The 66029-nt window shown below is 45.2% G+C and overlaps 2 protein-coding genes, 1 non-coding gene and 1 pseudogene across 4 annotated transcripts; 2 read left to right on the top strand and 2 right to left on the bottom strand.

Annotated features, from left to right (window-relative positions):
• Positions 1-18852: 18852 nt before the first annotated feature.
• On the bottom strand, positions 18853-22415 carry LOC112896249 (iron-sulfur assembly protein IscA-like 2, mitochondrial). Of its 2 annotated transcripts, none has more exons than XM_025964171.1 (4): positions 22035-22415; positions 21345-21493; positions 21052-21160; positions 18853-19194 (listed from the first exon to the last, which is right to left on the bottom strand). In XM_025964171.1, exons 1-4 carry the CDS (start codon positions 22206-22208, stop codon positions 19132-19134), a joined length of 495 nt encoding a protein of 164 aa, XP_025819956.1. In that variant the 5' UTR covers positions 22209-22415; the 3' UTR covers positions 18853-19131. The 2 variants fall into 2 exon arrangements, with proteins under 2 accessions (XP_025819956.1, XP_025819957.1); XM_025964172.1 differs by having other exon boundaries at positions 21345-21475; positions 22035-22397.
• A 3928-nt stretch (positions 22416-26343) lies between these two features.
• On the top strand, positions 26344-37844 carry LOC112898211 (annotated as a pseudogene).
• Positions 37845-38872: 1028 nt separating this feature from the next.
• Positions 38873-38958, top strand: TRNAY-GUA. The gene is given in 2 exon segments: positions 38873-38909; positions 38923-38958. It is a non-coding gene; the product is annotated as a tRNA-Tyr (tRNA).
• Positions 38959-40933: 1975 nt separating this feature from the next.
• Positions 40934-48804, bottom strand: LOC112898422 (nucleobase-ascorbate transporter 2-like). Its single transcript, XM_025966744.1, has 15 exons — positions 48697-48804; positions 48360-48613; positions 44675-44785; positions 44491-44588; positions 43829-44005; positions 43649-43749; positions 43158-43233; positions 42656-42900; positions 42471-42567; positions 42282-42368; positions 42115-42173; positions 41869-41960; positions 41713-41790; positions 41434-41594; positions 40934-41327 (listed from the first exon to the last, which is right to left on the bottom strand). Exons 2-15 carry the CDS (start codon positions 48499-48501, stop codon positions 41115-41117), a joined length of 1737 nt encoding a protein of 578 aa, XP_025822529.1. The 5' UTR covers positions 48502-48613; positions 48697-48804; the 3' UTR covers positions 40934-41114.
• Positions 48805-66029: the final 17225 nt, after the last annotated feature.

The following is a 66029-nucleotide window of genomic DNA, read 5'->3' as shown; positions in this document are numbered from 1 at the left end:
ACGATGCTCGTTTTCAGCTCATGGGTTTGCGTCGCAGACGACGCAGGCGATTTCCATCGATTCACCATCGACATCATGAAGCCAAAAACTCTCGCAGCAAGTTTTCATAGTGAGCTCGACGAGTTCGTCGACAATCTCGACGACTTGTTGACCCATGGCTCCGCCAGGAAGATCGAGGAGGAGTCCGTTTTCAACGCGACTCCAACCCGCGCTGCGACAACCACGCTCGGATCAGACTCGCTCCAATCTGAGGACTTGTGTAGCCAATCACGACTTGGTCCACGCAATTCGGCCACTGAACCTCAGGAGGCCAACAATTCCGAGTCCCTCTCCGTATTGGGAAAGGACTTGGACTTTTTACTTCAAATCGGGAAACCCGAAGCCGCCGCATGTTGGGGGGCTGCGGATCACCTTGGTGATGATGGTCTTATGATCACCTCCACCCCAGAAGGTCATTTCGTGCATTGGAAGGGCATGAAACTCTCCAATCTACTCGAAGATGAAGACCGACTCGTGGCGCACCTTGAGCCCTTGCCTTTTTAGGAGGGCAAACCATTAGCCACCACGGCTGAAGAATTGACCGAGCTAGTCGAAGCGAGCTCCGACAAACTCATATCACACCAAGTGTTGATGGCAGAAGAGGGTGAGGACGATGACATCTCACCCAACGAAACACTTGACATGATATCCAAAGACGAGGCCACAGCCAACACCGGCGACGAAAATGACACCGAGCGTGAGGCATGAAGGGCCAGGAATAGAGCCCACACAGCCCGGCGTAGGAGGGTCAACGAGCGCATGCGATCTATGCATCGTGAGCTAGATGCCGAATTCGCCGTTGTGAGCGAGCGGGGCTTCAGAACCCCCGTGGCTAACATCGCCAGGGTAACTGCCATACTTGAACGCAGCAACGATCCAAACCTACACCAAGCACTTCGCTACGCGCAGAGAGCATGGATCTAGCTCGATCGACAAAACCCGGCATCAGCCATCGGAGAAGAGCACATGGACGAAAGCCGCAGCCAGGCTAATAGTCGAACGGCAGGCGGCCGTCCTTGACCTCAACGAAGCAATAACAACAACAATGCTCGTGGAAGTCAGGCCACTGGCGGGAGGCAGCAACCACCTCCAGGAGGCAACCCACGACAACCTAATCATCCCAACCATCGGAATCCTCAAGAAGACCTGTGCCAGAAAATCAATGAAGGACGCGATGCGCGATCCATAATTGATTCCAGACGCAGAGATTGTGAAGTAGCTGATCCAGAAGGTACTGACTGTAGTGATCGTTTTCCAGCGTTCACAGCATGGTTCAACAGTTACAAGTACACTGAGGGCTTCAAGCCGATTGGGATCACCAAGTACGACGGCAAACAAGCTCCTCAGCAATGGCTACGATGTTAGTCTACCGCCATAGAAGTCGCAGGAGGCTCCAACATCACCAAGGTCGTCTATTTCCCGATGGCTTTGGACACTGCACCGCTCACATGGTTGGAGAGCCACAGCAACAACTCAATCGACTCCTAGGAGCAGCTCAAGAAAGTCTTCATCGACAACTTCCAGGGGGCGATCGCACGCGCAGGTACTCATCATGACCTTGCTCAGTGCAAATAGGAACACAAGGAGCTCCTACGGTCATACACACGCCGTTTCTTTGACGTGCGAGCCACCATTACGAACATCTCGGAAGAGGACATCATCGACTGCTTCTACAACGGCCTCACCGACCCAGGCATCTATAGAGACTTTGAGTGGAACAGACCAAAAACTATTGCCAGACTTCATGACATGATGCACGATTGGTCCGAGCAAGAGGAGAAGATGCGTGAGCGGTTCCCAAGGCGCAACGACAACAACCCGAGTCGCACAAATGACAACCGTACCGATAAGAGCCAAACGACCTCATCCTGGCTGTGGATCATCCTCCGCGAGGCAGGAAGACAACAACGCAAGAGCAGTTCGAAAAGCTCTTGCAGAAGAAATGCCCATGGCATCCAAGTGCCAATCGTGCGGCAATCGATTGCTACCACCTCCGAAGGACATTCAGCAATCCCAGCAATGTAAAGAAGAACAAGTCAACGGATCAAGAGCCCGAAGAGGACGACCAAGGGGACAAATCACACAACACGAAGTTCCAAGATGCCTCGAAAACCATCAACGTCATCTTCGGAGGTGACGAAGAGTTCAGTTTCAGGAGGGAACAGAAACTGCTACTCCGAGAAATCATGTCCGTCGAGCCAGCGGTACCACAACTACTCCGGTGGTCGGAGGTCCCCATCTCATTCTCACGAGATGATCAGTGGACCAGCTTCTCGGAGCCCGGCAAATTCCCCCTGGTCCTGGACCCGGTGGTGGCAGAGGTCAAGCTCACCAGAGTACTCATCGACGGCAGAAGCGGTCTCAACCTCATTTTCGCCAGCACGTTGAGAAAGATGGGCTTGGACTTAACGGACATGCTCGTCCCAAGCAAGTCTCCCTTCTACAGCATTGTCCCAGGCAACACAGCGCATCGACTTGGTACGATGGTCCTTCCAGTCACCTTCTGCACGAGGGAGAACTATCGTACCGAGTTCATCAAATTCAAAGTTGCCAACTTCGAATCTTCATATCATGCCATACTGGTCAGGCCAGCACTGGCCAAATTCATGGCAGTGCCGTACTATATTTATCTACTTCTCAAGATGCCAGGACGAAGTTGGTACTCACTCTCCGAGGCGATTTGAAGAAGTCGTATGACTGCAACCAGGAGGCTATCCAGTACGCTTCGACTACGCGTGTGCCAGATGCTTCAGGAGAAGTACTCACGGCCACGCAACAACTCTCCCAAGCCGGGCTGGAAATCCCAGCAAGGAAGGCACGCAAGTCGAGCATCCAGTCAACCGGTGACGTGGCCCTCAAGACGATCTAGCTCCAGGAGGACGACTCATCTAAGACCGCTGTCATCGGTGCAGGCTTAGGTGAGAAATAGAAAATCGCGCTCATCAGTTTCCTTTGGGCAAACCGAGACATATTCGCATGGAAACCAGTGGATATGCCAAGGGTGCCCAAGGAACTGATCGAGCATAGTCTAAATGTACATGCACAAGCTGTGCCCAAAAAGCAACGCTTTCGCAGGTTTGCTCAAGACAAATGAGAGGCAATCAAAAGGGAAATAGCTAAACTCCTCGCGGCTGGCTTCATTAAAGAAGTAATCCATCCAGAGTGGGTAGCTAATCCTGTCCTTGTAAAGAAAAAGAACAATGAATGGAGAATGTGCGTTGACTACACCGATCTCAATAAGCATTGCCCAAAGGACCACTTCGGGCTACCGCGCATCAATCAAGTCGTCGACTCGACGGCGGGTTGTGTACTCCTCTATTTGCTTGACTGCTATTCGGGGTACCACCAGATCGCGCTCAAGGAGGAAGATCAAATAAAGACCGCATTTATCACCCCATTCGGGACATATGCCTACAAAACCATGTCTTTCGGGTTGAAAAACGCAGGCGCAACCTATTAACGCGCAATTCAAATGTGCTTCACTGATCAGTTGCATCGGAATGTTGAGGCCTGCGTGGATGACGTGGTCATCAAGACCAGGAATCCCAAGGACCTGATTGCAGACTTGGAAGACATGTTCAACAGCTTACGAAGGTTCTGATGGAAGCTCAACCCAACAAAGTGTGTATTTGAAGTACCATCAGGGAAATTGCTCGGGTTCATCATCAGCAACCGGGAAATTGAAGCCAATCCTGTGAAGATCACGACCATCACTGACATGGAGGCTTTGGCCACAATCAAGGATGTGCAGAAACTAACAGGATGTATGGCAGCCCTGAACAGGTTCATCTCCCGACTTGGGGAGAGAGGACTACCCTTCTTCAAACTCCTGAAGTGCCAAGACAAGTTCCAATGGACAGAAGAGGCCGAGCGGGCCCTGCAGGATCTGAAACAACACCTAAGTCACCCCTGGTCCTCACAGCACCACTGCCGGGAGAAGATCTACTACTCTATATTGCGGCGACAACTCATGTCATCAGCAGTGCCATCGTCGTCGAGCGCAGCGAGGAGGGCCATGTGTTTGGAGTGCAGAGGCCCGTATACTTCGTCAGCGAGGTACTCTCCGAATCTAAGGTATGAAACCCGGTAGTTTAGAAACTTCTATATGCAATACTGATCAAATCAAGAAAGCTACGCCATTACTTCGACGAGTATAAGATCACTGTAATTATGGATTTTTCATTGGCGGATATTCTACACAATCAGGACGCCACGGGACTGCAACAAGGAGACAATGAACGCCTACACACAAGAAGTGCGCAAGCTGGAAAATAAATTTTTCGGACTGGAGGTTCATCACGTGATACGGGAACACAATGTTAGCGCAGATATACTATCCAAGCTAGGATCCATCTGGGCACAAGTCCTAACGGGAGTTTTCATCCAGGAGCTGAAGCAACAATCCATCAAGTCCTAACCTCAGAAAACCACTGATACCGGCTTTCAGAAGCCCGATCGGGAGGTTATGATGCTCAGAGAGGACTGGAGAGAAACTTACATCGACTTCATCCGGGACCAAAGACTAGCAGCGGGGATGGACGCAAAAAGCGCAGCGGCAGCTCGTGTCATGTGCAGAAGCAAAGGTTTTGTCCTAGTCGACAATAAACTCTACCGGCATGGCGCACGATCAGGTGTACTCATGAAATGCGTCACGGGAGAAGACGGTTATGACATACTGCGGGAGATACATGAGAGCGTATGCGGCAACCACGCAGCTTCAAGAACGCTAGTTGGGAAAGCATACAGAGCTGGTTTTTGGTGGCCCACCGCAGTGTCAGATGCTGAAGACCAGGTGCGGAGATACCAAAACTGCCAATTCTTTGGCAAGCAATCTCACGTCCCAGCCCACAATCTTATCACCATACCGCCATCCTGGTCGTTTGCCTGCTGGAGCCTTGATATGATTGGGCCATTTACAATAGCGCCAGGTGGTTTCACCCACATATTGGTAGCAATCGACAAGTTTACCAAGTGGATCAAGTACAAGCTGATAACCAAGCTCACACCAGACAGAGTCGTTGATTTCATCTCCGACATCCCGCATCGCTTAGGCTTCCCGAATACCATCATCGCGGACCTGGGATCAAATTTCATAGCTAACCAGTTCTGGAAGTTTTGTGAAAATGCATGCATCTAAGTCAAATACGTCTCCGTTGCACACCCAAGGGCTGACGGTCAAGTCTAGAGGGTGAACGGCATGATAATCGAGGGCCTCAAGAAAAGACTCTATGATGAAAACAGCAAGAAAGGCGGAAAGTGGATACACGAGTTGCCACATGTCATCTGGGGGCTCAGGACTCAGCCGTCCAAAGCCACAGGACAAACACCGTTTTTTCTTGTCTACGGCTCCGAAGCAATTTTACCGGCGGACATTATGTGGAAATCCCCAAGGGTTGAAATGTACAATGAAAGCGAGGTGGACGAAGCAAGGCAGCTAGAGCTTGACTCTGTCGAAGAGGCTTGCTGCACTGCTCTTGTTCAGTCAGCATGATACCTACAGGGGATCTGACGATATCATGACCACAATGTCAGAGAACGGTCATTCAGTATAGGCGATTTGGTCCTACGCCGCATCTAAGATGAGTCAGGATTACACAAGCTCAATTCAAGGTGGGAAGGACCGTTCATCGTCAAGCAAATTACAAGACCGGGATCTTATCGACTACAATACCCCGAGGGCCAAGACATCCCAAATTCCTAGAACGTACAGAACCTACGTAAGTTTTACCCATAAGAAGACACGCAGTGATAGCTGTTCTTCAAGCGCCGAGGTGGTTTCTTTCCGATTCAATTTGGAGGCCATGTGCCACAGAATCAGGAATGTAAATTTTCTATTAAAATTCGGAGGCTATAGCCACATTCAAGTTTTATATAAATCGACTTCTTGCCATGAGCATAGCTGTCGTTGCGATGATGATCGCATTTTTCCAAACACGCTAGATCCGCTCGATCGGACTCAATCTAACTTGTTTGACGGGCTCACTTGAGGAGCTATATCAACTACTCCCAGAGTCGCTGCACTTGGGGTAGTATTGACTACTTGCTACGAGCATGATAGTCGTTGCGATGATGATCGCGTTTTTCCAAACAGGCTAGATCCGCTCGATTGGACTCAATCTAACTTGTTTGACGGCCTCACTTGAGGAGCTATATCGACTACTCCCAGAGTCGCTGCACTTGGGGTAGTATTAACTACTTGCTACGAGCATGATAGTCGTTGCGATGGTGATCGTGTTTTTTCCAAACAGATTAGATCCGCTCGATCGGATTCTATCTAACTTGTTTGACGGGCTCACTTGAGGAGCTATATCGACTACTCCCAGGGTCGCTGCACTCGGGTAGTGTCTACTTCTTAGCCTATGAACGTGGATGGCAATCCAGAAATCATAAGGCAATGATAGTACAGACAGCACTGAAGGATATATTACAGGGAGAAGAGTACATGTCTTTACAATAACTCAATCCTGTACTATACTCTCTACTATTTTTTCAGCTACAGCTCTGGCCTTTAGAAGGTACTCGCCTCTTCAGAGCAGTCCGCAGCTACACCCTATGCGAGTACCTCTAGTCAAGCCTTAGGCCAAAATGACTTCACAAGACCTAAGCCATGGCTAACATATGTGGTGGGGGCCTCGGCGATGAAGCTGAGGACTTTCAGGGGAGCTCCGCGGAGTCACTCCAGCAGGGATAGCCCATCTGCTGCGCCGCCTTCCTGCGGATCCACCACTTCAACCAATTGTTGGGCGGCCACCCTTAGGTCCTCCAGCTCTTTTTGGCGTTGTTCCTTCTCTTCGCCCAGCGTCTTGATCTGCTGAAGGCAATCGATAAACTGCTGCTCCGTATCAGCGATCACCTTCTGCAGATTCTTGATGTCATCTATGCAACGATATAGGATATTCTTCATGTCAGTAAGTAACTCTTCTTTATAAGTTAAGAGTTTCTTAACCTCTGCGGTGAAGACAATGTTTCAGAACACAAGACCAACTGCTAGAGAAAGTACTCGAGCAAGGAAAGGACTTGCCTTGATGTGCTTTTTTCTGCTCCTTGAGCTATTCTTGGAGCTCGGAGTTGGACTTCTCAAGATTACGGATGTCGTTCTTGAGCAGCCATGTTTTCCGTGTCTGCTCCTGCTTCAGCTTATCGAGCTCCTTGCGAAGATAGATGTTCTTTCGGAGTTCTTCCTTGATGCGTCGATCCTTCGCTTGGAGCTCCTAGAGGCCACTCTCGACTGCTTTCAGCTTCTCAGATTTTTCTTGAGAGCATTTGGCCACATCCTGTACAAGGGGGAAGACTGAGCAGACAAAACAACTCGACAAAGCATAATGGCAGAAGAGCAGTCGTGCCTTACCAGGGTAAATTTGTACATCTCCTTGGAGATCTTCTGGAAATACCTCATGTTGTCGACCGAGAGGAGAGGGTCATCCAACAGATTGTTGGTGATAATATTCTTGTATCCTCTCCCAGACGTCAACAGAGTTCCAGAGCTACCAGAAGTACCCTCAGCCTCTTCAGTTGATGGCTGCGGGGCACCTGCAAATCGAAAAAGCGTTCAATACACGAAGCCTGTGATCTAAGCAGTTAGCCGTAGGGGGTCAGACACTTACCTGTGCCATCTGCAGGAGCAGCATTGGTGGCCTCGACTTGTTCACCACCAGCAGCGCTGGATTCGATTTGCTGGGGCTCGGGAGGTGGTGGGTCGAGCAGAATCGCATCCTCATTCCCGCAGCAACTGTGCGCTTTCCGCTTTAGGTTGTCCGACTGGCGGCTCGGGGGCTGGAGTAGCTGAGATAGGCTCTAGCTCATCCAACCCCAAAGCAGACAAAGTCCTAACAGAGCAGAATCAGATATATCATCAAACAAGTCGATAGAACAGAAAATACATTATGAACAAGGAGCTGCACTCACAGAGAGGATTTCTTCATGCCGGACTTCTTAAGTCTCAATTTTACACCCACGATACTCATTGCCGGTGGCGGGATCACACCAGCCGAGGGCGAGGGATGCCTCAGCGAGGTACCCGCCACGGCAATGGTCACGACCCCTGCAGAAGTGGTCGACGGGTCCGTTCCAGCAGTTTCTACAAAACCACCTGCTGGAACATCATCCCCAGCAAATGCGGTCCCGACCACCTTTCGGTGCTTGGGGTCGGGAGGAGAAGAAGAAGGACTGCAACACAGACAAAGTAAGCATCCAATTACCACAAGACTTGACAATTCTACAAGACGGCGGCCCCATACCTGGTGGGTTCGACTACGTTCGCTTTGCGCTTGCGTACCACTCGACGACCCCGAGGGACCAATGGCAAGGCTTCTACCAACTCCACGGATGATCCGGAGGAGTTGTTCTTGTTCGCCTTCCCTTCAGCTGCCTTCTCCGCCAGGGGGCTCTCGCTCTCGGTTGTCTCGCCGCTGGGCAGAGCATCAGATGATTGAGCCTTTATCGCTTCAGCTGCGGCGCTGGGAAGAAGGTGGTATGGTCGGGGGATGTCAGATTGTGGTGGATAACTCCGGTACAACGCCGTGTGTCCCTACAGAGGATTCTTAGTCAGCGGAAGTTCCAGAACAACAGAAATTATTTCAAGTAGTCGAAAACTTACCGGCTCTGGAGGATTTTGGGCAGAGAACAGCTCCAGGATGTAGGGCACCGTGTTCACATCTAACAGCACCCATCTGACCCGGATGAGCGCGGCACCGTTGGTCAATTCCTCTGTGCACATCCGAGACGGGTCTTCAGCACCCATGTACTTGAAGCCTAGCGTATGGCGTTGCTGGATGGGTTAGATTCAGCGTTTGATGAATGACATCATTACAGACATGCCGGTCACCCCTATTTCCTTATGGGCTACTATGAGAGCTAGCAACTCATCGACTTGGTCCATGTCCCCCTTGGAGAGCTCGGTGTTCCACTCCGGCTGTAGGACAAGGGGCTTACCCGATCTTTCAGGGAGTTGGGGGGCATGGTTTCTGATGTAGAACTAATGATTTTTCCATCCAGGGATGTTGGAGGGGAATTTGTAGGAAACATATTTGTCACCGGCCTGTTGCCTAAGCTGGATGCCGGCGCCCCCTACAATGGATGGATTTTTGAAGGTAGGTTGCGGTTTTACACGAAAGAGATAGCAGAAAAGATCCCAATGGGGTTCAATTCCAAGGAAAACTTCACAAAAGTGGATGAAAATAGCAATGTGGCAGATCAAGTTTGGGTTGAGATGATGGAGCTCAAGCCCATAGAAATAAAGAAGGCCACGGAAGAAGGAACAAGTGGGGAGAGCCAAACCCCGTTCAGAGAAATGGTAGAATGAGATGATTTCGTCTCCATTCTCCATGGGAAGAGATTGGTGAAAAGAAGGGTGCCAGTTGACGAGATTTTTCCCCTGAAGCAAACCCTCAGAAAAAAGATTCAGGAGGTCGTTATTGGAGCACTTACTGCAAGTCCACTCCCCAGAAGGCGGCTGCGATTCCTTCCCTTTCCCATCCTTCTTGTTGGATCTCTCAGACACCATTTCAGATCTGTTTGTCATGAGCCGCTTCACTCGCATGCGCTCGGGGGCTGTAGAGAAGGGGTGGAGAGATTCGGCTAGCTTGGGGCTTGTCAAAGGAGGTGAAGGCAGAGCACGGATCTGATTGGGGATTCAGAAATTACTCGGCGGATTGAAGATTGGAAGCACGGATTTTACCCTAAGTTACCGCGGGGTTAAAGAACCAGCGGCCGGATACAGCTTTACTGTTCCGAAGTTGAAGAGTCGTCACAGGGAATATTCGGAAGATGAGGGGTTATTTGGTGGATTTTTAGATAAATTATTTGATTAACCATTTTTTCAGGGTTAATTGTCCCAAAAAAGAGGTTTTTCGAATTTCAAATCTAACTTCTATCATCTGTACCATCACACCAATTATTTTCCAAGGGAACATTTTTTCACTGCATGCCACGACCGTTGGATCCTTTTTTCCAAAGCCTGAGAGATTTGGATTCAAGGCTCGGGGGCTGCGGGATACGTAGCATCGACTACTTATTTTTCAAATACATTCGAAGAGTAAGTAAGGAAGATTCAAGACTAATGTGACTCTCAGCCTGATTCTTCGATTCAACCTAAGGCTTGGCGGCTACACCATATGGAGTGCGATTTTCCATCGCACCCCATACCAAAGAAGTAATTCGGAGCATGAGCACCTCATAGCTTCGATGTAGCCAAGGAAGTACTCGAAGAAGAACTTCAAGACGGAGCTTCAAAAGAAGTCAAAGACTATTTCGGAAGTACTCGAGGAGCCTGTAGTACTCAGCTACGAAGAGCTCGGGGGCTTGTCAGACCCGGGACTACGGGACTGGGTACATAACGTAGTTCATACAGGAATAGGGGATAGGACATGTCCTATACCTTATTTACATTGTACTCTACTCGCATGCGAAGTAGAACTAGCCGATACAGAAGGAAGTTACTCGAGTTGTACTCGAGTACGATTTCTAGCCTAGTGTCGGACTAGGATTCATGTAACCCTGTCCTCCCGAATATATAAGGGCGGGCAGGGATCCCCTCAAAACACATCAACATCTAAGGCAATACAAACTACCAAACAGGACGTAGGGTATTACGCATCTCGCGGCCCGAACCTGTCTAAACCTTGTGTTGCTTGCACCTTCAAGTTCCTGATCTCGGCGACACCCTACCTAAAACTCACCACCTCGGGTATACCCCTCGGTAGGGCTGGAAACGAGCCGAGCCGAGCCAGGCTCGGCTCGGCTCGCCTTGGCTCGGTCATCTAGCGAGCCGAGCCTGGCTCGGCTCGGTAATTTCACGAGCTGGTGGAAGAGGCTCGGCTCGGCTCGTTATCGGCTCGGAGCCGGCTCGAGCCAGCTCGCGAGCCACAACTTTTATTGCATCACAGATTCACGGATCAAGACATCAAGTGTTTAACAGTAAGAAAAAAAATGCATAAAGTGTTTAACAACTTTTATTGCATCACAGATTGAGAAATGGGAAGGGAAGTTAGGGTTTAGGCGTTTAGCTAATGCCTAATGGGCTTTGACCTTTTGGGCTGGCTGCTGGGTTGGGCACTTGGAGGTTTGGCCTCAGCTCGCGAGCCGGCTCGCGAGCCGGAGCGAGCCGGCTCGGCTCGGCTCGGCGTTTTTGCGAGCCCAGAAAAGAGGCTCGGCTCGGCTCGTTCCAGGCTCGCGAGCCGCTCCGAGCCGAGCCGAGCCGCTCCGAGCCCGAGCCGAGCTTCGAGCCGCGAGCTTTTTTTCCAGCCCTACCCCTCGGTGGGCAGGCGGTAAAACACCGACATTATGGTTAAAGAGTTTCGAAGAATCGAGTGATAACCTTTACCAAAGATATCAACCGACTAACTTAGTGGGGGTAAGCCAGATATGATAAGATAGGATAAATGGCCAGCGACGACTGTCTAACACAGGAGACTCTAAACCTTAGAGCGGTAAGCAGTTGGGAGGACAACGAGCGAGAAAGACTCCTAAAACACTTCTAAACTATTGAGCTAGCCTCACTAGACTAAACCTTGCTTCTAACTAGCTATCGGGAACCTAGAGCTTACTTCGGTGGCTGGAAGAGGAAGGACTGCAAAAAGGGATGAGAGGGGAGTCCAACGGCAACCTGCGACTACTGCTATGGAAACACCCGAACATGGTGGACTACAAGGGACGGACAGGGCTATCACCACCTGCCGCCTACCACACTGTTCCGTAGGGTGGAACACACTTCCTAGCTAACACTAAGTCAGACACCATGTATGCACTCGGCATTAGGATTTATCTTGAGGCCATCAAGAGAAATCCCCCTCAACCTAGGGAACTGACTTGAGCCCCCTAGTCCGGGCGAGAAAACCTGCAAGGTAAGATCCCGATAAACAAGATAGATAACAAAGCCTAAGCTAGAGGAAAGAACTTCCGCACACAAGTTGGATAACTTGGAAAGATAAATAAATGCGTAGAGTAAAGCTGACTCGAAAAGATATTGAAAATAACTTGTATTGATAAATATCAAAGGGAAAGATACAAGAGCTTATACCAGACTTCCGATGACGACTCCGGAATCCCGAGACAAGCTCGACTTGACTCTAACTCCTAGACTACTAAACCTAACTCTAGAAAGTGAAAATGAGTAGAGAACTCCTTGGTGTGTGTTATACAAGCTGAGGTGCCCATCTATTTATAGTGTAGGAGGTCGGTGGATGAAGTCGGTGAAGCGGTTACGGCGGTTGCGTCAATCCTGAGCAGGCCGGCCTCATCTAGGCTGGCCGGCTTGGAATTGTGGCCACGTGGCGCCGCCTTTCTCCTGGACGGTTCTGATGAGCTCCTGGTGTCGGTGGAAGTGGCATCTCAGGGATTTGCCCGAGTCTGGCATGCAGGTGGGTCCTTCAATCCATGGGTGAAGCCTTTCGGGTCATTGGATCAAACCAACTTGAAGTGCATGGTTCAGGATCAAGGTAAGTATTTTTCCTCGCTCCTGGATCAATGACATGGCAATTGGATTCAGTGTCAGGCCTGCTGTCCTAGGGGAGGCCGGTCAGTCTAGGTTTTTCCCCATTTTGCCTTATTTTTGGTCCACATGTTCCTGCATTCACAACTCATCCAAAACTTGTGGAACTTATTAGAAATAAGCAAATTATGTATGGAACATGATGTAAAGCTCTATTTATTTTCAAGAAGTTGACGGACAAAGAGTGATTCAATGGCCGTCAACACTCATTCATATCTTGCTGAATCTCTGGAGGAATGACTGGAATGGTAGCTGCTGCTCTAACTGCTTCTTCTGCTCTCTCATCTACTGCTTTAAAACCCATATAGCCTCAAATACTCTATCCTCATCCACTATAGCATGAGTTTCACCATCTTGGTTAACCTCATGAATGATTGTCAGAGTACTCCAGTCCACAAGAAAATCTGTCTGCTGAAACTCTTCTTGGGATGTGAATGTGTCACCTGCACCTTCAGCATATGGAGGAAAATCTACCGGCTGCTGCACTTGTCACACCAGAAGTGCCTACTGACCTAGTACTATTTTGCATCTGTTGGTAGCCATCCTTATCAACTACTTCAACCACAAGATTAGCCACTCTCTCATTCAATCTAGGCTGAATCATCATCTCATAGTGCTTATTTTTTTCTAATCTTCCATTCAACAACACTGTTAGTATCTACAGACCACACTGAAAGAGTTTAACTGCCCCCTCCCTCCTACTCCACCCCCAGATTATCTAGCTAGCCATATCATTAACAGAATTTTCAAGATTGTATCCACTGCTTCTATCCACCCACAAATCATGCCAACGCTCATCCATGTCTAAAAACATATTCTAGATTCGCCTTAAATTTTTCGCACTTAACAACTAGTCTAAAGGCATTGCCTGGATCAATCCTGGCACAATCATGAACGTACAAACATTGTGGAGTTACAAAATTCCAACCCCAATGGGAAGGCAACTACACTGAATAGCGGCAGTTAAGAGATGTTGCACAAACTTACCAAGGAGGATAATCACTAGGCTCCACCCTTGCCCGCTACAAGCACCTAACATCCATTCTTGCCCGCTACAAGCACCTAACATCCACCCTTGCCCGCTACAAGCACCTAACATCTCGAGCCTACCATTCAAAGCAAAAACACTTTAGATTCCAAATCTCCCAGTGCCGATCTCCCCAAACTCTAAGAGTCAATTGAATGATGGAAATGTATGATCTTATCTTCAATCCAAATCTCTATCGGATGAGGACAGCTAGGGTTCCATGAAGCTCGGGTGAGGGAGGAGTGGAAGTGGGGGAGGGAGTGCAATTGGGGAGGGGTCATGTGATATCCAGGTAGTTAGACAATTAGATACTAAGTTTGGGTATATAATATGTAAGCATGTTATAGTGTATACAAGTTGTACAAAGCAATAAGGGTATATTTGTAAATTATGAGTTTTATAACTTCTCATGTGCAAGTATGTGAAAATGTTCTTAAGTGTCAAATTTCAGATGGCTATAGAAAAGAAAAGATCAAAAGTTAAATAAACACAAAGGGGAATAGACTTTATATGAAATTAAGGACCTTTATGTAATTAATACAAAGATATAAGGACTTACATGTGAAATGGTAAAAAGATAAAAATAAAACTTAGTTTTACCTAAGGACTAAAGTGTAAAAAGAGCTAGTCATGATTACTGCAGAAAAACTTACCAAGAGACCCCAAACATTAGAGCATTTTGTTTAAATTAACACATAAAGTTTATAATTTAAGTTGTGTTCAAAAGTTCAAAATAAAATAGTACCCTTTGAGATTTTGAACTCGAGCTCTAAAGCATTATTGTAGGATTTGAAATTCTCTACAACTTTGCTTTAGACATTTTTCTCATTAGGATTTTGTATCATTGGGAATTTTTAGTTTACAGAGGAGTCCCTAGACTTTTTGGGATTTACAAACGAGTCCTTCTGACTCCTGTCTGCTTTCTTCCTCCTCTGACCACCGCCGCTTCCCTTCTGTTCCGCCCTGCCACCGCCGCTCACCGCCGGCGCAGACCTCCAGAGCTCCACCTCCAGCTGCTACACCCTCCACACGTCGTTTCCCTTCGATCCCGACCCCTTTCCTCTTCCCTGGTGGCTTCTCCCACGCACGCCACGACGTCCCCGAACTGTTCGCCGGCCGCCACATCCTGGTCACCGTGGACAGGCCACCCCGGTGCCTTAACTTTCTCCTTCTCGCACGCAGCAGCACCACATCAACACTTACGTTCTGTTCTGCTACTCCCAGTGTCCAATTTCCAGTACCCGAGCTGCATTCCGCCGCCGTCATCCCCTTCCACTCCGGCCGCGCACGGTACGCCCGTGGGCAGCCCACACCGGACCTCCTCCGCCTCAACCAACACCTGCACAAGCTTTCCCGTCATCCACTGGTGCTCCTCGCCCATTCGTGGCACTCCAATTTCCACTGAAACCTCGTCGCCGACGATCACCATCCGCCGCCGCCCTCGGCCTCACCGTGGGCAGCACCACTCATGCAGTCCCGAGCCCCCACAACCCCATAAACAGCACCACATCATCACCCTGAAGCTGTACGACCCATCCATTGACCCTCTGGTGCATCACAGTGCCTTCCCGACGCTCGCCGGCGTTCTTCCTCGCCGCCGCCGCATCGGTCTCCGTCGAATTCCCTCGATCCATCATGATTTCATCCAATTGATGGCACGTACACGTTCCCCACGACTCACTGGTGCTCGTGCGCAGGTTACTTGCCGACATTCGCCACCGGAGCTCCGCAGTCGACGGTGACCCCTCCGCCGTCACTTCGGGCTCAAGTCGAACACCACTGTTCCGGCCATCCCCGTCCACGACACGTAGCGCATCGAGACCACAGTAAGCTCCGGACCCGATTCCTGCACTTGGACCTCGCCGCCGGTGACCGCCGTCGCCGGAACATGGCCACCTCACCTTGCTCTGTCTCGGTTCCCAGACCAAGGGCTTCGGGTTAGAAGAAATAGAACTTCAAGGGGTTTTGTGCAAAGGAATAGACTCAGAGGAATAGTAACCAAGGACCTCTTTGTGTAAATTAGGCTGTCAAATTAGAAATTCTGTATCTATTCGAGGAAAAATCATAAAAATGCAAACTAAATTTTGTTGGAATCCTTAAGTCAAATTCGACTACTTTTGTTTAGGAAGTTTGAGCAGTAGGTGTATATTTTCTGATGTAGATTAAATATTAGAAAATAAGTGTTTTAATTGTATTTCATGTTGTAGGCATGTGTTAAAGCTGAAATTTGGATCACAGATTGTAGGTGCTATGTATAGCACTGTGTAAAAAGTTCGAGTACTTTACTGTTCATTTCCTTAGGTTTCGAGTACTTTTTGTTATATGTTGATAAAAGTTACTTAATTTAATTCCAAATGTGTCCCTTCATATTTAGGGCTGAAAAATTTATCTTAGCTTTGTTACAACAGGAGTAATTGAAGATAAAAATTTGAGAAACAGAAACCTAATATAACTTGAGTTATAAATTTCAAACTTAAATTCAAAGGTAATTCATAAATAAAATTGTTATACATGAAAAATTATGAAACTTTTCTGGACTATTAATCTTGAGTAATTCATGATGTTCTTAAATTCTGAACTCTAGTTTTAGTGTAAAACTCCAATTATAATTATATCTTGAAAATTCCAATTATAATCTTGCTTAATTTTGTGGCTTAGTTCCTTTAGAGTAAAATTTCAATAAAACCCAACTATGATAATTTTCATAAGTACTAATTATTTTTCTTAATTCAAGATTTGGTTAATTAATTCAAGGTTAACCATAATTAAATAATAACCAAAAATTAATTACAATGTTTAGCTAATAAATGGAGATTACTAAGTGTATGTAGTGTTACTTGAGATAATCAGATATGCTAACTAATGTAGTTAGTTGGATGTTTAGGGTAACCCACCTGGTTGCCTAACGGGACTAGTTAGTTTAGTTAGTACTCGATAAATGACTGCCCAGTGCAGGGTAGTTAAGTTGATTGTCAATATGTAATGCCCTTTATTTAGATTGCAACTTTATCGTGAACTGAACTACAAATATATGCATCCATTAAACTTCATTTTGCATATCATGTAGAATCGACCACTCTCGCCGACGGGGATTATCAGCTGATCCCGGAACAAGAAGAAGGTTATCCTGAAGACCCCGGGACTCTCGTCGCGGATTTCTCTGAAGCCCCGAACCAAGGTTCGGAAGAAAATAGTTTGACTAACCCCAACTCTACCAACGAAGGCAAGCCCCGGACATAACCCCTACTTTATTACACTGCAACCTATATTATTTATATATATCTTTATGCATTAGGTTCTTAGGAGTTGTTTGGAAACCTTAGTTGCATTATTCCAGGAACCAATGTATTGCACACTAGAACATGAGTCCGACTAGCTGCTCTGCTTATAGGACCGGTAGAAGTCGAGTGATTTCCTGTCACTCGCGCGATATAGGAATTGAAATGTTTACATTCCTGTTATCACTATAAGGATACCGGACGGGAGTTTGTGAGGTATCATGGTCAAGATGATACCCCGTCTGTGTTGTGGAACTTGATAAGGTCGCGGTGTGTGGTAGCGGTGGTTAAGCGTTTGAAAGTACTAGCCACATACCGTGAAATATGGTAAGCGGTAAGCCTAGTAACCGATCGGCCCGAGGAGTGGACATACCCCCCACCACATGTATTTGCTTCTTTTGGTTACTTTGTTCGACGTGTAGGCATATGTGTTGCTGGGCAACCAGGAGTACGGGTTTTGTAGTCGCGCTACAGACGTACTTCCTGCACTTTGGAAGTGCGTATGACCTGCAGTCGCTTGTGGTGGCCCTGATCCACGAGTTGGAATGAAAGGCAAACGGTTGCTTGGAACAACTCTGTGGTGTTCCAAGCGTGTGTGTTAGGTTTACCTTGCAAGGGTTGAATCTCGATTCAGAATCGTCCGCCTCTCACGATGTATGAGACTGCTTATTCCCTTTACCACATAGAGTAATAAGAGTAATTATGTGATTATCTAAGATGATGTTTGAATAAAGATTCTACCATGTTTGACTAGTTATAGGTGCTTACCTAGAATGGTTAATCAACTAGAATCTGAAAGTTAAAAGCTGAAATTAAGGATCTATTCTTTGTTGCTTTTCAGCTGAAAACCCTACCCAAAGCTAAAAGCCATCATGAGTCTAGTTATGGGCTAAGGTATACCCAATTCCGGGTAAGTCTTGCTGAGTATTAGTATACTCAGCCTTGCTTTTGTTGATTTAATCCAGGTAATCTCCCTGATGAGCCAGCTTTCATTACTCCGTGGCCCTACCCTTTGCCTGATGGTTGGTCCGTGGAATGGGATCCGTCCCCGGCCAACACTGATTCCGCCGAGTGATATTATGCCAGGGCTAGCATAATATCTGTAAAGACGACGTGTATAATGGCTACGCTGTTCAAAATTCCGCTGCTTTGACTAAAAACAAAAACCTGTCTTGTAATAATCTCTCTTCTGTGGGAGCTAATGATGTTTTGTACACTGTTGTAATGTAACTGCCTGTGGTGTAAGATATTTTAGCATTGTATCTCTGGACTCACCTTCGTGTGAGGTACCTTGTTGGATCCTGAGTTCGGTGGTTTATCGGGACGTTACCCGACAGACCAATGGTTTTATACCGTTTGAAGTACGAGGTAGCCCTTGCGTGAGGACTCGCGTACTTGAGTCGGTATAATTCAGGTTGATTCTGCCACAGGTCAGGAGTCCGAGGGCGGTAAAAGATTAAGGTAGGAGCACGAAGATCTTTTCACGTGCCCTATTCACGTTGAAGGGTTGACTTAGCATGCCACATCCGCAAAATTGGCAAATAATTATACGCGCGTGAATAGGAGCGGCAAATCTGTAGAAACTGTTATAAAATAGCTTTTAAATGATATAAAGATGATAAATAGTTAAATATCCCGTTATTATCCTAATCAACATGACCGTTAGCACTATGAAATACGATGGCGCAATATAATCACAACTTTGCATACTGTTACAGATGAATCAATAGCACAAATTACTTCAAAATGAAACAATTAACTACATGGCACATCTTGGCATCTCAGTATTTCAATTCTCACACAAGGAAAAGACTGAAAAGTGCCTGAAAATGATCATGACTCCTTGTTTCCGTAGGAACACAGACTAGGACACGGAGATACTATGGGGAAATTAGTGGTATTGTACCACCGTTGTTAAAATTCTGAAAGCATGTGGTCATGTGGAAATATAGGGAGAATTGTTGAAGATCGATAATCAAAAGTTCTCAAATATATTCAGTTCTCAAATATATTCAATCATATCAGTACAAAAACAAGTGACTGTTCATCTTATTTAGCATTTTGTAATAAAGCAATACAAAAATAACCGTAAAAAGTCAGATGATTACATGTACATAAATTTGTCATCAAGGTAGAGCCATACAAATAGGATCAGGCTGTTTGTGATGATATCTCTAACACTAACAAAACCCATAATGAAACATCTTCAGAACTACCAAAAATCGAAGTGCCCCCAGTATCTAAAAGGTATATTTCGTTACAAAATGCTATTTCCGGTCTTCAAGCTAAATAAAGTGCAGCTATTTGACCATGAAAGAACTCTTGCAGCTGCAGCCCCCAACAGCACTAGGATTTGTAGAGACCTGCGTATTTAAAGGCACGTATAAGTCATAACAGAACTTACAGAATAAAAGATGTTCTCAAGTTGAAGTTTACAACAGTCATACAGATTTCTTTAATCGTTTTTTTAGCATACGTTCAGAATGTGTAGCATGAAAGTATCAAAAGTAGGAAGTGGAACCACACAAAACATATGTGCTGAGTAAGGTGACAGGGCCAAACATGAAATCCCTAAAAGATGAAACAATTCCTTCATCTCTGAAGTTCTCTGAGACTTCAAGGCTTGAAAATAAGGCTCAGCCATTATGTATTGAAAAAGTCTAGTTCAAGAATCTTCTGTCCACACATTAGCAAATAAACTATTTTGCCATCGTTTACAAGCAGAAGCAGCAGCACGAAAACAGCATTTCACAATGAAAAGAAAGAACCATAAACTACAGCAGCTAGCCAGTGATGAAACAGAGCTCCTGATGAAAATGCATGCTCTCTATATTTCAAGCAGGTGTAGAGGGGAACAACATTCCACAAAGCCGAGGAACATCCAACCCACACCAACCCCTCACCACTGCCAGTGTTTTGGTGTGGTGGGGTGGGGTGGGGTGGGGTGGGGGATTCACCTGCTAGTCACCATCCAGTTCAAGGGACATGGATGGCTGGTGTCCAAAATTGTTAGTTACAGGGGAAATGTTATCTGGACACTAGTTTGTAACATGGAATGTGACCTCAGCTAAGCTGCATTGATGAGATAGGATATGCTGCAGATCAGCTAGGTTGCTCTCCCTATTCTCTTTGTCTGCCCTTGCGCCCCAGGACGTGTGTTCAATCCAGTGCTGGTGACTACAGGTCCTCTTTGCCACAGCCTGCCTCGCGCATCTTACCCAACCAGCATCAGGATATCAACCCTGTTCACTTTTGACCCCCAAATTGGGGCAATGTTCTGGGGTCGTGGAACGTGGCTTTGACCCTGAATCTATTTGTGCAGCACCTAGGCAATGCAGGCGAATTGCTGGTCATGGTGGCTAGATGCACATGGGCACCAGCAACCAGGCTACCAAATATTGAACAGCGAGGTAGTTTGCTTGGCCTCTGCCATGAATTGGTTAGTTTCTTACTTGATGGCCACACATAGAATGGGTGATTTTAATGCCTGACAAGTGTTGGCTTGAGTGGCTCTCTCAGTCATGTGAAGTCAGGTAAGCAATACCTTCAATTCACACCTCCTGAATCATTTTGTTCTGATGCTTCCCCTTACTTCCAGAAGGGTCTCAAACGAGTAGCAGCAAGATAACCAGAATACAATACAAGGAGATGTGCAATGATGCAGCTAAGCAAGTAAAGTTGCTTGTTCGCAGATGTCAACTGTGAACAGTGGCATGTGGAAAAGCTAAAGCAAGACATGACCTGGCAAGATTCATATTTAAAATTTAATAAAGACTATCCGTTAAGACACCATAATTTTCTACTCTTTGTTTCCTGCCTTAGGGAATGAGCTGGGGAAGGGGGGGGGGGGTAGTAAGGAAAAGGCACCAAAATTATTCTATGAGGTACAGAGGATCATAGAGGAATAAGAAACAAACATAGAATTTTGTATATCTGTATTTCAGTTTACTTTAACAAAAAAGAAAGACCAAGTCAATAGTATTTCCAAAATCCATCTTCAGGTGGCTGGTATTCAGTTGAACATTCTTCCAGCATTATAATTCTCTATTGTATCACCTACCAAAGGTATATGCGCATGAACTGAATGGAGTTCTTGAGTGAAATATATTTTTAAAAAGAAGAGGTAGAAGGACATTTAAGATTCCAGTATATTTAGAACTAACTAGTCTAGTTTGCAGAAAATATCTGGAAAAAATAAAGAACCAAAGTTTCGAGCTAACCACAAATGCTGAACGTATAAGCTCCTCCTCGTAATCTACAGTGGCACCTTTCACAAAGTCATATGAAATGCCATCCACAACCAATTTAACGCCATCAGTCTCAAAGATCCTACAAGTAAATGAAACAATTATTAAGGAAAAAGTGAAAGAAAACTGTGGTGAGAGTTGTAGTGCACAATAAATTCACAGGCTCCACAATGAATTTTAAAGGAGTAAGTGAGTGAACGAAAATCTAGAAACTTCTTTTATCAAACACAGAAATCTAGAAACTCAATCAAAATAAAATGACTTGCCTGTCATCTGAGTTTTTCTTGTCATCGAGAGAGAAAGAATACTGGAACCCAGAACATCCACCAGCCTCAACGCTTAACCGCAGCATCTTACCTTCAGCGGATGGCTCTTTAGCTTGTAATTCTTTTATTCTCTGCGAAGGGTTAAATTTCTGAAGAGAGTGAAACAAGAAACTACTACGAAAAATAAAAGGGACAGCATGAGAGGAATGCTTCCTCGGACACATAAAAGGCGCATTTTAAGTCAACTTGGCACAAGAAAGAACATAAAATGAGATGCTGGTAACTTGTCAGAAATAATATGGTGGGAAGCACCTCACACAAATTCAAAGGTCCAGAATGTAGCAATCCAGAATTCAATTTGTCGCAAAATGTCATCACCAATTGTTTCATGTTTCCAGACATGTATCTTGCTTCTAGGATGCAAATTTAGTATTGGCACATCAAGATGGCCCAAAATAATTTTCTTCTGTTGGATCAACCATCTATCCCTTGAGAGCAACAAAACAAGATACTAAGGCATGTCCAGCTTATCCATCGGAACCAATTTAAGCTAGAGCAGAAATCCATATATCCTCCGTATATAAGTGGCTAAATTATACTAGGAAGAGCAAACCCTCTCTAAATTGCCCACGGAGTTGAAAAACCGCGGCGGAACAGCCTATTGGTAGCTACTAGGGAAAAGAGACGTACCCGGACGCAACCCTCCGTCATGCGCACGGCCTCTGGCTCCGCTGGCGACTGCGCCGCCCGCTCGGCGGAGACAGCCGAGGGGGAGGAGGAGAGCAGGCGGTGGTTGGCGCGGACGCGTCCGCCGGCCAGCGCCGCTAGGCGGCGGAGCAGCGGGCGCGACGACGACGACGCCATCGCCGCTGCCAACGAGGCGGCGGCGGCGGCGGCGGCGGGGTAAACGATGCCGGTGGGAGGCGGAAGGGGATTCGGGGTTGGTTCGAGTCGGGTCGGGGCGAGAGGATGAGCAGTGGGGCCCACGCGAGGCACGGCCGTTCTTGCTTACTTTTTTTTTCCAGTGGTAGAGATTAGTCGGGTTCCTTGCTTGTTTTGTTTTGCTTTGCTCCTGTTTTGTTGATCTGGAGAAGGAAGACAAGTCACAAGTGGATTCATCTGAAGAACCCAGCAGCAATTGCTACTAATTGGAAAGTTATGACCATACAAATCTTACCGTTTGTGCCGAATTTTTTATACTGTCGAGTTGGATTTAAACCAAGTGCTTTGATAAATTCCTTCCTCTCAACCAATTCCACTTTCTCTCTCTCCAACACCTCCAAGCACCTCTGAACTTCTGAAGTGTCATCCCGTCATGGTCGTGCCTAGCGTTGTTACGAAATATACATCCGAACTTCTACATATTCTCCTCGGGACCCTAATGCTTCCTTAACAATCCAAACTCAAAATTTATAAAATAAAAATCTCTGGCTTGATCTTTAAATTCTCTAGGCTAAATATACTTTACCATCCCTACGAGTCCTGACCTTCATATCTCCCTCTCCAACTTCATCAAGATCTCCTTCTTGACTTCTTGGCTTCCTCATTAGTCGTCACTGATGACTGTCAACCCGCATATGCTCGTCGCTGTCCATCTTGATTTTTATGGTGATCCCCTTTTGATCTTTTAGCCTTCGGTTGACCCCTACCCCAATTCAACTTCTCCAACTCTAAAGTCCTTTCATTATATGGAACATAGAGTATGCAATGTCGTCATTTTAGATCAGCACTTCTCTTATTTTCTATTAAGTGTACCAATGGATTAGTGTCATCCGAGTTTATTAAAATAAAACCATAGAGACATTATTCAAGAGAAAATCACATGGACCTTATCTTGTAGGTCCCTCAACACGTGGATTATTCACTTTTTTTTTGCGAAAGGGGGGAGGTTTTATTCATTGATTTGTTCATGCATTATTTTCTTACATGGACTTAGCCCGTGAAACTTGCAAAGTGCATGTCAGTCCCCTTAAATTATAGAAATCCATCTATAAGATCGCATGCTACTCCTAAAACAACAATCGATCCTATCGATCCTGACTTTTCTTCTTCTTGCTTTCACACGCACGCAGTGGCGGACCCAGCGAATAAACTGAGCCCGGACAAAGCTCGTCACAGTTCTCCCTACCATTTTTATTAGAATAGCTTACAACCAGATGTGGCTCAAGTTCTTTTTTTAGGCTATGTTTGAATCCAAGGGCAAATGGCAAAAAGCTAAATGGTAAAATTTTTGTTCTTTGGACGCTAATTAGAAGTATTAAATATAGTTTAATTAAAAAACTAATTACATAGATGAGGACTAAATGACGAGACGAATCTATTAAGCCTAATTAATCCATAATTAGCAAAATTACGGTAGCATTTGCCCTTTTGCACTTTGGGGTGTTTGGATCTAAAAGTGCAAAAAAAAAGTGCAAAAGAGCAAAAGTTTTGCTCTTTCTTTTTCTCTTTCCGTTGGATCCAAACAGACCCTTAATCTTCTCAGATGAATCCTGGATGGAAACTCAAGCTGTGATTGGGCCACGTCGCCTTCAAAATCTCGACCGTCGGATCTCCCTGCCGGATTAAATCGACCGTCTGTCTAGGACCTCCGCTCGTGCACTCTCCCGACGTTTCCCGAGCACGCACGGCCGCACAGTTCGTCTCGTTGTCCTCCGCCAGCTCGCCGTGACGCCGTCCCTCCTCTCTCCAGTGGGACGACCGTCCTCCCACCTCATTTCCGCACAGCAGCGGCTGCAAGGAGGAAGAGGAGATGCGGCAGGAGGTGGCAGGAGAAGCGGCGGTACGCACCATGCCTCAGCCTCCACCACGCGACGGTGCTGGAGATCAGCTGACTCTTGCCGTGTCTATGTATGTTGCGATGGCGCCGGTGAAGTCAGGCGCGGAGCAGCCACGGCAGCAGTGCAGCGCCGTAAGATCCTCTTCTCTGCTCGCCCTCTATCAGTTGTTGCACACCAAGTTCTCGATCAAATATCTGCGAGACGGATCTTTCATCTTGAGCTGCTGGCTTGGTGCCGCTCTTCTTCATAGCCACTGCCTCTGCTCTGGGAAACATGGCCTAAGCAACTGGCCAAGCCTCTTTTTGCTGCGAGATGCGCTTGTGTCAAGAAGATGAAACAAGCTAGCTAGTTGTTGATGCATGTTAACACTTCTGCATACAACTAACTTTCCAAATCCATAGAAAAATAATGATAGATCATAAAGTTCTGAATCTTGTCATGAAGCTTTACTATGTGCAACTCTCCAATCCGAAATTAGCAACCAGAACATATTTAAGCTTAATTATTTCTAATGCTGGAACAAATTATAGAGGAAAATAAAATGCTGAAGGCACATATATTGGCCACTGTTCTACCCATTTCTTCCAAGATATGTGGAATAGCTATGTGTGTCCCTTGTGCATGATTCAGAGAAGCTTACCTATTGTTCAAGTTAGAGCTCTGATTGACTCAAGTTCTAGAGATGAAAGAGTGTCAGGTGAACCTAACTGGAGGTTCTGCACATGCTCCTAAATACTCCTGAATTCTGGCACTACAGTTCTCAGTTGGTAAGAATTGCATCTAAATCCTATATTTAGCTCAACCGTTATGTGGAGTAAAATGCTTCTTCTCCTTATATTATGTTAAAATGGTCAAAATCTACATACTCAATCGATTTCAATTTTTATTTTTGTTATGAGTAATTCATACATATTAGTTGTTCGATGAAATAGCTAAAAGCATCCATCTCACATTTTCTTTAACACACTTTTCTGGAAATTATATTTGCTACAGTAGATGTTCTGTAGTTAACACAATGTCAATTTTTTTCTGAACCCAAAAACCAAAAAATAAGTTATCTTGGTGATTAAAATAAATTGCACTTTGAAAGTTTCTAATATCAAAGATCATTTGAGAAGATGACATCGAAGAGGATGGCACTCTGAAAGACAAAGATGCCAGGGAACAGGATGGCAAGGAATGAAGTAGATACCCAAGAGCGATCAAGTGTTAGATTAATTAGTTTGAGTTATGACTGACTATGGACTTTCAGAAAGCCTGCAAATTTCATCTCCCTTAGTCTTTCCCCAGTATCTCAGATTTTTAATATATTTATGCCTAATCTACATGTCCAACTGATCTACAAGCTGGATAACATCAAGAATCCAAGATTGTTTTTTATGTGACTGCATTCCTATATTGGCTCTTTGGGCATAGATGTATGACTGAACGGTAAGTTATTTTTGAGATATAAATATGCAACTAATATACTGTTTCTTGATTAAGTGTTTCTTGAGCTCAAACATGGCGTGGCAACCCCGGGCTCCAAGTTTTCTAGTTCCGTCGAAGCCTGGGCAGTCACTCAGGGTCACCAGCCCCAGGTCCGCCCGTGCGCGCATGGATACGGGGGAAAGCGAGGCATGGCGCTAAGTTGTGTCGTTCCCTCCCTCATGCATAATTTTTTTATTCATTTTTTAACATATCGTGTGAACAATTATCTTCTTTTTCCAAAAGATAATTTCAATTAACCTTTTTACAAAGCAGCTGTTTGGCCCCAAACAGTGACAAAACTCTTTTACTATTAGCTCGGCCCCGCATGTCGGTGACTAAAAGGTGTGGCAAAATTCTTCTAGTCAAGTCAAGTGTAGCAAATAATTTGATAACTAATCTTAATCAAATTTGATAAGAAATTACGGCAAACGGTGAATCGAAAAAACAAAACGAAGAAGGGAGTATCAAGCAAAGAGGCCCTAATATGCCTCCCGGTTAACGCATTTCCATTTCGCGCCGCAAGCACGCCCTTGGCCTGCGCCTGACAAGCAGGGACCAACACGCCTGACCCCACCTCTGACAACACACCAGCCTGCGCTTGGCCCAGCCCACCGTCCGATCTACTGCTCCGCTTCGAATCTAACCGTCCACGGTAATCGCGATTTGAAAAAGAAAAGTATATGTCCCACCCATCAGGAGATATAAATACGCCCGCTCCCGTCTTTCTCCCCCGAAACCGGGAGCCGAATGCAAACCGTCATCTAGAGCAAACCCCAGTCGCTCTCCTCCATTCCCCACGACCTCCACATCGTCGCCTCCGCCGCCGTCCAGCGAGTCCAGATCGAGCGATCGGTCGGCCCGACCCGCGCGCTCCGCAGATGAGGCTATACCCTGCGACTGCCGACTGCGAGCTTTTACTTGCGCGGTTTTTTTTTTGATCTGGTGGGTAGCGTTTGCGGGAGGTTTAATTCACGGGCGCGCGCTTGGTTTGGGCCTTGGGCGACCCTTTGTAGAGACTTCGGGATCGGAGGGGTGGAAGATGCTTCGTGTTCCTGGCTCTTAGGATCACGTTTCCCTTTTTCCTTTTGGTTGTGTTTTTTTTTTGGGTGAGGTTCTGGGAGCATTTCCGTACGGCGGTTTGGCTGTCCATGGGGAATTTGTGGGGGGAACTCTAGTGGAATGCTGGCGTTTTTGGGACTATAGGATACTAGGGTTGCGAGAATTGATGTACATTGGCGGTTGGATCAAATGTTTTGGTGGGATTGAGGTGATCCTCTGGCCTCTGGTTAGCTTGTGGTTTGGGGGATTTTTTTTGTTAGGTTTGCTGAGGCCCCAGTGGCGATTCGTATTTTCTGTGGTTACGGTATTTTTATGTCGAAATTTCGTTGGATTTGTACATTGTGGGTTCATGGATTGCCATGATCAGGGAGTCATGTTGTGTTTTCGGTTGAAATCATTTGATTTCTGGGTTGGGTTTCTAGCTTAAATGTTTTTTTTGGTGTAATTTGTTGGACCTCGTTATACTGATTGACCTCAGAGTCCATCATAGAAGCTTGCACAGCTCAAATGAGCAAGTAACATAGAAATTGTCTTTGTTTTTAGTTAAATTGAATATCATTTTGTCATGCTGTAGGATATCCTGGAGATGATAGTCCAAATCTAGGAAAATTGGATCAAGATTTAGGGGAATGGACAAGCCACCACAGCTGTCTCTGGGCTCTGTCCATCTTGACATTGCCTCTGCTTTCTATGCTGGCAAGCCAGAGATTGCTACCACAGCAGCAGCACTCTCCCGGGCGCTTGGGACAGCAGAAACACTTCCCCTTGTTAGACTGTATTCGTGTTCCCCTAGTATGAATGCACCGGCCTAGTGCCCTGTGCAGTACTATTGATAGTTATTAGGCTTGAACCCCTTCAGTTTTGTGTTCACACTGTGGACCCTTGGCTCCTCAGCCTATTTCTATGTAATCTCCTCTGTACTCCACGAATGAATATATATACAGAAGATTTCATGGTATCCGAGCCTAGGTTCTCACCCAGGCCGTTTTCTTCCGCAACAAGCGCCGCTCCAAGCGCGCCGCCTAGGCGCTGCTCCAGCGCGTCATCCAGACGCCGCTCATGGCCAGCGACGATGTCGACGATTCGGCGGCGGCCGCCGCCGCCGCCTTTCATCCTGATGGCCGGCCGGTGACGCCCGCCGATTCCACGAAGGATGCTCGTGCCCGCCAGGCCGCCCGCGACGCTGCACTCGCCCGTGGCGCAGGCAGACCGTGATGCGGCCGATGCTCGTCTCCGTGCCGCTCTTGGCCGTGCCGCGCGGGAACGTGCTGCGGCCGACCTCCCACCTCCCCCCGACGACGATGACAACGACGCCTCCTTCACCACCGTCGACAACGAACCCCTCTACGACGCTGTTGCTCAGCACGAGGCCACTGCGCTTCTCAACCTTCACGCATAGGCGGTCTCGGTGCAGAACATCCGCGCCCTCATCCCGCTTCAACTCGACGGTGCGTCCACCTTCTACGCCCGGTGGCGCGAGTCCTTTCTCCTCACCCTTGGGCGGTACTCCCTGGAGCGCCATGTCCTATCGGACATCACCGTTCCCACCTCCGCCGACTGGGTCCGGATGGACTGCGTCGTGCAGACTTGGCTTCTCGGCACCATCTCTGATGACCTCGCCGACACCGTCTCCGAGCGCCGCGCCACCGGGCATTTGGCTCGCCATTGAGTCCCAATTTCTCGGGAATCAGGCGATGCGCGCCCTGTACGCCGACGCCGACTTTCGCAACTTCTGTCAAGGCGACCTCTCCGTCGCTGACTACTGTCGGCTCTACAAGCGCAAGGCGGAGGATCTCCGCGACCTCGGTGAACCCGTCTCCGACCGCACCCTCGTCCTCAACATCATCCGCGGCCTCAACGAACGGTTCGAAGCCATCGGCCTTCACCTTCGCCGCACCAACCCCCTGCCCAGCTTTCTGCAGGTCCGAGCTGATCTTCAGATTGAGGAGCTGACCATGGCCAAGACTACCCCCGCGACCGCTCTCTTCTCCAGCTCCAGTGGCGGCAAGGGCTCCTCCAACGGGGCTCGCCTGCCCGGCGCCCCCCTGCAGCACTAGCAAGGAACCCCCGGACTCTCTTCTGGTGGCTCCTCTAAGCACGGCAAGCGCGGCGGCAAGAAACACGGGGGCGGCGGCGCAGGCGGCAACAACTCTGGGGGCGGCTACGGCGCCGGGAACGCCGGCGGCGGAGGCAACTCCGCCTCCCCTGCTTCGACTGTGTCTGGCGGCCAAGGCCCAGGAGCTGGCGGCTTTTGGCCCAGCTATCACAAACCGTGGACAGGCTCCATTCATATGTGGCCTGGGCCTCGCGGTCCGCCCCGCCCGTCACCTGCTGGGCCGGCCCAGCCCCCTCACGCCTTCATCGCTGGGCCACCTAGTCAGTGGGCCGGTCAGTGGGGTGTCCCAGCCCCAAATCCACCGATGGGCCCTCCTGCTGCCAGCCTCTACACCACTGGCTGGGATCAGCAGGCTTTGGCGGCCCAATTTCAGACGGTCCATCTTCAACAGCCTCCTCAGCACGACTGGTATTTTGATACTGGAGCCACAAACCATGTTGCCTCCGATGCTGGTACTCTCTCTTCCACTATCCCTACCTCTATTTACTCTCCCACTAACATTGTCGTCGGTGACGGTAGCCTTGTACCTGTCACATCCACTGGCACTGCTCATCTCCCTCATAATCTCCATCTTAATAATGTTCTTATTGCTCCAAACCTTATTAAGAATCTCATTTCCATTCGTCAGTTTACCATTGACAATAATTGTAGTGTGGAATTTGATCCTTTTGGCTGTTCTGTGAAGGATCTTCCCACTCGGAGCGAGATCGCCAGGTGTAACAGTTCCGGGCCTCTCTACCCTCTACTACCTTCGGCCTCTGCTCTTCTTGCATCTTCCTCCCCGGCGCTTTGGCATCAACGGCTCGGACACCCCGGTCATGAGGCACTCTCCAAGCTCGCTCACTCGGCTGCCATCAAGTGCACATCAAGCAACACCTATGGTCTCTGCCATGCTTGCCAGCTTGCTCGACATGTTCGCCTTCCATTTCATGCTTCCTCCTCTTGTGCTAGTCACATATTTCAATAATTACACTGTGATCTTTGGACCTCGCCTATCACTAGTGTCTCTGGTCACAAATACTATCTTGTCATTCTTGATGATTATTCGCATTATCTATGGACGTTCCCTTTACGTCTCAAGTCTGACACTTTTTCTACCTTGTCGAATTTTTTCGCTTATGTACACACCCAGTTTGGTGTTCCTGTTCAAGGACTCCAAAGCGATAATGGTCGCGAATTCGACAATCTTAGTGCTCGCTCATTCTTTGCGTCCCACGGAGTTCTTTTTCGCATGTCGTGCCCATACACCTCCGCTCAGAATGGCAAAGCCGAACGCATTATCCGCACCACCAACAATGTTGTTCGCTCCCTGCTATTTCACGCAAGTGTACCACCTTCCTATTGGGCCGCCGCCCTCGGCATGGCGACACACCTCCTCAACATTCTCCCCACCAAAACCCTCTCTTTCTCCACTCCCCACTTTGCACTGTTTGGTGTACAACCATCCTATGAGCACCTAAGGGTTTTCGGGTGTAAGTGTTACCCCAACCTCTCCGCTACACCCGCTCATAAACTCGCTCCCCGCTCCACCCTATGTGTGTTTCTTGGCTACTCCCCTCACCACAAGGGCTATGCTTGTCTTGATCGCCACACAAATCGCACCATCATCTCTCGCCACGTTGTCTTTGATGAAACCTCATTTCCCTTCGCCGAAGATCCCTCACCACCACCTTACGAGGCTTTTGAATTTTTGGAGGATTTTTCTAACCCTGTGACAGTCCCCTTTCCACCATCACTGTGTTCTCCTTCTGCAGGTCCCCCCATCACACCGGCTCATGGGCCCTCGACTTCAGGCCCACTTCCGGCCCCTGACCCACCGCTGCCCCGTGCGGCCTCGTGGGCTCCTAGCGGGCCGTCTTCCCCTGATGGGCCGCTGCCTATGTCGCAGCGGATAAACCCCCCCCCCCCCCCCGACGGCTCACACCGGCCACCTGCAGCGGCGCCCTTCCCCGCGGCGGCACCTTCCCCCACGACGGCACCGGCTTCCTCCGCGACGACGCCATCTCTGCCGCTGCGCCAACGGTTTGGCATCGTCTACACCCGTCGCGACAAGGCCGCCCCTGCTGGCGGCTCAACCGCAGCGGCCCCCGACGAAGCGGCCCTCGGCGCCCCCACTGCATCACCACCTGATGTGGCGGCCCGTGGCGCCCCGACCGCGTCGAGCTCGGCTGCCACGCCATCTCCGGGTGCTTCAGTCCCGCCGACGTCCGGGGCTGCCCCGGCACCAGGCTCGAATCCGACATCGCCATCTTCTCCGAGCATCCCTGCAGGAGCCATACCCGTGCCGCCCGTCGCCAACTAGCACGCCATGCGGACTCGCGGCAAGCGGCATTCGCATGCCCACCGTCTTTCAGGCTGCATCGCTGTCTCCGGTCCCTCGCACCTACCGGGCTGCTCTCGCCGACCCGAACTGGCGCGCGGCAATGGAGGCCGAGTACTCCGCCCTCCTCGCCAACAACACCTGGGATCTCCTTCCACGGCCGTCTCATGCCAATGTGGTGACAGGCAAATGGGTTTTCAAACACAAATTCAAGGCTGATGGCTCTCTTGAGTGCTACAAGGCAAGATGGGTCCTTCGCGGCTTCACCCAGCGCTCCGGTATAGACTTCGCTGAGACTTTCAGTCCCGTTGTGAAGCCCGCAACCGTCCGCACTATGCTGTCCTTGGCTCTCTCGCGTTCTTGGCCCATTCATCAACTGGATGTGAACAACGCCTTCCTCCAAGGTACTCTGTTTGAAACTGTCTATTGTGCACAACCTGCTGGCTTTGCGGATTCAGCTTGCCCGGATTTTGTCTGTCGTCTAAATCGGTCTCTCTATGGACTGAAGCAAGCCCCACGCGCATGGTACAGCCGGTTTGCTTCTTTTCTTCTGAAGCTTGGTTTTATTGAGGCAAAGACAGACTCCTCGCTATTCATCTATCACTTCGGTGCCGATACAGTTTACCTCTTGCTGTATGTTGACGATATTGTCCTCACGGCATCTTCTTCGAGCCTGCTTCAGAGGATCATCAGTGCACTCCAACATGAATTCTCTTTGAAAGATCTTGGTCAGCTGCATCGCTTTCTTGGAATGCATGTTCAGCACACGCCCTCTGGTTTGTTCCTTTCCCAACGTCAGTATATGCTAGAAATACTTGACCGTGCTGGGATGACAGATTGCAAGTCTTGCACTACCCCTGTTGATCTGAATCCAAAGCTCCCTGCCGACGGTGATCCGATTGCTGACCCGACATACTTCCGCAGTCTTGCCGGTGCTCTACAGTACCTCACCTTCACTCGGCCGGACCTCTCCTATGCAGTTCAGCAGATCTGCCTCCATATGCATGACCCAAGGGAACCTCACCTGGCAGCTTTAAAGCGCATCCTGCGCTATGTTCGTGGCACACTACATATGGGCCTGCTTATTCGACCGTCTTCTCAGCAAGAACTGGTCGTCTATTCTGATGTAGATTGGGCTGGCTACCCTGACACACGCAAATCAACATCTGGCTATGCTGTCTTTCTTGGTGACAGTCTCATCTCATGGTCTTCCAAGCGCCAGAACACAGTCTCCCGTTCAAGCGCTGAAGCCGAATATAGGGCGGTCGCCAATGCCGTTGCTGAAGCCACTTGGTTACGACAGTTGTTGACTGAGCTCCACACTCCCTTGCGCAAAACAACTCTCGTCTATTGCGACAATATCAGCGCCATCTACATGTCCAAAAACCCTGTGCAGCATCAACGCACTAAACACGTGGAAATTGATCTCCACTTTGTTCGGGAGCGAGTCGCTCTTGGTGATGTTCGTGTTCTTCACGTTCCAACGACCTCTCAGTTCGCCGACATCTTCACCAAAGGACTGCCCACTTCAGTCTTCTCGGAGTTTCGTTCCAGTCTTAATGTCCGGGCACCAGACGATTCGACTACGGGGGCATGTTAGACTGTATTCGTGTTCCCCTAGTATGAATGCACCGGCCTAGTGCCCTGTGCAGTACTATTGATAGTTATTAGGCTTGAACCCCTTCAGTTTTGTGTTCACACTGTGGACCCTTGGCTCCTCAGCCTATTTATATGTAATCTCCTCTGTACTCCACGAATGAATATATATACAGAAGCTTTCACCCCGCATTCAGCCCCCATTGCAGAGCCTGCAGTCGCCGCTGTTGCTGTGGTCTCCGGTGATATGGCCTGCACTAGCTGCTGTGAAGCACCCTATGCCACCACCTCCTCTCCCTCCAGTAAGAAGCTGCGGGTGCTGCAAACTTCATCTGTACTGACACCAGCTTTGCCAGTTGTAAAGTTGCCACTGCCAAAGCTACCAGTGCGTCAGCCGTTACCAAAGCTGCAGGTGCGTCAGCCGTTACCAAAGCTGCAGATGCGTAAACCGTTGCAACAGGCATCCGTAGTGCTGGAGCAAGAGTAACTGAAGCAAGAGATGTTGGTAACGCCGCTAACATCTGCAACCTCTATTAACATGTGAGTTTTATCTCTTTGCATCATGTGATTATTAAGCTTGAAGTCTTATGAAAAAAAAAAGGTATAGAACTTTAAGGCTTATGGATATAGTGAGATGGAAAGTTTCCAAAGAATTGATATGATTTCAGATTATTTACCCCCAATGTGTATGCGAATCTCTAAATCTTAATTTAGTGAGAAAACCTGGACACATTAAGATATGATTTACATAAAACTACGTGTATTGTACTTGTATCTCCTCTTCTTTTGTTGGAGTAGTAAAGAGTTTCCTGGAAGCTTGAAATAGTTTGTCAAAAGGCTTAATAACACATAACTATCTTTTGACAATATATTTTTACTGGTGAATTATTTTTGTTCTCTTCAGGATGCTGAATTCCCAAAATCCGTGGACTGAAACATTGTCTGGATCAAAAGATAAGGCACCGGAAAGGATAAAAAACTGCAAGTGCAAGAACTCAAAATGTCTGAAGCTGTACGTTCCCTAATAATTTTTTGTATGCCGTTCTAGGTCCTAACAATTTTTCATCCAAAAGATTTGCAGCAAAAGAATTGTCTTGCCATTGCAGTTAAATTTTGGTTTTTGTTCTCTCTTCTTAAGTTTCTTCTAGTTATTTAGATGTAACATGTAAGCTTACTCCAAACTGTTTGCATGCTAAAATCTCACTATGGTTGTACCTCCATCGTATGTTGTGTCTCCACTTCCCTTATTTCTTTAGTTTCACCAGGATGTATTCACTTGAGTAATGGTGATATAACAGTATATTGAATAAAGTTGAAAGTTAGAAAAACAAATAGGATAAGGCATTTCTTTAGGAAATGCAGAGAAATAATTGCATACTCCTTTCTCAAGAGGCATGTATGTGACAGATTTTTACTTGATCTAAGACTAAAGGCCCTTCTACTTAGTTTTTGCTTCTATTAATGATGAACTCCCTCGATAGTTTTGAAGTTAGCAGTCGTAGTCATAGTGTATCCTTTTTTACAATGATGAGCTGCTGCTTTTGAACCTGTTGCTACTATTAATGATGTACTCCCTCAATAATCTTGAAGTTGACAGTCCTTAGCATTTCATTCCATTACGTTTACCTGGTTTTTTGATAGTCATAATCCTACTGATTGATCTTTTGACTGAATCATCTCTAGGTATTGTGACTGTTTTGCAACAGGAAGATACTGCAAAGATTGCAACTGCACAAACTGTTATAACAATGGTAGTCATGAGAATGCAAGAGCAAGACAGGATGCAATCAATGCTGTACTAGAACGTAGAACTGCGGCCTTTATGCCAAAAGCTGGGAGCAGGTCATGTGCAATGCAAAGTTCTGTGGTATGGCATGGTGTATAGTTTTACTATGCCGCTTATGGTTATTTCAGGGTCTCTAGATCTTTAATACCTTAGTCATTCATCTATATTTATCATTTATAAATAATAGCTGTTTGTTATTTTCCGTTTCTAAATGGAGGAAGTACAATAAAGGAAGAAGTTGAGGTAGACTTGTAAATAAAACTGCAGGTAATCTCTTGGGTTGAGAGTTTAATATCATTGGAGAAAGTGTCACATGTGATGGGCACAAGTACACCTTGATGCTGATTTCTTGAATCCTTTTTTTAGTTTCCATTATCTCTTACGCAAGGTCTCTGTTCAGGCAGAAACAGAAGCATGAAGGCCATCATTGTCTGGCATCTGAAATTTTCTATCCTGAATTTTTTTATGGTCATGATTTCATTGTCTGACTTTCTAGTTTTGATACATATTCAACGCTTTCATAATATAGACATAATTTAACATGATCCTTTGTATTAATGAAATAATAGTTGATCATAAGTCAGGTAGCAGTTATCTAAGTGGATGCTGAGTCAGGCAGAAGTTATCCAAGTGGAATAGTGGATGATCACAAAATAGATGCTGAGTTGCATAACAATATCTTATAATGGTCATAATTTTTTTTTGCCTTCCTTATGGTATATTTTCAATGAATGAAAAAAATAGGCTGTTCCTGTCTCAAAGAAAGTTACCAGAGAAACAATCCATACACTGAGTTGCATACTAACTATATACCATCATGCCAAGTATGAAATTTTCTCCTTTTACAACCCAGGGAAAAGAGGCAGATGACCCACATTTGGGTAAGCATACAAGGGGCTGCAATTGCAGGAAATCAGAATGTCTGAAGAAATACTGTGGGTGCTTTCAATCCAATGTTCTCTGTTCAGATAACTGCACATGCATGGACTGCAAGAATTCTGAAAGTATTGAAGATGGAAAATCAATTCGCTGCATCGCCCGGAAGCATGCTGTCTTTGTGCAGAATAAGCAGAACTATGCTTTAAGCGGAATTCTTGGCCCATCTTCAGTCCTTCCTCACACAACAAAAAATGACTCTGTTATCTCAATGTCTGCATCAGGGATACTTCACCCCATTAGCAACAATGGATCTTCACAAGTAATTCTTTTTAAACATACTTATCTATTTTGAAAGTTGTCATGTTTTTTGCTTCATGATATGACTTCTGAAACAATTTAAGGATACCCATGATTTGGGGTGGTGTGGTGCCCTTTGGATATGAGGGTTGTTGATTACTGATTAGTAATTCAATTGGTTGATTACTGATTAGTAATTCAATTACTTAATCATACTTATTAAATTTATAAACAAAATGTCAAAGATAAATGAAACTCCGGTTGCTAATGTATCTCCTCGTTTTTGGCCCATTGTAGACACTTATGTCTTTGCCCACTTCTGTAGATGATGATAAGGGTCTTGTTTCAGAAAGAAATACTAATGGCCTTTCTGAATTAGGAGCTCATGAAGTTACTTACAGGTGACATTCAGCTCATGCTTATTGTTGATTTCACTTCTGTGGTTATTTCTTTTTTGTTGTCTAATAAGTGTTTCTTATACTCCTGAAGGTCAGTTTTGGCAGACATCGTCCAGGTGGAGGATGTAAATGAACTCTGTAAACTTTTGATTCTAGCATCAAGACAAGCTGCCAAAGCATTTCTGGATATTGTTTTCTCTATACTACTGAACTACTGCTTGAGATGTGATTTATAAATTATAAGATAAAATACTACCAACTCATATCATGTTCGCTACCTGTTGATATGGACTTTTGGTTTTGGTTTAGATGATTTGCCAATTACCAATTGTTGGGAGGGAATGCTTTGTTGCTCCACCTGTTGAAATTCTGCAGCAGGGGGTAAAACTGTACTAATTAGACACCTATTGGTCCAAATCAAGCTCAAAATGTAACCTATTCCTCCCTCTGTTTAAGACTTCAAAAAGGAAAACCTAGGATAAGGCTCAATGCAGTGTTTAATCAGTGTCTCGATCTTTTTCTACTGTCTCCTGTATTAGACCAATCAGTGCAAGGGGCCCGAACAGGTTGGTTAGGTATTAGGGGGCATAGGGTTTACCAATTGGATCATATTTCTTAAAAAAATTAAGAGTTCCAAAGCCATTTTTTCTGTATGCCTTCTATGTTTCTTCTTTGTGTGAAATACTAATCAAATTGGATATTGGAATTGTTTTTGCCACCTCAAATCCTAGTTAGAACTACATATGCGACATCAACATCTACAAATTCATATATTTTTTTAGGAGATTGCGTTTATCTGTTTCGTTTTCTCTTTATCATGCTGCCAATATGTCTTACATGTCAGTCATTTGCTGTGCACTCGGATTTATTTTGTCATACACTAACTGCAACTGTATTGATTCCATGTGCTCATCACAATTACACCAAGTCCAACCAACGCAGCTGGGCTTATTCTTAGTTCCAAGTGTTGTCTGAGGACTTGCAGTTTATCCACTTCTGAGTAATTGCGACCATCATTTTACAAGTTAAGATACTCACCTTTCATTAATCATCTGAACTTTAGTCTTCGTTACTGATAAACTCATAAAGTCTCCAAGTGCTTGTTCTTGAGATGAGCATCTGCATATATTGAACTTTGGTGCAAATTTTTGATAAGTGTAATTTGGTTGGTAATTTTTTAGAGTGCATATTATAATATACCTTGTACACATCTCATCATGATATATTTTCTTTGGAACTCTAATTTTTCAGATTCAGGTATTATGGAGAACACCAGCACAAAAAAGTTGGACCGAGCAGAGAGTTGCCTGTCCTCCACAAACTCTGACAGAGAAGCAGTTCAGAAAGAACCGGATACACATGAATGTTTACCAGAAAGCAGTTCTTATGAATGGAACAATACCAACAGGCCTGGGTCTCCTGGATCCCAGGTACTGATGTGTGATGAGCTGGACACTGTTTCCCAGTTGTCTAGAGCTGAAGACGCAATCACTCAACCACGACACAGAACTTGCCCGACATTTTCATTGAGCAAGAGAAGCGTGTACTGAAAATTTTCCGTGACTATCTCTGTATGCTTGCATACTGTGGCAGAGTGAAAGGTGAGTCTTGCTGTGCGGCTCATTAAATTCTGTAAATGCGCACATATAAGCTACTGAAAGCATTATGCATTCTCTTCTATATCTTTCCATCTATGGTATTTACTCTGGCAAATAGTATGGCGATAAAAGCCTTTTCTTTCAGCAGGGGAGAAGCTATCTTCTGTGTCGACCAAGCGCCACCAACAAACTTCCAAATGAATCGATGATCTCTCCATTCTTCTGCAAATATCAGTGTGCTTGACTTTCCATTGCATGGAGATGTCTCGGAAAGGTTCCGAAATTGAACAGCAGGTAGAGCAAGTATTGCATTTCCCGAACAAAATATAGTGTCGACAGGCGATGACCAAATACTAACCCGAGAGTATCGTTGGCTCGAGCACTATTGGATCCATGAATCTTATCTGTGCAAATGGCATTCGTTTCAGAAGAATCTGATACGTGCTGAACGATTCCTAGCAGCACGGTAGATGCTAGTAAGTAGTAACATCGTTTTTCTTACTCCTGCACATTCTTGAGTTCTGCCTCTGTAATGTAAATGGTTTGCATAGACAGGCGTGGATCTGTTCTCCTAGATCTCAAGCCCATGTAATCATATCGCCTGGTTGTCCCACCATCAATTCATGGAAAATGGTCAACGCTAAGAAACCCCGGGTAGAATTCTCTTGTGGGGACAATATTGTAAAATCCGAAAGACAAGAGCGGATGCCTATTCCTTTATGGCTTTATCTGATCTTTTTCCTGCATTCGAGTGCAGGTGAGAAGGGTAGTTTGGGAACCAGAACTTTTTGTCTGGCCATTTCTCCCGTAGATGTAAAAGTTGTTCCAGCGTTTCACTTTGTAGCCTCCATGATGATCTGCTGGTCTTTGCGTGTGCGCCTCCAGTACGATACGCACATGGCTGGTTGCCCAACGCCTGGACACGAAACAGAAGCCGTATTTACTGATGTTCCCGAAAAGCTTAACAAGCGAAGTAGATGAACTGTCAGCTACATTTTACACGGCGGCAATGGAATTTCGAGGAGTTCTGTCAGAAAGTACAGGAAATTTGCCGCAAAAAAGAGATAAAGTAAAGGAAAATCAACGAAATACGTAAGTCGAAGGTTTTTTTTTTTCTGTGTTTCATATTGGAGTGAAGCTTGTACTAGTATCGATGGAGTGGCAAGTAACTCTTACAAGAGGCTAGCGTGTCATAAATGTGTGTTGAGATGTCGACAAGTGAGCACAAACCGACCTTAGCTCAGTTGGTAGAGCGGAGGACTGTAGTGTTTGCAGACAAATCCTTAGGTCGCTGGTTCGAATCCGGCAGGTCGGATGTTTTTCGTTGTGTTCTTCTTTTTCCGAATTTTGTTTTTCTGTTATCTCCAGTCGAGCGTTTGTAAGACTTTGGTGTGAGATGAGAAATGGTTGTAAAAATCTTTGCCAAGAACAAATTTCGTAAGATGAATGTAACACCATCATCAGATTCGCTAAAATCAATGGTCAAAAGTTAAACAACAAAGTCAAAATTTACAGTTGTTTTCATAAAAAAAGTTACAGTTGTATTTGTAAAAGGGAGTAATATGCATTTTACTAGCCAGCTAAGTGCTGACTAACGCATTTAATAACCTTTCAACACGTAAAAGAGCTGGGTGAATTCTCGTTTGTACTGTCCTCTAATTGTTTTTAACCTGTGACATGTTGTTCTATCTCCTCATAACGAAACCTGAGCCAAGCTCTCTCCACTCATTGGGCCACGTCACATGCATATTGCTAGCCTTTGGATCTCTCTTGCACGGCTCAGATTTGTCTAGCACGTAGCAAGATCCATTAAGCAAATCCGTAGCAGCCCACCTGGAGCACCGAGGCCCACCACGAACCTCGCGTCGCTGAGACATTTCTGGAAAACACGAGCAAGGTAAGCTGGGTCACTTATGCCTGGCGCACGTACCCCCAAACAGGGCACTCGTTGATTCCAGGATCACAACTCTCCCAGTTTTGGGTAGGCATTGGTGTTACGACGGTGGGATGCCATAGGACGGGATCCGTTATGCGATCGTGCTCCAGCTCCGGTGCATGAAGATGGCTTGCATAAGGATGCTCGAGATGTAGCTCGGCGCATATATTTCAAAATAGTAGCGAGTACGTTGCTTGTGGTCTTTCAGAAAAGTGTGTTGCTTGTGGTGGAGAACCGAGGAAGAAATAGCCAGGCACGTAAGGGCCGTCAACTGCACTTGAGGAGTCAGGTTTGAGGGTCGGGGCTTCACCGGTGCATTGCGTTCGGCTGCAACCGCTGCTACTGGCGTTGACCTTCGTGCCGTGCTAAATTAAAATGACCTTCGAAATTACCAGTTCAGATAATTTTTCACTTACCAATTATGTCAATCTCTTCAATCTCTAAATTAAAATGACATTCGATATTACCACAGTACTTAAATGCAACACTGTACTATACTTCTAAAACTGTACACTTCGAAGTATGCTCACGCTCCTAAGCGTTCTTGCGAAATCCCTTGTGTGCAAGACCAAATAGCTATCCAATTAGGTCTAAGAATTAGTTGTACGGTTGCTCGGACCTCACATTTGTTTTGATTACACTAATAGTAGTACTTCTGCAAAACAGTACACATAAAAACATATTGCCAAATTTAGGTACACCACTTAAATCTGGATAGCCGACAGAATGGTATCAAGTCAACACCAGCATCCTGGGAATGATATTTAAAGGAATATTTGAACTTCTGACTATGCTTTTGCTGTAAAAAGAAAACTACTGATAACTTAGCCCACAATACCCTCGCATATCAGAAATGGATTATCTACTACTCTGCAGCTAACCTTTTGTTGTAAATATTAGTAATGTTAATCACGATGTACAACTTAGTACATCTTTAAATCAAGTATATTGATAGAAGGGTTAGAGACAAATCAAAAAAACAATAAACTGGCCCACTCCAAGGAGTTGCCGCGCCGAGTTTTCTACTGCATAATCGAATTGCTACACTAGTTCCCGTCTGAGTTATTCTGACTCTTAGTTTCCATGTTATCGAGCTGCTGGACGAGTCCATCTGAGTTATTCATTTGCTTTGTCTAGAAAAGGACATACTGAATGGGTTCTTTTTCTTCATGTAAACATTGTTTTTTTTCTTGAAGTTTTCATAACCAAATACAGCAAAGTTCACACAAGAGCAGGAGAGTGTACTCAAAATAATTCATTCTCCTTGCTCATCTCCAACTAACAACTGAAGCATGTACAACCGCCCCAGGAACACGAACATCCCAGCACAACCAACAAATCCTTGCTTTCATGCTGGTAAGACGACAGTTTTCTTATCATGCCCAGCATTTCTTTGCTCTAGTTCTACAACTAGTCCTAACTCTCTCTAATCTCTATGGAAACCAAACCGTAATTACAATGATATTGTTGGCTAAAATCACTCAACGGTTGGCTTCTATTCTACTAAAGTCCTACGGCTGGCCCAGTCACCCAGCTTATGATGGTGGGAAGAACCGGTTGAGGTTGAATGGCAGGTTGTAGAACTCCTCATTCCGGCTGTCGCCACGGAATGTCCTGAACCTCGCCCACCAAGGCATCCCACGGTCCTTTGCCCTATTTCTCACCTCCAGCGTGTTGTCCAGGACCACTGAGATGATGAATCCGACAGTCGGGGGTGAGGAGAAGATGGTGTTGATGAGGTCATTGAACTGCACATTGCACAGAACAGGTTAGTTCAGTTGAGAAATGAATTCAATGCTCAATCATTTTCAGCTGACACAAGGTATTTACAGCGAGCAGAGAAGGGCTGCATACCCATCCGGCCCTGGTGTGTGCTGGGCTATGCTGAGCACTTATTGTAAACCGGAAGAAGTACTCTGGGATGGAGATGCCAAGGAAGAGTGAGATGCCGATGATGAAGAGGTTGCGCATCGAGTTCATGTTGGTGAACTGCATAAAGGAGAGCCCCACAGCTCCTGAAAAGACCAGACAAAACAGAGGCCTTAGAGAGCAAAAATCTGGTGAGGCAGCAAACCCAATAACAAAGTATTAACAGAAGAGGGATATTTTCTTCTGACATCTGAAAGTTCATACCGACATAGCCAAACAACACGCAGTATATGGCGGCAAACAGTGTGAATGGAATCGATGCGAAGAGCGCCCCAAATCGCCCTGAAATTATGAAAAGTGTTCAGAACCAGAGAGAAAACTGGTGTAGTATAACGAACTGTACTGAAAGAGTAATTCTACCTAGGATGGAGAAGAAAATCATGAAACCAGCAGAGATCTGGATCACTCTTCTGCTTCCAATCCTGGTGGATCCCAGGAGACCGACATTCTCCCTGTTTCCGGCCAATTAATATACATTATGTTAGGCCTGGCATGACACCTTTTTTTTTTTAAACTGTACAGCGGGGGAGGCCCCCACTGCCTGGCATGACACTTGACAAGGATCTGAATACAAACTTGGTGTGACAAATAAGCTAACACACTTACACAGAGACTGTAGAGCCACTCACTGTACCAAATAGACCGTCAAATAGCAGACCAATTCCCTGATTTTTCACATATATCAGCAGAAAGAGGAGAAATCAATAATCATCTTCTCAATAGAGAACTAACAAAATTTTCTCATTGTTGCACAGTGCATGACAAGAACTAACCTGCCATCCAATGCCCCTGCTCAGGACAAATGGTGGTGGCGGCGTTGCACTTGCCAATCGGGCAGCAGCCATAAATGCTCCAGTAGACTGCAATGTTCAAAATATTCTCAGATAAATCAGATCATCACAATGTTAACTAACTGGATTGTGAATGCTACTATAAATCACATGGTTGTAATGGAACCTTACCTCTATTAAGGACACCAGCACAGCAGACATCATACCGAATGAATGATCTGCACTGAAAGTCGGTGCACCCCATTGCAGTGGGTATGGAATACTGATCCTGAAGAAAATTTCCGATCAAGTTATTTGAAGTGTGAAATAATGAGAGGAAAATAAAGCACCGGTCAATGCATCAATAATCTACATACCATGGCGCAGTTGTGATGAGATTGGCACGGTCAGTGCGGCAGTTGACCTGGGTGAGTGGTGAGCTGTGTTTGTATGCCCCGCTCACAGTGAGGATGTGGGCATATACCCAGACAAGTGCAATGGAGATGAGCACCGAGAACCTCTCCAATATCGGAAAATGGCGCACTTGTACATGCTTCAGATATTGGGAAAGTGCCACAAATAGGACGAGCATCGGAAGACCTATCTCCACGCACTTTCCAATCTAAGAACATCAACTCGATTGATTAGCTTCAGGGATGAGAAACTGATGATACAGTATAAAAGAATACATTTAAAATGCTCAAGTATGCTAGATATTAATGGAATTCAAATGGTTATAATGAAGTTCTTGAAAGCTCCCGTATAGGAAGCATATATTCTGACAGTACAAGCAGCATATTATTGATAACGAGCATAGAACCTTATCAGGAATAGCAAATAACAACTCAACCAAGAGATTTCACTTGTTAGAGCATTTACCACTGGGAATCCTCTCTCAAAAAGGCCGAAACCCGCCAGTGCAATCACTGGAACCATCCCAAGTGGGCTGAAGAACCTGCAACATGGACACTAAAACAACATCTTAATATCCTTATCGTCAATCTGAAGGTTTCAGCCATTTGGCCATTACTATTTTGCCATATGGCCTTTTTCTGAAAGTGATGCCCACTTCTCAAACAAAGAAAGCATAGTGGATCACCGAAGGACCCAGGGCTAGTATAAAGAACAAACAGGATATAACCTACTGATTGATCATGTGCCCCTATTGTCAACACATGTCATGCAAAAAGTTGCAAATACAAAAAAATAAGGATTCTGCTATAAAGCTCCCTTAATTGACCAAAACACTGCTCAGTTTAATGGTCATTTGCCCATACAAGTTAAGAAACACTAAATGCCATGGGCAAGGAATTATTTGAATAATTGGATCACATGAAACATTAATTTGAACTGGAGGGACTTGTCTGTACCTGGAGCATACACCCCACAACTGGCTGTAGCCAAGTATTATTTGAATGCAGGAGGATATTATCAGGGCCCCCTGTATGGCTCTCATTGTCATTTTGAACCTCTGCAATAAGAGAAAACATATTAGTTGTGGCATTGAGATGACTTGTAATATACCGATTAGCTGAAAGTTGCATGCTTACTGTATGGTCATCAGCAATTCGGATCAGTGAGGGGTCACTGATTACTGATATGACCGGGATTACGAATGCATATGACCCACCGATGATGGTGGGTAGACGAGTTCCAAATAGAGTTTGGAGCATTGTATTTATCCCCGTCACAAGCAGCACTGTCTGTACCACCATTGCCTTGTCATGCTGCAAGCAAACAAACAAACATGTACCAATCAGTGATAGAAACAGTAGATACAAAAGGATCACAATCCAAAACGATGAATCCTGGATACACACAAGTGCTGCAATAGTGTGAGCACATTCTCATGGCACAAGATTGATATATCTTTAAACACCAAAGAAGCTAAACGGAACAAGAGACAAATTCTTCGTTAGTTTCAAACAAAAGGGCAAAACAGGGGTCTTAGTTCTGTAACATTAAATTTCACCAGGCAAGCACCAAACTACATAACAAATAAAAGTAACATGAGTCAGTAACCTTATTAGATTGGACTTGTCAAATAATAGCTCTCTGTGTCTGTGCTTATAATTGACATGGCCAATCTAGAATCAGATCTGAATATTGAATTCTAACATTTTATTTCAAGATAAATACCAAATGACATAAGACAATCAGGCATACATCATCAAAAGACAACAACGAAATTAAACAGTGAAAGGATTCTTACGGCATTTCCTCCCATGAGCGGAACCAGCATGGTGGGGATCATCACTGCCGTCCCCAGGCAAAGGATGAAATGTTGGAAGCCCAGCACAATAGCCCCTCCTGCGCCATACAAGAAACACACAGATTTAGTGCAACACAACTAGAGGAACGAATCGTACAAGCCTAGGCACTTGAGTAGTACTTACCCCAGGATGGATTGGAGTCTATGCAGTACTCCATTCCTATCAGCTGGTCCATGGGAGGGTGGCTCATCTCCTCTGGCTTCATGTCAGTCATCTCCATGGGAGGCTCTTCCCCTGCTTTGCCCAAGATGACGAAAGGGAAACAGCTTCAGGATTTATTCCATAGGGCAGTTTAGTGAGGTAGGACAGCAGTAAAGTTGCAAGCTTTAGTGAACTTTATGGCCCTGGAGCATCAGATGCCACAGGAATTCATTCCCCAGAAAAATAAAGGCCCATTCTTTTTCCACAAAGCTGCGCGAACTTTCAGATGTACAACAACAATCCTAATCCCTCTCTAAACATGGAATCAAAATTGCAAAAAACATGTTTTGACGAACGATCAAGAAACTTATTGAGTCTAAACAAAACAGAACAGGCATTAAACCCTCAACGGTGAGGAACTTAGCAACAGAAAAACCAACTAAGGAACCGACAAAAGAACCGCACAAAATGCTCACCAAATGCCGTTAAGAAATGCTGCAGAATGCCCTGAGAAATCCGCACAAGCAGCAACCCCTTTGAGAATGCTACTGAATGCTGGGAAATGCCCTCAGATCCACGAATGATTCGAAGCAACCCTGGACCGGGCTGGATTTAAAGGCCTCTGGGGGCTGGAGTAACGGAAACAGCTAATTTTCGTGCTGTCAAAATTTTGCAAAGATTTACAGCTTATGCACAGGGGTTTAGGGGAGGGAGCGTCTGCTGCTCGAGGAAGAGGAAAGCTGGGGGCAAAAGAGGAATCAGACGGGCGTGAGAGAGAGAGAGAGAGAGAGAGAGAGACAGAGAGACAGATCGTTTTGTTGTTTGCATGCACTTCATTTCATCGCTCTACCTGATCAAGCTCTGCTCCCTTTCTCTCTCGTATTAACGCACTGGCGTCTCTCTCCTCTGCCTAGGTAAGGAATAAATTGGACAGTTACTTTCCTTGCCAACAGGACAGACTGCGGCGTCTGTCTACAAGGTGTGTCACTGCAACTAGGCCCATTCTCTATTGAGTATTATGAGGCCTTCTATCTCTAAGGTTAGTTGGGCACTGCCATTGCAAATCAGTAGCTTTCATGTTTTAAAGCAACTCCAACAAACTAGGTAAAAATCCTAGCTAAATGAAAAGGTAAAAGACTAGGTAAAAAAATAAAAAGCTTCTCAAAAGGTGGGGAAACCACCTCTTGACTCTCCATACTCGAATCACATCCACGTCGGATCCGACCCCACATGTCAGTGATCCTCCTCCATCCCCTGCCCTGTCCACGAGTCGCATCTGCCTCGCCGGAGGAAGACCAGTGGTGGCCCTCGTCGGAGGAGGAGGGGCGGCGGCAGCGGCGGCGGCGGCGAGCCTCGCCAGAGGAGGACCAGTGGCGGCGGCAGCGACGGCCAATGAAGGGAGGGAGGGGCGCCGGCGTGAGGGAGGGACCAGTGGCTCGCGACGATGGCGGAAAGGCGGGGCTGGCGCGGGACGGCAGGGGCGGCAATGGCGGTCGACGGCGGGGCCGACAACGGTGGGGGAGCGGGCCGCGGGACCTGCGCAGGAGGCGGGAAGAGGGAGATGGCGAACGGGACAGGCTCAATTTTTTTGCCTAGCGAGGGTGAGAAAATACCGAGTAGGATAGCTAGGCGAGCAAAATACAGAGTCTGTTGGATCCGGTTTTTGGTGAGGTTTCTTTTTTACTAACTCATCAAGGATACAGAGTCCGTTGGAGTTGCTCTTAGATTGTTCGATGAGGGTAACAATCGTAAGTTAGGCCATAGTGAGTGGGGCCCACCTACTATAACTTCTACACAATAATTTTCTACCTCAAAGATTGTTTGGTACAAATAAGGCAGTGACAATTAGGTACCAACTTTCTATCTCTTAGATTTTTTTTGGCAATATGACAACTGTAAGTTTTATGCATTGGTGGTATTTACTAGTAATATTTTTACAATGTATTTATATCTCTAAGATTTCCCTACAGCGTGGCAGTGACAATCAAATATAATATCTGTCTATCTCTAAGATTATTTGGTAGTGTGATAACAGTGAGTTTTGTGTCATAGCATGTGGACCCATCTGCGAGTAACATTTATCCACCACCTTTCTATCTCGAAGATTGTTTTGTAGTAAGGCAATGACAATGCTTTGGACACATTATATCTCTAAATTGTCCGATAGTGCAGCTGTAGAAAGTTGTGTGCCTTAGTGAATTTGGGTACCTAGAGATAGAAAGCTGCTACTTGATTGTTGTTGTTTCACTATCAGACAAGGGCTCACCTACTTGTAACATTTACACATGGCTTTCTATCTCTAAGCTAGATTGTTTAGTAGCAGCAATGATAATTAAGCATCGATTCTATCTCTAAGATTGTTTGGTAGTATATGAAAACACGAGTTGTGTGCCTCTGCAAGTGGGTCCCATTTAATATTAACATTTATATTCAAACTTTCTATATCTAAGATTGATAGTAAAACAACAACAATCAAGTTGCAGCTTTCTATCTCTAAGTCTGTTTTGTAGTGTGATAACGAGTTATGTGTAACTGCTTGTGGGACCATAGCAGCTTTCTATCTCTTTAAGACTATTTGGTAGTAACAATGAAGCAACAGGTTTAACAAGTTTATGTATCTACATTCGTTAGATAGTGTAACAATAGTGGCTTATTTTCTACTGAGATTGAGCCCATCTACTACTATAATTTACAATATCTTTAGATCTCTAAAATTATTTGGCAGTGTAACATTTGCGCCAGCTTTCTATCTCTAAGGTCAATGTGCAAGTAAGGCACTGACAATCAAACAATAACTTTCTACCCTTAAGGTTATTTGGCAATATGATAGCTGTAAGTTATCTGCTATCATTAGTGGGCCCATCTATTAGTCATATTGTTTAAACGCCAGGTTTTTGTCTTTTATGTTTGTTTGGCAATGAGACCAGTTAAGGAGCATCCTTCAATCACTAAAATTTTTCGGCATTGTGACAACAACGAGATAGTGCTACCGCGAGTGGGCTAGTATACTAATATCATTAACACGACCGCTTTCCATATCTAAGATTGTTTCATAGTGATATTGTGAAAAAAAAACATCTATCTATCTATCGTTAAGGATGGGTTCTGCAACCGAATTAGGCTTTTGTTTTTTTTAACTTTCTCTCGGCCAAATACCCTTTTGCTGCATAATACTTTCTAGTGCGAGGACAACATAAAAACTAAGGAGCATGTTTCTATCTACAAGGTATGTCGTTTTTGCAGTAGCACATCTCAAAAGCTCTTGTTGAGTTACCCCTTTTTCATTTTCTGACATATTCAATTGATATGGTGATCTATGGAAGATGCACATATAATTCTAGAAATAAATAAGTAGATATCAATGTAACAAATAAACAAATGTAATAGATTAAATTTATAAATGTCTAATAAATGCTATAGGTAGATATTCATGTACTAAAATTTGAAGACTAACAAGAAACTTGCATGGAAATACACAAAGAGAGTCTAGCAAAGAAATGAGCAAACCAATATGTAATTATTATTTTGTGCTTTAAGAAGAGGGGAAATTGTTTCTATCACAATCCTAATCTGAACATAGAAGAGATCACAGTTTAGAAATCTATAAACAAAATATATTATTAACTGGAAAACTAATGATTATGCAGGTAAGGGGCAATGGATTGACCTTGGTGCCTCCGAGTGGTGCAGGGAAAAAGCAGCATCATCCTCATGGCTGTTGATAGGCATGATGTGGCAACTACCAGCAGGAACAAAAATAGAACTTGAACCAGTGCAGCAAGCCTCGCAATATGCTTCATCATTCTCATATGGTTGTAGATCTGGGGTGTCTGACCACCAGTTTACAACAAATAAGATGAGGGGATGAAGGAACCATGCCATTGAGATGGTTCAAGAACTTTGGGAGAGTCCGGATTGAAGCTGCAAAAAAAGCAAATCTTTATTCATACGCGGCAGTCTATCACAGATCTGAATAGCACCCTGGTTGAATTGAAGAAAGTTACCTGGTATCTGGTGATCTATCCCAATCTGCGCAGCACAAGGACGAGTGAAGTCTATCAACTCAAGAAGGATTTTGTTACTGAGGATTGCTCACCGAGAAGCCAGTGTTAACTTCTTGGTTACTGTTGAGGTGTGTGCTCTCCTTACGGGAGATGTTGTTAAATAGAGGGGAAAGTTGCATAGGATACCAGTAGAAAGTAACGCTCGATTGTCTCATGCGACGTATGACAAACATTTTCAAACGAAATAATACTTTGCCTCGTATACTTCTAGGAAATAGTTATCCATCTAATTTACACATTCCAACGGGTGACTCACAATTTTTAGTATAAATAAAATTTCGCCTAAGCTCAAGTGTTTTATTGTGACGGGTTGCAAACATTTTTAGTAGATATAAGAATTTGCCTTGCAATTGTGCTGCTTAAAAATTGTTGATTTGATGCATTGCAATGCATAGCTCATACTTTTTGGTATAAACAATTTTTTCACCTAAACTCATGTATTTGTCATGCGATGCATGACAAAAAGTTTTCGTAGAAATAAAAAATACCTTGCTTAATGTTGCGAGAAATGCTGAATTGATATACCACTGAAATGTCGTTTTTGCCTCTAGTGCCGGCGGCCAGATCCTTTCTTCTTCTCTCCCCTTCTCTTCTTTTTTCTTTAAGCGTTGGTACAAAGGAAGAAAGAATCTGACGAGTCGGGCTAGGGTAAAAACACCATTTCCATATCTTTCTCTCTCCCTACTCAGTCTAAAAATAGTATTTTAATTGATGCTCTATCTTTTAGTAAATTTCTATAACAGAAGAGTGTCTACCAGCTAATCGGCATCATTCTGCATGTTCTGAACCAAAATTTTCCAAATTTAAAAGGAAGAGAGTGATCTATTGCACAAGAGATTACGGCCATCTTCCACCAAAGAAAGGGTGCATTCCCATCCCAATGAATGACACATGAAAAGAATTGTGGCACTATTGTTTGTAGACTTTCATGACTTACATAGACACTCACATATACGCGCACACAACTCTAACCCTATGAGCATAATCGAGAGATTCAGTTGACAATCAATTTAATGAGGAAGGAAATCATGACATCGAGAAATACTTACAGCCAAACAGCGTATTTCGGATTCTAGTTGTGCAATAATATGTTGAAATATTAAACAGGATAATAAGAAAACATCTTCATAGAACTATGAATCATGTTTAAAATACTTTAATCATGACTGTACAGGACAAGGACAAGATGGTATGCCACATAACCCAAAAGAAAGAGGACAGATTAGGAATAAAGGGGATGAATAATTCTATTGACAATAAAGATGACGGTAGCTATACGTTGCTAGCTAATAGTTACCATGTCATATGTTGCCATGAAGAAGATGAATTGGCGTGTTGCTGCAATTTTTTTTACTTTTTTAATACTAACTAATACAGTAAGTAAATAAATAAACCATAAACTTATTAAATTGCTGAAATATACCTATGTCATATATCGAATAATCAAAAAGCCAATTTTCATGTACCCACAAGATAAAATCAGTTATTTCGTTAAATTAGTAAACAAAATTGTTAGTTTTCCCCATTATTTTGTTAGCTCATTAGACGGAATTAGTTTTCGTATTGTTGGTAGATGAAAATACGATGTCTTCTGGTGGGATGGAATCTAATTTTGTACTCCCAGTCAACAAAAATAATGCTCATGCCATGGACTGCAGCCAGCTATGGAGGCTAGCCATAGTGGAGACGATGGTGAGATGTTGTGTAGGGATGCGTGTCATACCCTAAAATTTTAATTTTAGGTTGTGAATATCTTTTTGAATATATTTATCTATCATTCAGATTTTCTCGAGAGTTTTCCAAATTTTACTGGTATTTATTCTCAATTTTCTAAGCGCAAATTTATTTTCAGAAATTTCTAGAAATCTCTTTTCACAAGTTTCAATTATTTTAGTTGGACTCTTCATGTTCCAAAATATTTATGAGATTTTTCTCAGAATTTCGGAACGATTCTAGATACATTTCTTGATTCAAAATGTATTTTCTAGATATTTCTAGATTTGTTTTTGAATTGGAAAGTGAATTCTGGAAAAAAATGAGGGACAATCTCTAACAGGCCGGACCCGACCCAGCTCTGGTCGACTCGACCTGCTCAGGCCTAGGACGGCCGAACCCTGTTGAGGTTCAGTGTGCGTGCACGAAGTCGCGGCCGCCGCATCTCCTCCACCTACCCTCGGCTAGTTGGTAGCGCCGCCGCTTGTCCTCCTCACGAGACATCGCTCGCCCTTGTCTCTCGCGCAGCGCCACCGTCGCTAGGAACCAGACGAGCACTGGCTCCGCGTGCTTGCCCAGCCGCGGTTCGCCCCTACCCTGTTCACCTCAACCCAGGTCCTCCCTGCACCCGAGCATCACTACGCGGAAGCCGCCGGTTTTGTGCAGTCCGCCCCCGCCTCCTTTCCGGTGAGATTCCGGTCAAATCCATCCATCCGGACTGCGGGTAAGTATCAAAACAGAATCCTCTCGTCATCCTCTTTCAATTCCTCCGTTTCCTGTAATCTCTCGTGCATCGAACCTATAGGAATTTGAGCTACAGTAACCGCCGGCATCTGCGGAAGTTGTTATCGAGATTTTGCAGATTAGCTTAAAATTTATGTTTTATTGTATTTAGGTCCCTGCAGCCCTGTTTAGTTGGTAGAATCACCGTTTTAGCTCTGTTTCAGCAGAACTTAATCTATATTTGAACTTATATCAATATTAATTGATTAAATACAAACTTAAATATATCTTTAATATAACTTGTTTAGTTCAAACGCGAAATACAAATTTTTACGCTAGTTGTGCTCACATGTATTTTATTTGCAAGTTAAATTATTAATTGGTTTAATTTATAGAAACTTAATAAATAAAATACAATTAAGTTCTGCTTTCCGAACGTAAATTAATATGATTTAATTATAATCTGGATGTTTTTTCCGAATATCCTTTATAGATATTTTTAATAATAATTAAAATAATATAGTTTATAGTTTTCCTTTTGTTATAATATAAATCTATCTGTAACTTTTCAACCGTAGCGCCGTTTTCAGTTTTTCTTGCGTTCTCGCGATTGTAACTTCAAGGCCAATCTTTACTGCGATTTTTTAATATTTTTCTTCTATTTGGTGTGAGTTCTTAGTTGTGCTTGTTTACTTGTTTATCATATTTTTGTGCCTGATACTTCTTGCAGGTAGAAAGGAGCAGAGCTTTTCAAAAACGAGAGTTGAAGATTCTGAGCAGATATTATCTAAAATAAAGGCAAGTGTATTCCTTGATCATGCTTTTGTCCTAATAATCTTTATTTATATTTATGCTTGCATGCATTATATGACGGGTCTCATTTATCTATCCTTTGTTATCCATATCCTTGAAGCTGGGTTTTTATCTTTGTTGTTGGGTAGAATGCTTAGCTGCTGTACTTTGGTTATAGGTGATTTAGTGATGATGAACAATACTGAAACAACTGTTTACTGCTCTATGGATCATTTGACTTGTTTAATGAGTATGATTATTAAATTATGGAGTGACTATTTGGGATAACAGTGCAACCACAAGGACTAATGGGCTCTGATCTTGACTAATTAATTAGATTTCTCGAGCTCGGCGTAAGAGGGGGGACTAGGTTCAAGAGGGTACTCGGCCTACCAAGGATGTATACTTTTCTTTGGTTTTTGGTCACGCCTTGAGGGAGGGTACACTCGCCTAACGGCTAAAGCCTTAGCGGGCTACTGCATGTTAGGTAGTCTTTGTAAAGATCTCATAGTGTACCCATGCAGTCATACCTCGGAAGTGTGATGATAGTGCCTGATCAGCACTGCGTGACGAGTAACATGATTTGTAGGTATAGTATGCAACCTCTGCAAAGTGTAAAACTAATATATCAGCTGTGCTTATGGTTAAGAGCAGTCGGAACCCTCATATGACAACTTAATTTAAATCTATACTTTAATTTAGTTATTTATTTTATCCAACTTTACTTTATTGTTGTTATCTCTCTTGTATTGTAAACATGGGTTGAAAAACATTTACACCGTAGTAATTAGGTTGCTAATAATTTAATATTCATGAAAATGCTAACAGCAGTCAGCCAACTTTTACCCTTGCTTAAGCCTTGCATGTAGTTTATTTCCTTATAAACTTGCTAAGTACCAACTATAAATTTACTCGCTATTGCTAAATCAACGCTGCTCAGAAGAGAAAGTTGCTATAAAGTTTCTGAAGATGTTACCGAGTTCTATGCTTACGTGACCCCGATCGATTGCATGTGAAGTGAGGAGCCGCTATTTCTAGGAGAAGTTGTGTATCTCTGATTCACTTTTAGTCGTTGTAAGTCTCTTTTTTGTGACATGTTGCTCACGTTTCCATTCTAATGTTGCTATATGTATGGAACTTGATCTTGACGTATATATAGGTATGCATTCAGTTTTGTCGTAAAAATCAGGTGTGATAATGCAAATGGTATGAGTATTTTCCGACATTCCGACTGAAAGGGGTCATATCTTTTTTTCAAACATCCGAGTGTTTTCTCGGATATTGGACACATGTTCAAATAATTCATGATATCAGATTCCGATACGAGAGACAATACCCGTTGGATATTGGATTCGAATAATCCGAATATTGGATACATGTTCAAATATTTATAGTTGTATTACATAAATATGCACTAAATGTTAATAAAATTCCTAGTGAAGTGAGTTTGTTTATTTTTTGAAACAATAGTTTTTTAAATCTAATCTCACGTACTTAGTGGGGGTGAAAAAAGAAAGATAGAATTTAGTTTGTTTTATAATATCCAAATTTTTACCTTTTATTAGAAGCTCACAGGACCTGCCGACCACAAGTGTCCAACTACCCTTTCTACGCTCGCTCCAGAACGTATCCAGTTTTACCGCCTTTTAGTTGTTACTCGATAACATCTAAATTGATGAATAAAGAATCATCCAAATATATAAATAGATAGAGCACACAAACATCTGCCATCACGTCACGTGAAGTGAACTGGTGCGTGGCGGTCGACCTCCTCCCTCTCCGGTAGTTGGGCAAGGTGCCGTGGGACTAAACTTGAAGAGCGAGCAACATCCTGGCTGCTGCCATGAACCGGTGATTCCGTGATTGGGTTGAAATGGGGCGCTGCTGGGGCAACGCGCGCGACTGCGTGCGCCACCGTACCGTTGCACGTGCAAGGGTCCACGGCAGCACGTATTAAGGGTGAAGTTTGAACTGTTTGTTTGCAAGAGTGGAACAATTATTCCAACTTCAAAAATTGAAAATTATTCTGAAAACAATGTTCAAAAAATATTATAAATAAGAATATAAATATTATAATGGAAAATAGAAATTTTTCTGAGAATAAACAAAATGTTCCAAAACTAATTGTTCTCGAGCCAATATAATGGAACAAAATAAAATTGTTCCAAAAATAAAATTCATCTAAATATAGTCAAGTGTGGTCTAGTTTTGAAGATCTCGTTATAAGGAATATAATGGTGAAACTAGAATTTGATTTGAATCATAGTTTGCAAACTGTTACTTTTTTGTTTGATTGTAGGCTGCAGCCTGCAACACTGGACCTAGGTAGCATGCGCGTCAGGCTTGGTTTACTGGGCCGCTGGCCTTTTTGTGCGTGGACGTAGGACGTTGGGCCTTCTGTGATGAATGAACACCCAGTCGTGCGCGTGACCTCTATTATTTCCGCTGGAATGGGCCTTTGTCCGCTAGGCAACGGTTGGGCAACAGAGCAAGCTGGCCAACAACATGCCAACGTGACCCACGTTTTCACTTTTTGGTATTTTTCATTCTTTATTTTACTTCCTTTTAGATCGAGGTTACATAAACCAAACAATAAAAAGAACAGCTGATTACAACATCGAACTAAGTCGCCGAACAGTACCAATGATATAGAAAAAGTCTCATGCATCATACGCTGCTCCATCGTTAGGTTAGTTGTTTTGCTTCTTGATTTCCTTCAGTAGCCATTCCTTCTTTAACTCCATTGGAAATGCTACAAGTATTCTGAACTCAAAATCATTGCGTCTAAGTACATTGAATGCTTTGAGGAAATCATCACGGGCCAAATCTGGTATTTTTTTTAGCTCTGCAACAGCAGCTTCAGGAGAAGCTTCCTTTGGTATTCCTTGAGGCTCTGGTGACTTTTCAAAAGAGTCATCATCTGCAGCCTGGATAAAAATGATATAGCACATCGAGTAAGTTATTATTCGGTTATCATTGATAAAACATAAAGTACCACCTAACCACAAATTATATGCTTGATTGTGGGAAGTACAAACACTCAAAACTCAACAAGTCCAGTTCCATCAACATATGTATAGTCATTTTGCTTGGAGTAGGTGAGGATTCAGGGTCTTACAAAAAATGCATCATCATGTGATGAAACTATATGGATATATAACTAGAAAACAAAAATATAATACAGAAATCATTGCACCTTTAGTCAGCACCAGGTGGCTTAATCAGATCTTTCATTTTCTTTTTGTGTCCTGATTTCATGAAGGCTCCATCACCTTCTATTGGATGAAAACTCTCAGGAACACTTGCATCCTCTGTAGGTTGAAGAGCCTGCAGCCGTTTTGCTGCAACCTTGCCCTTGTGAACAACACATTTATTCTTTTTATGAGCACGACCGACCATCTCCTTCGCCACAAATGCATTAGAACACATTTGACACTTCATTAGGCTAATCACAATGGGGGTTTCATGTCTATATTTCCAAGAATGCCACGTCAACTTTGTAGAAGGATGAAACACCCTCTCTCAATAGAGAGTTTCATCTCACTATTTCATATGCCAACATACTATTTAAATGCTGCAAATAAATAACCAATAGGATTTACTCAATTGTGCGAAGATGAAACAAAACAATCTCAATGGAGGTTTCACACGGTTTCCAAGTTCTTGGAAATGGGTTAACATAGTTTCATCTTCATGAAACTCCATGAAACTCTTACTTCTTAAATGATGTACCATATCATCCAAATTGCTGATGTGGTAGGCTAATTAATGCCATGAAACACCCCATGAAACTCCCATTGTGAATAGCCTTAAATGGCCTAGATATTTAAATTCATATTCGAATTGGAATCCACACTTATCACAGGATGTCCAGAAAGATTCCAGTGTCTGTACTGGGACTGCAACACGGGCAGTGTCAGCATCAACAACCATAGAAAGCGCCTTATCATGAGATGGAGCAGAAGCTAGAGTAGTTGAGGTTGCACCATTGATTTCCTCCATTTCTAGCAGCTGGTCCATGGGAGGGTGGCTCATCTCCTCTGGCTTCATGTTGTCATCTCCATGGGAGGCTCTTGCCCTGCTTTGCCCAACATGACGAAAGGGAAACAGCTTTAGGATTTATTCCATAGGGCAGTCTCGTGAGGTAGGACAGCAGTAAAGTTTCAAAGCCTTAGTGAGTTATATGGGCGTGGAAAATAAAGGCCCATTCTTTTTCCACAGCTGCGCGAGTACTTTCAGATGTATAGCAATCCGGAAGGGTTGCAAAACAATACCAATCCTTCTCTAAACATGGAATTAAAATGCAAAAAGATATGTTTCAACGAACGAACAAGAGCTTAATGTGGATACTGAACCCTCAATGATGAGGAACTTAGCAACACAAAAACCAACCAAGGAAACTGAGAAAAGAACCACACAGAATGCTGACCAAATCCCGTTGATGAGGAATGCTACAGAATGCCCTGAGCAATCCGCACAAGTAGCAAGGGCAAAATCCCCTTCGACAATGCTACTGAATACTGTGAAATGACCTCAGATCCACGAATGATTCGAAGCATCCCAGGACGGGGCTGGATTTATAGGCCTTTAGGGGCTCCGGTAACGGAAACAGCTAATTTTCTTGCTGTCAAAATTTCACAACGATTTAGGGGAGGGAGAGTCTGCTCAGCTGCTCGGTGACTGCTGCCTCCCCTGCGGCGCTCATCCTGTGTCTGCCATTCAGCGGAAAGTGTTCTGGCTTGCGGTGGGGTGCTTGGATCCAGGCGATATCCCCCCGGCGATCGATCTTTTGATCCCTGAGCCGGAAGTTGCGGCTGGGTGGGACGCGAGGGAGCGGCACTGCCTCCTCTACCCCATCACAGTCACGGTGAGGACAACCGACAGCACGGTAGCTGCGGACGTTTCCCCTCCACCACCGCCTCCTGAGGACGATCATCGGAGTCATGGGCGGCGACATCAACTCCCTTCAGCTTCTTCCCCGGCTCCGGCGGGACGTGGTGGCCCTACTCCGACGGGGGCCCGGCCCGGCCCAGTCCACTCTAGGTTGGGCCCACATACCTTTGGCGGCCGGGACTCCACCCGAGGCGACGCCCTGGGCTCCATGCGCATTGGCGCCGCCCGCGACCGCTGGGAGACCGTCGTCGACCCGGTTCGCGAGACTGTCGAAGTGAGTTCCCGATGCCGTCGCGATATTTGTGTCACCCTTCATTGCGGAGGGCGCAGCGGCGGCGGTGGACGCCTCGCTTCCGGCTCCGATAACCCCCCTCTCGGTGCCCGCCCTGGTGGACCCCGCCGCCTCGGTTCTGGGACTGCCTACCGTGGGACCGGTGGGAGTTGAGATGTCTCCGCCGCCTGGGACCACCGTGAACTTGGCCGACGGGACCTCTGCACCCGACGACGCCTTGTGCTCAGAGGCTGCTGCGGAGACCACGGCCCCTGCGACCACTCCTTCCAATTCGGCGACCACCGCATGTGCTGCGGCAGAAGACTTCTCTCCGCCTGCTGTGGTCGTGACTCCGGCCCCTGCGACCTCCGCGGGCGAGGCTGCTGAGGTCGCGCCACTGATGCATGCTACCGCAACCGACTTCGACGACAGATTTGTTTGCCAATTGGAGTCGGGAACGGCTGTTGAGAATGTGCCATCGCCGGTGGACAATCCTCCAGCACCTGAAACCTCGGCGGCTGCGGCTGTTGAGGCGGGACCTCTGCCTCTGGTATGCCTTGCGGACCAGGATGTTGGTACTTCTCTTGGGAGCGCGCGACCACCGAGGTTGCACTTCCGGTTCCGGCGATCACCGTGGTTGCAACCGTTGAGGGTGCACCTTTGGGCCGCGTCGCCGCTCCTGATGCCCCGGCCGAGGATTCTTCCCCTCTTCTGATTGCTCAAAGGGTCCTCTCCGCCAATCTCATCGTCTATACCCGTACGCCCAGAAGTGATATTGTTTCCACCCCAGCAACCGATTTCATTGAAAAAGTAACCAAGCAAGTGGAGCCATCATCCCAGCGAAAACTGCAGTTCCAGTCAGTCTCCCAAGACACAGCCGGCGGATCGCGAAGCTACCTCGTGAGTCGGACAGAGCTTCTGCGACCACTGTTTGCAAGAAGCTGGGCTTTGCTGATCCTGAGGGAAGGATCTCCGAGGAGGCTCTGAACCGGTACTCAAAATTCTATCATGATCTCCTCTGTAGAGACCACGTAGCAGCTCTCTCTACACTTTTTGGTTGGGATGTTCCACCAGAAGGGCAGGCTCGCGGACCTGCTATCTTAGTGCCTGTGTTCTGAGATCTCTCTCTTCGTTTTTCTGGTCTGGTTTTGGTTTATGGTGCCCATGGATAGAACTAGTATTCTGATTTGGAATGTGCGTGGTCTCAATGACAAAGCTCGAAGGGACAACCTACGAAAAGTGGAGGATGATGCAAGACCTGCAGTGGTCTGTTTTCAGGAAACGAAGTTAGCGCACATCTCTGATCGTGATGTTGCATCCTTTCTTGGTCGGGATTTCACCAACTCTATTTTCCTACCAGCACAGCAGACTAGGGGTGGTATTTTGATTGCGTGGAAAGAAGGATCCTTTATGGTCAATCAACATCAGGTTCATCGACACTCCGTTTTGGTCCTTTTCAGTAACCAAGATGAACCGGCCTGGTGGTTCACAGGAGTTTATGGCCCCCATCGGGATACTTAAAAAATAGCCTTTCTTGATGAACTCCGTGATGTGCGAGCAAACTGCCCGAGGCCATGGATGTTGGCTGGTGATTTCAACATGATATAATGCTAGGAAGACAAAAATAATGAGATCATCAATCGTGCTATGATGGGACGTTTCCGTCAGTTTGTGAATGAGTTTGAACTGAAAGAAATTCCTCTACTTGGGAGAAGATACACTTGGTCTAATGAGAGAGAATCGCCAACTCTAGTCAAGCTTGATCATGTATTTTGCACTAACACTTGGGATGACATCTACACTGAAAGTGTGCTGCAGACTCATGCCACAGAAATGTCAGATCATTGCCCTTTGGTCTTAGGTCTCAAGGAAGGTATTTTGGGGAAAAAGAGGTTTCATTTTGAAAGTTTCTGGCCCAAACTTGACGGGTTTATTGAAACAGTTCAGAGGCCGTGGAATGAGCAGATACAATCTAGTTGTCCATTCGAGAGAATTTCTTTGAAGCTGAAGAGATCAACAAAGGCCTTGCAGTCATGGAGTCAGAAACAAGTTGGAAATATTAACTCTAAGATGGCTCTTGCTCGGCATATTCTGCACAACTTGGAAATAGCCCAAGATCACCGTGTGCTCTCTGAGGATGAGAATTGGCTGAGATGTGAACTAAAGCGGCTCTGTTTAGTCCTTGCCTCCTTGGAAAGAACAATTGCACGCCTTCGCTCTCGGGTTCGTTACCTGAAAGACGGTGATGTGAACACATCTTTTTTTCATAAACAGGCCAGCTTCCGCAAGCGTAAGAACTTCATCTCCAAACTAATTGTGGGTGATCGGGTGGTCACTGCCCAGGAAGAAAAACAGCAAATATTTTTTGAACACTTTGAGGAGGTTTTGGGAAGGGCAAGAACCAGATCAGTGTCCCTGGATTTGACAGCTTTTCACCGAGCAGGTTTGGAGCTCACAGCACTTGATGCGCCATTCTCGGAAGAGGAAATCTGGGCAACCATCAAATCCCTCCCGGCTGATCGTGCACCGCGACCAGATGGATTCACTGGTCGTTTTTACATGTCCTGTTGGCCAATAATCAAAAGTGACTTCATGGCAGCCTTGGTTTCTCTTCATCAGGGTGATTCGAGGAGACTTGAGTTGCTTAACTCGGCCTACTTAACTCTTATCCCCAAGGAAACTGACGCAGTTGAGGCCAAGGATTTCCAGCCTATTAGTCTGGTTCATAGTTTTGTAAAGTTAATAACCAAATGTTGGCAAACCGTTTGGCCCCTCTGCTGAACAGCTTGGTCGCAACCAGTGCTTTCAGAAGAGGCAGATGCATTCATGATAACTTTATGTTGGTACAACAGACGATAAAGGTACTTCACCATCGCAAGATCTCTAGTCTCTTCTCAAAATTGGATATTTCCAAAGCCTTCGACTCAGTTATCTGGTCCTTTTTACTGGAAGTTTTATCACACTTGGGTTTTGGGGTCACTTGGCGATCCATCATCTCTAATCTTCTGCACTCGGCATCTGCACAAATTATCTTTAATGGAGAACCAGGGGAATCCATCTTCCATCAAAGGGGGTTGTGGCATGGCGATCCTCTTTTCCCCATGTTGTTTATTCTGATCATGGATGTTTTGAACAGTTTGTTCACCAAAGCGGATTCGGAAGGACTGCTCTCTCCATTAGTTACTAGACAACGGTTGTCTCTTTTTGCTGATTATGTGGCTCTCTTCATTGGTTCTAATGGTGTCGATCTTCAGCTTACAAAAAATTTGCTCCAAGTTTTTGGTGAAGCAACCGGTCTACAGACCAACTTGCAAAAAAGCTGTGTGATCCCAAGCATTGTGATGAAGGAATTGTTGAGGAAGTGAGCAACACTTTACAGTGTACAACCTCCAACTTTCCCACCACATATTTGGGGCTGCCTATCTCTGACAAGAAATTGAGAAGATGTGATCTAGCAGCATGGATTGAAAAGATAGCTACCATGCTCCCGGGTGGCAAGCCTCGCTAATGACTCTAGCTGGTAGGGTAGCTTTAGTACGTTTTGTGCTCTCACTGCCATTCCTATCTACCTGCTAGTTGCCCTTAAAGTGCCCAAGTGGTTCATAAGAGCTCTTGACAAAATTAGGAGGGGATTCCTTTGGAAAGGTAGGAGAGATATTAATGGTGGTAGCTGTCTAGTGGCTTGGGAAAAGGTCATGAGACCCATTGATCTTGGAGGACTAGGCATTGACAACTTAGAGATCATGGGGTGGGCTCTTCAAACGTGTTGGCTTTAGTTTGAGAAGATCAGGTCCGAACGACTGTGGGCTGGTCTACAGGTTCCAGTTTATGCCAATTCCATTGCTATGTTCAAAATAGCAGTTGTGACCACTGTGGGTAATGGTCGCAATACTTTCTTTTGGACTGATCGTTGGCTGCATGGCTGCTAGAAGATTTGGCCCAAAATGTTTTTCAGTGTATACCTTTGAGACTAAGGAAAAGGAGAACGGTGAGCGAGGCACTGCAAGATCAGACCTGGGTTTCTGACATTAAAGGAGCTCTCGGTTGGCTCGGTCTTGTAGAATATCTGGAGCTTTGGGAAATCTTATCAGGATTTAACTTACATGACACTGATGATATCCATCATTGGAGGTTTGAAGCTTCAGGAATTTTCTCGACCAGGTCAGCCTATAGGAATTTCTTTGTTGGTTCTATCTCATTTGAACCATGGAAACGGCTTTGGAAATCTTGGGCTCCCAGCAAATGTAAGACCTTTGTTTGGTTGGCCATTCAGAATCGTTGTTGGACTGTGGACCGGCTAAAGAGAGGGCCGCCACATCCTGATCATTGCCCGCTCTGTGATCAAGATAGACTGCCCAGCACATTCTCACTTCTGGTTCTCAATTCTACAGCCCTTATACTTAGCACATCTGGTGCCCACCAGCAGGATGAGTGCTTTCGTTGATTGATGGAGAAAGGCAGAGAAGAAGGTTCAGCAGCACCACAGAAAAGGGTTTAATTCTTTATGCATCCTGGGAGCTTGGACCTTGTGGAAACATAGAAATTCTTGTGTGTTTGATGGGATGGCTCCAAACCTGCAAAAGGCCGTCCAGGATTTCAAGGATGAATCACACCTTTGGCAGTTTGCTGGGGCTAAGGGTCTTGTTACTCTGAGTCTTGATGGGGTGCCAACTTAGTGTGGGTGGTTTGGCTGGTCTGGTCCTATGTGTGTGTTTCTATGTAATTAGTTTCTCCTAGAAACCGGCATCCCCAGTCTGGTCCAAGGTGGGGGGTTGTTACTCTATTTTTGAACTATTTTTCCCTCTTAATACAAAGATACTCAGCTCTCCTACATTTTTGAGAAAAAAAAGAAGAGGAAAGCTGGGGGCAAAAGAAGAATCAGAGGGGCATGAGAGAGAGAGGGGGAGCGGGAGGGAGGGAGGGGGGAGAGAGAGGAGGAGGTGAGAGGGTTACAGATTATTTTGGTGTTTGCATGAACTTTCCTCCGCATGAACGTTGTGAGGTTTTCTATATGTAAGGTTTTGTTGGCCATTCCAACTGGAAAGTAGTAGCTTTATTTCATGCCTTAGATTGGTTGATGGTTAACAATAATTGTAAGTTACGTGTACGGACCGTACACGAGTGGGGCATGCTATTAATAAGTTTTACACAATAGTTTTCTACCTCTAAGATTGTTTGGTTATAATAAGGCAGTGACAATTAGGTACCAACTTTCAATCTCTTAGATTATTTGGCAGTGTGACAACTCTAAGTTTTATGCATTGGTGGTATCTATAGTAATATTTATACAATATATTTGTATTTCTAATATTTCCCTACAGCGTGGCAATAACAATCAAGCTATATGTGTCTATCTCTAAGATTATTTTATAGTGTGACAACAGTAAGTTTTTTTTTATCATAGCATGTGAATCCATCTACGAGTACATTTATATATACCACCAGCTTTCTATCTCTATGATTGTTTTGTAGTAAGACGATGACAATCCTTTAACCACGTTTATCTCTAAATTGTCCTATATAGTGTAGCTGTAGAAAGTTGTGTGCCTTAGTGACTTAGGCACTTCGTTTGTACATCAACTTTCTATCTCGACGTTAACAGTTAGGCAGCATCTTTCTATCCCTACATTTGTATGATAGTGTAGTGGGCCCACCGACTAGTAACATTTACAAAATAGCTATCTATCTCTAAGATTTTTTAGTAGCAGCAATGATAATTAAGCATCAATTCTATCTCTAAGGTTGTTTGGTAGTATGAAAACATGGTTGTGTGCTGCCTTTACAAGTGGTGCCCATTTACTATACATTCAAACTTTCTATCTCTAAGTTTATCTAATAGTAAAACAACAACAATCAAGTTGTAGCTTTCTGGCTCTAAGTTTGTTTCGTAGTATGATAACATCGAGTTGTGTAACTGCTTATTGGGCCATATACCAGCTTTCTATCTTTGAGACTGTTTGGAAGTAACAATGAAGAAGCGACAAGTTTATGTACCTACATTTGTTTGGTAGTGTAACAATGGTGGCTTATTTGCCAGTGAGAGAGTGGGGCCCATCTACTAGTATAATTTGCAATATCTTTAAATCTCTAAAATAATTTTGTAGTGTAATATTTGCACGCTAGCTTTCTATCTTTAAGATTAATGGGCAAGTAAAGCAATGACAATCAGGCAACAACTTTCTACTTCTAAGCTTGTTTGGCAATGTGATAGCTGTAAGTTATCTTCTACCACTAGTGTGGCCCATCTATTAGCCGTATTATTTAAACATTAGGTTTTTGTCTCTTAGGCTTGGTTGGCAGTGAGACAATAACAGTCAGGGAGCATCTTTCTATCACCATGATTTTTCGATATTGTGACAACTATACGTGCTACCATGAGTGCGGCTAGTGTGCAACTGAATTTGTCATTTTTCGTTTTCTCTCCGCCAAATACCCTTTTTACATGATAGTTTCTAGTGCAACGACAATATGGAAACTAAGGAGCACGTTTCTACCTGCAAGGGATGTCGTTTGTACAGTAGCACATCTAACAGGCCTCTCGTTGAGGTACCCCTTTTTCATTTTTCACATATTCAGTTGATATGGTGATCTATGGAAGATATACTTCTAGAAATACATAATTAGACATCAATGTCATGCATTAATAAATACAATAGATAACACTATAAATGTCTAATAAACGCAACAATAGATATTCATGTAATCAAATATGAAGCTTAACAAACAACTTGCGTGGAAAAACACAAACAGAAGCTAAAAAAGTTACGATTTCCTCATACGCAGAGCACAACGGCGAGTGAAGTCTATCAACTCAATAAGGATTTCCAACCGAGTATCGCTCGCCTAGAAGCCAATATTAGGATCTTGGTTACTATTGAGGTGTGTGCTCTCCTTCTTGGAGATGCCATTAAATAGAGGAGAAAGTTGCCTCGGATACCACTAGGAAGGAGAAAGTTACCTCGAATACCACTAGAAAGTAACACTCAATTGTCTCATGCGATGCATGGTAAATATTTGTTGAAGAAATTATTTTTTACCTCATATACTTGTGGTGAATAGTTGTGTTACTATTTCATGATTTCCAACGCCTGTCTCGTACTTTTTAGTATAAATAAGATTTCGTCTAGTCTTTGTGTGCGATGGATTGGAAAGATTTTTAGTAGGTATTAAAATTTGCCTCATTGCTTAAGAATTGTCGATTTCGTGCATTGCAATGGATAGCTCATACTTTTTTGTATAAGCAAAGTTTCATCTAAACTCATGTATTTTTTCCCATGCGAAGTGCGGAAAAATTTTATGTAGAAATAAAAAAGTTCCTTACGCAATGTTGAGGGAAAATGCTAAATTGATATAGCACTTGTCGGAGGAAATCTCCAGTCGGGTGGCGGAATGCACCCGCCTAATCCTGGTCAAGGATGGGTTTGGAGGAGATTTAGGAGCGCTTGATCGGTGGGTAGATGAATGCAGGAAAAACACAAGGAATTAGAGTGGTTCGGGCCGCCGGAGCGTAATACCCTACGTCCACTTTGGTGTTTGTATTACTTTGGGAAGCCTGGATGGAGCTTAGCATGCAGCTTGTGTTCGTGTATGTTCAGATGTGTCTTCTAACGAGTGCTCTCTCCCTTTTATAGTCCAAGGGGAGTGCTTACACTGAGCGGGGCCCCGACAGGTGGGCCCGGCCAACAGGAGCCTGTTCTACGAGAGATATGGAGGTCATCACCTCGAGCTCCTCTCCGTAGTCCTCTCGATCGAGAAGTTGATGTGCGTATCTACAACCAGGGTATGGTCGTGTGCAGCCACATCCGTACAGTGACCGCTGCCAGCGTTACCCAACAGCGAAGCCGTGCTGTCACTGTTGGGGCAGAACCTTCTGTCAGGCGGTGGTACGACGCTGACCCGTTGCGTGTGCACTGTTACAGCGCACGCCTTGGCTCGCCTATTACAGGCCATCATCACGCACGCGCGCAGCGCCGTGACGGGACTGTACACATCTTGCGCACTGTGCACGGTGATACGACACGCCGCCTTCAGATCAGGCAGGCTTATCGTGGTGTCAGCATACCTGCCCCGTGTGTCAGTGGCAGGCCACACCTTTTGACTTGGGCGCGCCCGGCCCAACTACCGCATTAAATACTGGTAGGTGGGCTGGAGACCCGCGAAGGGCCTTCTGCCGCAGGCACGTGGCAGGGCCAGCCCCGCTCCCACCGCAGGGGCGGCACGTGGCGGCTCCGGACCCCTTCCCGGGGGAAGGGGGTCCGGTCCCCCGAGGCCGGTTGGAGCGGTCAGGCCCGTGATGGTCTGGTCATCACACGTGGCGGCCCCGGACCTCCCTGGGGAGTCCGGGTCCGCAGGGGCCACCCGAGAGCTCCTCTGCCTTCATGGGGACGTGGAGGCTCCGGACCTTTAAGAGCACGGGGGAGGTCCGGAGACCATGGTCCCAGCTGTCAGGCCCGGGCCACGCGCCACGTCACCCAGAAGGTGAGGGGGAGATCACGGATGGTGAGACGCTAAGGGTCTGGACACCCTAGCAGAAGGTTCCCATGCCTGTATGTACCGACAGAGGCCCCCGGGCCCACCTAGGGTGAGGGATGAACCCGCAGGTGGGGCCAGATCCCAGCATTGCGCCGGGTGGACAGCTTGCTCTCGCCGGGGAAGGGCTTGGATGTCCTTTCCCCCAAAGCGGGATCCCCGAGGGGCCTGTCCCCCGCCCGCGCCGTGCGTGTCAGGTTCAGATTCTTATCTTATTCGAGCCCGTCTAGCGGCCCGGGCGGTTCGGATTCTGCCTTCCCCCCTTCCCTCCAACGGTCACGCCTTTGACTGGTGGGCCCGGGCCCACCGGTCATAGGGTGTGAGAGGAGGGTAGGCCGGTGCAAGCAACCGT

This window comes from Panicum hallii, chromosome 6, assembly GCF_002211085.1.
Source record: "Panicum hallii strain FIL2 chromosome 6, PHallii_v3.1, whole genome shotgun sequence".
In the NCBI taxonomy this organism is placed as follows: Eukaryota; Viridiplantae; Streptophyta; class Magnoliopsida; order Poales; family Poaceae; genus Panicum; species Panicum hallii.
This window is presented reverse-complemented; position numbering and strand designations above follow the sequence as displayed.

Coding starts and splice junctions, on each gene's coding strand:
- LOC112896249 (XM_025964171.1), bottom strand. CDS start 22,208: ATGGCGTCGTCGTCGTCGCGCCCGCTGCTCCGCCGCCTAGCGGCGCTG. Junction 21,161..21,344: donor AAGAAAAACTCAGATGACAG/GCAAGTCATTTT, acceptor ATTTACTTGTAG/GATCTTTGAGACTGATGGCG. Junction 19,195..21,051: donor TTATACGTTCAGCATTTGTG/GTTAGCTCGAAA, acceptor TTAAATACGCAG/GTCTCTACAAATCCTAGTGC.
- LOC112898422 (XM_025966744.1), bottom strand. CDS start 48,501: ATGAGAATGATGAAGCATATTGCGAGGCTTGCTGCACTGGTTCAAGTT. Junction 44,786..48,359: donor CACCACTCGGAGGCACCAAG/GTCAATCCATTG, acceptor TGGGCAAAGCAG/GGGAAGAGCCTCCCATGGAG. Junction 41,791..41,868: donor GATTTTCTTCTCCATCCTAG/GTAGAATTACTC, acceptor TCATAATTTCAG/GGCGATTTGGGGCGCTCTTC.